General features: G+C 39.8%; 1 protein-coding gene across 3 annotated transcripts; it reads right to left on the bottom strand.

Annotated features, from left to right (window-relative positions):
• Positions 1 to 49,546: 49,546 nt before the first annotated feature.
• On the bottom strand, positions 49,547 to 56,146 carry SPRY2 (sprouty RTK signaling antagonist 2). Of its 3 annotated transcripts, none has more exons than XM_065678070.1 (3): positions 55,443 to 56,146; positions 55,197 to 55,272; positions 49,547 to 51,331 (listed from the first exon to the last, which is right to left on the bottom strand). In XM_065678070.1, exon 3 carries the CDS (start codon positions 51,278 to 51,280, stop codon positions 50,339 to 50,341), a length of 942 nt encoding a protein of 313 aa, XP_065534142.1. In that variant the 5' UTR covers positions 51,281 to 51,331; positions 55,197 to 55,272; positions 55,443 to 56,146; the 3' UTR covers positions 49,547 to 50,338. The 3 variants fall into 3 exon arrangements, with proteins under 3 accessions (XP_065534142.1, XP_065534143.1, XP_065534144.1); XM_065678071.1 differs by lacking the exons at positions 55,197 to 55,272; positions 55,443 to 56,146 and adding exons at positions 52,606 to 52,687; positions 53,122 to 54,776; XM_065678072.1 differs by lacking the exons at positions 55,197 to 55,272; positions 55,443 to 56,146 and adding an exon at positions 53,122 to 54,776.
• Positions 56,147 to 72,089: the final 15,943 nt, after the last annotated feature.

Here is a 72,089-nt window from a genome sequence, read left to right as displayed (position 1 = left end):
AAAAAAAAAAATACATGAGAATCAGCTGCACAGATCTGATTTTAATTTCTAGTCAAGTAATCACTTGTCTATGGAACAGAGCTTTGGAAGAAAGAAAAGAAGGTTTTGAAAATTGAGCTGTAATATATTTGGGGTGGATGTGGACAATTTTGCTTTCTTCATCTTCTGTTTCTTTCTCTATAGATAAGTAATCTTTTGCTTATCTTTGAGGTAAATGTATCATCCCGGCAGTAAGATAAAGTCAGCAGTCATGAGGACTCTCCACAGCTGTAGACTGTAAATGGGAATAGGTGGAGTTTTTCTGACTCAAGAGAAAGAGATATCTTCTGTGATATCTGGATGTAGAACACCGAATATTGAACACCAGGATCACTGGTGAGGAGGTTATTGTCGAGCTTAGTGATGCCTTATGCTGCACCACGGATCAGAAAAGCTAGAACTTCTCAGTGACATCATTCACCTTCCCCACATAGACTGTACTGAGGAAAATGTAGCAGTAGGTGACAGAGTGTATGGCTCACAACAGTTAAGAAAGCCTCTATGTAGAAGAAGAGACGCTAATAATGGGTATCTGGAAGAGATAATGGGTACAAAAGGAAGCAAAAGTTGAGAACCATTTTGATGCTATGAAGAAGTAAAGTTTGTGGCTTTTTTTTTTTTTTTTTGCTTTTTTTTTAACATTTTCCTCTTCCCACCACGTCCACATGTGTCTTGTCTGGATTTCATTTCACCCATGTCCTCATTTCATCAGCTTACAACTGTATTCTTTTCTTCAGTCTTGCTCTGTGGGGCTGATGTCCAAGTCCTAAACTGTCTAAGGACTCTTGTCCTTAGACTCTGGACTAACTTTTAGGACGCAGGGAGCAAGCTACAATTTTTGTTATAGCACCAAAAACTCAGAATGGCACCATTTAAAATGGAAAGGCCAAAGTGCATCAAAACTGGAACAGTCTGTGTTGAGAATGCTCATCCATGGTAGTGTTGCTTTCTAAAAAGATTCATGTCCCAATCGATGTAATCCTTAGCTTTTAAAAAGACTGTAAGGTTGTAGGTCTGCACAGGAATTATTAGATTTTTCAAGCTGGCTGGCTGGCAACAAGGGCAGAATATAACAATTCACTTGAGCAAAGCAATGAGCAATCACTGATCTTACGAACTATTTGTGGAGAGATCTGAAAGAATAATTTATATAGCTGTTTCAAAGAGCAAAGGCCACTCGCAAGGCCGCATTAGAATTTACTCACTTAGAAGTAGCTTATTGCCAAGTTTATTGAATGTATTTTATGCAGTGCTGGCTGAGTACATTGATTCTGACATTTGCACAAAGATTTTCCTCATGAACCAGAGAAATGTTTTGGGGCTTTTCTTTTTTTTTTTTCATTGTCAGATTGGCACAACTATAGTTCTACTCACATAACTTTAGTTGCATATTAGAAAGGCATAAAAATCCCTCAATGTAACAACAGCAGAAAAAAAGAACTCTTTGAATAGTTTTGTCCTCTCTGCTCTTACAAAAATTATACCAGTGAAGATGAAACACATAACTTTTGAGGTAACTGCTTGCAAACCTGATAGCTAGATTGAAAACAAACAAAAAGAGTCAGCTACAAACTATGGAGATGCAATACTTTGAATATTTCATTTAAAATTATTTAGGTACTTGTTGAAGGAAACTAATTTATTTAAGTTTATACAGAACTATTTCTAAAGAGAAACTAATGCCAATATAAATATTGCCTTAAGTATTATTCATTGAATTTTCAGGACAGTCGAGGTATCACTTTGAGGCAAAGCATAGTTTTAGTTCAGGAAGAGTCATGATGGTAACCTTTGATCTTTATTTCCTACAGTTAATACCATAATAATTCTTTTTATCTCATCATGTACATACACATTCCTAGGACTTAAAGCCAGTGGTTATGCAAGAAGTTATTTGTAGTTTAAATGAAGTACTTGGATGATAAATCAAGAGGTTTTATACAGCACTAACTTGTGATAAATCATTTTTATGCTGTTCTGCTCTCTCCAGTACTGTACCAACTCCAGCTCATACCAGCACACAATAGACGATGTATGAACTTTTGTCTGCTTCTTTATTTAAATGAATCCCAATCTTTTGGGAGAAGAAGGCAATTTCTTGTGTGTTTGTATAATGGTAAGCACAATATGAGTTAAACAAATAGAAATAAATAAAAGTGAAATAAGAGAAAGCCTGGACATTCTTGTTCAAAAAAAAAACAAAACAAAAAAATCCCTAAGCTGGAAGACTACAGGCGGGATCAACCATGACTGACTTTCATCTTATCTTAAAATAATCATATTTAAAATAGGTCAGCAGAATCGCTGTATGGAAATGTTTGTTTGTTGACAGTAAAGGAAGCATAAAATGACTAGGTCAGATGTAGACATTGATACTATAGATAGAGAGAGGTTTCCTAATCTAAGTTATTACCTACAGACCACATAGGAGTTTTAATTTTACACTGCTAAAATTAAAATAATTTCTTTAACATACATGTGGCACATCAAGCCTGATTACTAGAAATGCCCACTCTTCACAATTCCTGAATATTTTGAAACCAAACTGTGTAAAGTCTGCTTAAAAATCAGGGTCATTAGGGCCCTTTTTAAGCGAGGTGTACACATGTATGTGCTCAGCAGCAGTCTGAAGCCTGAAACTGTAATCAGGAGTGATCTGGTTACTTGACAGTACCTTGTTACAACACTGAGCTGGAGGAGGAAAGGGACATGAAAAGGGGCTGTGTAGCTGCCTGGACAATTCTCTGTCATGAAACATAGACAATTCTTCAGCATTATAATAACACATTATAATTATAAGGGGGTGTTTCCAAATGCATGAATTTCCCTTCCCACCCACCCCCCCCCCACTGCCTCACATAGGTCAGTATCAGTCATCCTGTTAATGGCAGTGGGATTTAGATAATTTCCACCATTATTCATTTAAATAGCTCCTAAACTACAGAGAAAAGTAGAATTAAACATGTCAAGATGGAGCTGTCTCTTGAAAGCATTTACCCTTATGAAAAGCACCTAGAAATAGCCCTTAGAACATGAGAAACATATAATCACAGTTCATGCACATAATTTATCCTCTCTGTTGCACTTTGATAATTTATTATAGTCAATAAAGCCATTATGCCTTTCTGTGAATACAAGTCTTGCTTTTTAAAAATGTCTGATGTATAACAGTGACTTATCCTTCCAGAATAACAATGCAATCAAAACCTCTGTAAGGCCTGATTAACAACACAGAAAGTTGTCCGGCAGCCAAAATAGTCTCAGTGAGTCCATACACTGCATGTATATATACAGAGACATATGTATATGCACATACTTGCCTATTACTCTTATCATATTTGTTCCTGTTGAAAATTTTATGAGCCAATACAGGAACAAATAGACAAGCGGAAGAGATAATTCAAATAGAAACATTAATTTTTTTTTTGTACAGCTATCTATTCATAGTTAAGATTTACATATATTTCTCAGAAGGGACTCATGCCATACATAGCACTGGCATTGTGCAAATTTTAAACAAAAACTAGGAGTAGGTGACAACTAGTGTGAGCCACATTTGTTCTTGGTTATATTTGCAGTGCCATTTGGATTCAACCCTCAATATAAACTGTGTGTAAATGATTGTTTTAAGCAATTATGGACCAAAGGTTGAGTCTTGCAAACTTTCACACACTAGAATAGTGCTACTGATTGTCATCTGATCCTGATTAACTCGCAGTGCAAGAGAAGCAGCAGTTTCCTTAGAAGAATAGATTTAGGCATACTAAATTTAAATAAAAAGTGAAAAGGTGCTTTGGAAAAGTTCTTTCTTTGATGTATTTCTCTGTTACTTCAAGTAATGTTAAATACAAGACTAATTTGTTGGGATATTATTCTGTGATATTTCTCTTGGCTTGCATCCCTTATTATTTCATTAAATGTCATCAAAGATTTCATTGTCAGACTAAAACATTTCTATACTATTTTTTGTATCTTAATAGAACCAGTAAAGAAATAAGAAGTAGAAATGCTGTAAGGAGCACTTTCTTCCAAACATCTTGTGACTGTGGACCATCTGCAGGTAATTTAAAATGCTCTTTGCCTTTCTTGGTATATTTTGTACTATAAGACCACCAAGATTTATTTAAATTAAAATGGAATATTGGATCCAAACCCATTTGTTGTTTTCAATTTCCATTCCTTGTGTTATATTATTACCTTTTGCATTACTGATTTGCATGTGAGCCAGCATCTTTCAAATGAACTCAAGTGTCTTAATGGAATCACAAAGGGAGAAGACTTTCACTCATCTGCACAATCTGGTTTTCTTTTATCCTATCCAGAATTCATAGGAGGTATGTGATTGCAGATAAAACAAGCTTTGCAGAGACACAGCATGAAGAAAAACAGGTTATGCTCCCTTACATCATCCTGCTAGTATGGTTTTACTCAGGGGTAACACTCCTAGCATTGAGGAGATCGCTGTTTTATACTTGAGCCTATCTGCTGAAACCTCCATGAAGTGTGCCAAGTAATATTCATTGTCCCACCATCTAGACAGCTGTCCATTAAGAATCAGTGTGGCAGTACTTCCCTTCTTCACTTCATAAAGCCAGATAAACAGCTGTCGTGCAAGATTCATGCTCAGCCCAGGTTGGATTTGAACTGCTTACCTAGGACTAAATGCTTCTTATATACCATTACTGATCTCACAGGTGCTGGTGTCATTGCATGTTAGAAAATGGATTCAAATTGGCCGTTTGTGTACCACAGGAAGAACAACTTTAAATGTTGCACCCAGCTGAGATAAGATGATACTCTTGAGCATTTGATGTGTTGACTGTACCCTTTTTTATATAAGGACTTGTAAATACTGAAGAAAGGGGGGAAAATTTGCCTTCATGAATCTAACACTGCTCTTAGTTCATGTTACTCTCAATGATATCAAATGCCTTTGGATGAGCTCTTTCTTAACTGACATGAGTTCAGAAAAAAATGAGGGAAAGAAAAGAAGCAAAAAAAAAAAAAAAAAAAGAAAAAAGCCAATGTTATTTGTACTTAAGGACAAACAAAGTAATATACTGATTCCCAGTGAACGAAATTTGCCTTGACCCCATCCAGCTGGTTGATGGTACCACTTCCCTGCGCTCCTTCCCGCTGCCACCTCACAGGTTCTTTTGCCTGATTTTGAAGTCAGGTAACCACATCCTCACTTGCTTAATTAAAAATTAAAGTTCCCTGGTTATGGGCAAGGAAGCAAACCAGGAGATCGACATTCACAGCAGCCTCAATGAGGGTAAAGGAGCAAATGTGTAGGGCAGGGAAGGGGAAGCAGAGCGAGAAAAAAACCTGTAAAATCAGCAAGGAAAATTGTTGGCATGCTCTATTTTCCAAAAGGAAAATCAGAAAGATAAGTAAAAATATTTAAATTGCATCAAACAGATTAAGTGTCAGTGGAATAGGTGAAGACTGGCCTAGTGTTTATGCTTTGCATGTCTGTTGACTCAGTTTAGCTGAAGCTTTTTTAAAAAGATCTTAAAAATCTTCTACACTGAGACACAAATCTACATTAATATTTCTCAAAGACTAAATATTCGTAAAATATGAAAATGAACAAATGCACAAACTGTGTTGTTTCATTTTGCATAAAATGTTGAATGTCCGTATCAATGATACAACATAGACTGAAGTAGTTAGCATTAGATTTAATGTGAGAAATATCTAAATTGTCTACTTTTTAACAACAGATTACAAGACATTGAGTTTTTTTGTAAACATTAGAGGAGTCAGACAGGCCTATACTTATCTATATCATGAGCACAGTTTCATAGACTGTTTACTTGAGCAAATATATATATGTGCATAAGCATTTAGAGAACAGAAGCCATTACCATCTACCACCAAAGTTTCCAGCAAGAGGATTTTTATACTTCTAGAGAAACTAAGTCAAACACAACAGCATGCTTTGATGGTTTGGTTCAGACAGACCAGTGATTCAGAGCATCTTTTATTTATTTATTTTCTTCTTAGGTATTCAGTAAATATAGCTGGGCAGTTGGCAACAGTTAAATAGCTGAAACATTACCAGCACTGAATAATTTACTAATTGGCAGAACAATTCCCATCTCCTCCACTTGACCGGATATTTGTTTTATGTGTGTGCTTGATATGCATTATTTACTCCTGATAAACTGGGGGAGGCAAGTGTATTTGCTTTTGCTAAATCAGGAGTAGCAAAATTTGTGGTTGAATTTATGATTATTATGAATATGACATTGAAAATGGAAATACAAAAAAATTTTCATACTTTTTTTTTTTTTACAAGGTTAAGACATCAGTTGTGTTCAGTACTTTTTAGTACTTTTGTTAGCATTTCAATGAAGATTGAATTTTATTGGACTCAAAAAAGTTTTTCAAAGCTTTTTTATCTGTCTGTTAACTCCTATCTTAGCTTTTCTGTTAAACAAATTTAAAATGTTTTAAAGGGGTATTCCTCAAGCCTTTTTCCTTTTAAACAGATTTTAAATATGAGTAAAATTACAAAAAAAAAAAAAAAAAAAAGCATGAAATTATGAGCTCTTTGATAAAATATTTTTGTAATACAACTTCTGCTGTTTTTGTAACATGGGCAAGCTGTATTCTACTCTTGGCTTTCAAAGAGGAAACTTTTAGTTTCCTCATTTGGTATGATAACACTATCAAAGTGAACATGGTTTGTTCTCAATTTCTTTGCACTATCTGATCTTTTTAAGTAATCTATAAAGACTTAAACCATAGGACATGCAGGATACTCAAGTTACAAGTGCCCCAAGGTCTTAGGGAGACCTCAACTGTGTTGTACTTTAGAGACAGAAGTACTTATTTCCCTGAAACAGGGACCATGTGAAGCTTGGTGATTTAAGATTTTCAAGCCTGGCATTTTAAAGGTAGCAGTGTCACTGTGAGTAGGACCAACATTTCATCTGCCTTCTTACATTCAGATTTATTTGATATCACTAGCTATGTTCTCCATTGCTGGTCACACTGAGAATACCTAAAATAGACAGAATTCTATGTAATTCAACATCTGATGGAGTTCTATCCAAATAAATGGATGTCTGTTCTTTCTATACATTAATACATGATGCCAACAATCAGGAACAAGTTTTAGATAAGTTAAATAGAAGTATAAATGAAAGAAAATAGATCAGCAGTGATAGAAAGTTGTTCTCAGAGAAGCAACAAATATTTATTTTAAGTAATATCTTGGAAATACGCTTATTCGCTTCAATAGAAGAAAATCAGAAACTTAGCTTTATTTCTCCAGTTGTAGATATGTGAGAGGCTTGAAAATGTAAGCTGCAGAGCAGAAGCTCAGCTGGTTCAAATCAGCATGGTTATTGAAGTTGAAGGAAAGGTTTCACCTTCTCAGCATCTGGCCCTCACGCAATGTGAACAAGTGATGTTCCAAAAGGTAAAATACGTATGTACAAGCAAGAGAGATATGCTGAACCTTCCGTGTACACCTTGTTAAAAGTTTGTGGCTTTGATTAAAGTGAATTCAGTGTCTGCTTGACAGGCAGGATTGACAGAACAGGAAACTGATGTCTTCCATTAGGCCCAGAGTAGATAAAAGCAAAGGCAGGCAGATGCAGCTCACATACACACACCCACTCAAGAAGGGTTTCCTTTAGGACAGAGCAAGCCATTAGCTTTCAAAGGCTTTCACTCCTTGTGATGAGAATGCTGAATATCAGACCAGTCATACGTGAAGGTCTGTTTATCCCAGTATGCTGCTTTTTTTGTTAGTAGGAGATGTTTAAAAAAAAAAAGTGATAAGGAATGTAAGTAGAGAAAAAGCCTTCCAGTTGTGCCTTCCTGGCTTTTGGCAATCAGAAGTTTACAGACTTGCTTTGCTAGACACAGCATCTACGCTGCCTGTAGTGTATGAGACTATCACACATTTGAAATACATCCATCTTGTAAATGTGAAATTAGAACATTTCAGAGTATAAACAAACACAACTAGGTCGACCACCGCTTTATAGCATATGAATGACTCAGCTTTTTTAACAGGATTTTATTTCCTGATCATTATTAGCTCAATTCCAAACCTAACAAAATGGTTTCTTGCAAAGTCTGTTTTGTCAGTAAGGAACTCTGGTCATCTAAGGGCTTTGGGAACAGAAATGTCTTCTATAAATAGAAGACTTAGGAGTCTTCAAATGAGGATAGGACCCACTTCTACCAGATATCTTAAATCCAGCTTTCCAGAGCAAGTACAAGATAGCAGAGGTCAGACAAACTGGTCTGAAAAATCTGGTGCATTTCCAAGTGTAAGAAAGAGAGAATTTTTTATTTTGAAATGCTGTTTACCACCGCTTTTGGGTTTTTTATGCATCACAAGAACTCTGCAATCACTTAGGCTAAAAATGTGAAACCCTGTTAGCAGCAATAACAGTCCATTATTGCTTTATAAACATTTAAAAGAAAACAAACCTAATTTTAATCAAATCTTTCCTACATACTCCCTTGGGTTAGGTGTGTATTTTTTGACATGTCTAGTGTGTTAAGGTATAGCACATGCTATTGTAAGAGGGCATTATGTGAAAGCTAATACATTTTAAAAAGTAGATCAACAGTCATTTTAATGACTGTCGTCTTCTGAGTTCTTCAGCCAATTTTTCTGGATTTATAAGTTATTTCATCGAGAGTGTTCTCTGTGGGTTTTTTTACCCTGTTCTTTGTCATCATATGCAAGGCAAACAACCATGGCAAAGAGACAAGGACTTTTGCCTGCAAAATGCAGTCTAAGTTAGACACAGTATCATAAACAAATAGAGCAGGACCAGTAACTGAGGAACAGAGGAAATCAATGACAGAAAAGGGAAAACAGCCCTTTTCTTCTTGCATGTACACTGTAAATATTTATTTTGGTCTTTTTTTCCCCAACACAATCACAGGTGTGAGGAGAAGTGGTTTGTGCCAACCCAGAGTGTATTGACAGAAAGCTAGCTGCTGAAAGTGGAGGTTTAAGGAGGAATCTTAAGGAGGTAAGGCAACACCATGGGGGCTGTTTACTGAGACAAATTTGATCTGCAACATTAACTACCTAGTTAAAATAATGACAGTGTCACTGCTGTTGAAGCTGTGATTAAGTCACTGGGCCAGGGAGGCGAGTTTTGTGCCATCAGACCACACGCTGCTGCATGCACACTGTTGCACCTGCCACTTCCCAGTGTACAGCCACCTGCAAGACAATGCCTTTGGAGAGAGAAAATAGTAAGGGTAAGAGTTTTATGAGGAGGAAAAAGCCCCCTCTGTGGGTCTTAGTGACTGTATCCAGAAGGGTAGGGGAAGGGGGAGACAGAGGCTGAAACAGAGGAGGGGGTGTGATGATTCAGATACCCATTCAGATGATATCACCTACCAATGGAACCAGTAGGGAAAATTAAAGTTGGTTTCTTCTGATACGGCTGTAAACAGGCTCTCTTCTGGGCATACTTCAATGCCTACTTCTCACTGCAGACCAGAGGTATTCCTGAGGAAGGAAGGAGCTCAGTGTGTCTGGCCTTGCACCTCTATAATATTTGGATGTCTCAGAAATACTTTTAGGATGTTAAGTTGTTAACAATATATTATTACTCAAAAAATCCATGGAAAAAAATCAAACCCGCAACCAAAATCCCAAACCTTTGGAAGGTACATAGCCTCACTGATACATAAGGTCTATAGAAGATATAAATGTAAAATATAAGTTTCAGTGCCCAAATACAAATCTGGAAGACTGCAAAGTATAGCTGTGGGAGGTTCTCCAAGGAATTCAGGTGATGGAAAGGGAGTGGGAAGTAAGAGTAAGTTAATTGTCCTTGGTGTCTTTTGAAGAGCTTTCCATAAAATAAACATAATGAAAATACTGCTTCTACCAAAGCATTAAATAAATAACAATTACAACTGTCTAAACTTCAAATTGATCACCAGCAATGTGGGACATAATAATTATTCTCTTTTACACAGCAGATTATATGTTCTTTTTTGTTTTCATATATATGCATACATGCACCACCACATACACATGCTCTTAAAATAGCAATACTGCTCATGTAAAGTATCCACCTGCTTCTCAAAACAGAAGTTCTTAAGCAAGGAACTGAAATTAGGAGTCCACATCCTAACTGTTTTATCTTTCTAGCTTCTTTCTTTTATATATATATACATATTATAGATTTATCTATATATCTAAATGCAACTCACATACTACATAAATGTAGGACTTCCTCTGCTTACTGTAATGCCAATGTAAGACATATAGATTTCCTGGCAGTCAACAAATAATTCCTGTTTTGACCTTACTCTCACCTATTTTTACGGTGTCTTTTGCATAGGATGTAAGAAAGATTCCTCTAAATGAACTTTTTTATTGTGCTTAATTGAAAGCCAACAAAAGTAAGTGTGAGCCTTTTTATTGTGCTTAATTGAAAGCCAACAAAAGTAAGTGTGATTTGGATTTGTCTGACTAAATATAGATATCAGTTTCTTAATCACCATAAATCATAATGTAGTTAACACCTGAAGTAGTCTTTTTGTGCTCTCATATATGTTCAGTGAAATTCAATAAGCACTTACAGAGTATGATTCATGTAATCCTAAAATAGATGAATAGGTCAAATGACTCTTATCCTTAACGTATCTTATTTTTCTCTATTGTCTGTAAAGGGAATCTCAGGAGACTGCCTCAGATAGAGACAACTGAAATTTGTGAATCCCACTTTGTCAAGCCTACCAGTGATGACTCATTTATTTAAAGCCTGAAAATTGTGAAAAATGTCATATTTGTTCATGAAGTCTACGTATGCATATAACTGGGTCTCTAAGGATAGCCTATTTACACACTTCATATCATGCCTCTGTCCCTTTGAGTTAGCTGTTATTACAGCTCTGCTGTAAAAAAACAGCTGCCTTAGAAAGTAGGAAAAAAAGTAGGCCAGTAGTGAATCTCCTATTACATCTCAAACTGAGAATTTAAATTAGACAAAATTAAGCTGAGGTGCAATCCTTTTCTTTTTCTTTCATATGATAATTGTACAACATTCCTCCAAACTCTTTGACCCATGAGCTGTTTTACACTTTCAGGGGCAAAGAATTAAGATCTTTAACACCACTGTGATTTGTTTTTACTACAATGCCAGTGAGGTTACACGAATGGTTTACAACACTTTACTAAAGGATTAGCTCTTTAATGTTTAGTGCCTGATTACCTCCACCCTCCTAAGCCACACCCTTAATTATATGTAAATGTCAAAACATTTAACCAGCAAGAGACTGATACTTACGTTTCATATTATATTTGTCCCTGCATGTCACTGGGACAAGTTTAGGGAAAACACCCTGCATCTTCTACAACAGATGAACCTGAATTACTTTGCAAAGCTGTGGGGTTCAACCCATTCTGGTGTTCAGAAGGCTGGCCATCTGGAAGTGCTTTACAGCTTTCATTAATAGATTTATTGAATGCGGTAATATAAAATACAAATAACTGAATCAAGAAAGCATTCTCTATGTTGCTAACATCATTGACATTAAATTCAAATTGTATATTTTCACACTTTACATCTGACTTTCCATATTTTTGCAGTGACAACACATTTATCACCCAGTTCTGCTTGATGCATGAGGCTTCATACAATGTGCTGTGTGAAGGGCAAAGATGGGCACCCATTGCAGGGTGGAAAGGAGGTGCATATCCCCACTGGAACTGACTGTGGTGGGACAACACCAGGGGACAGGGCTGTTTTACAATGCGCTCTACATGCAGGGGCTGATGCAATCCTTCTCTGGAATGCTTCTCAGAGAAAATCAATGTGTCTCAGGAGTAAAAGAGAAACCTTGTCTCCCCTAGTAAGTTGTGCAAGACATAGCAGTAGACCTATGTTTATAAGCCTGGTGTTTTACAGGCCTGACAGTAACTCTCCTGGAGAGGTTGCTGATGAAAGCTGGTGGATTCTGGGAGCTGAACAGTGAGCACTGGAGCTTTTAGCATTTTTTAAAGTGATGTTATTTTTTTCTGTCATCTATGGAAAGGACTCTAAACAGCTTGAAAATCTACATAGCTCTTTGCATCCACAACTTTAACAAAACAAACATCTTGCTAGATCTTTTCAGCTCATTATCTGTGGCCTACGATAAGTACTGCGCCATTTTTTACTCTTGACAAAATGGTGATGTAAGATCCCAGCTAATTGACTAGGAGACCTAGTCTGAGCCAAACATCAGATCCCTAGAAATGAACTGCCCCTAATGCCCAGGTTCCCTGTATCAGAGAGAGTCACTGCACTATAAAAGGGCTTTGAAGATTCTTAAAATGTAGGTACGAATTTGGAGTCAATATTAGGTGGACTGGACTGTAGCCTACATTGACATTTATACTGCTGTCTTTACAATTCTGTTAAAATTGCTAGAACTGCATCAGCAAAGGATTATGTCCGCCTGTCTGTAATGCATACATTAGATCTGGAAAAGCAAAACCATAGTGGTTTGCACACATTTTAGTTTGGAAGCTTTTTCCCTGCTGTAAAGTCATGAGTCCAATTGATGCTAATGCAGTTCACAAAGTAACACATGAATATAATTGAATTTCTTTTGATGTACAGTGTAATTATCTCAGGGATCAATAAGGGAGCTAAATTAGATTTACCTCCTACGTGAGCACTGACATATTATTCATTCTTTAGACTATTGATCTGTAGTAGATACAAACTTTTTTTCTTTTTAATTCTCTTGGACATTGTTATAACATTGCCTAGTCTGAAGCACATTATTTGAGACACATGATTAACAGTGTCTGCTATCACAGTAACCGGATGAAAATTATTATGATTTTTTTTTTTTTTTTTCTCCAACCATGACATATATCAGATCTCGTGCCCTTCTTCACCTTATTATGAATTTTTATTCAATATTATTTATATTGTTTGCATTTTAATTCATTATTAGCAATAATTCTACATTTTTATTCACATTTCTTCTGTGCATTCTGTCATAGGGTTAGGTTTCATGGATTTAGTTATTCAGTATCAAACTATTCCAACTTTGAGACTATTTGCGGGAAACTGGAATGATTTTTCTTGTAAACTAACAAAACGCTACAAATGTACAGCCTTTAGTACTTGATATATGTTTGCTTTGATCACTACTGTTGAATCTATGCTCAAGAGAGCAAGGAGTGTGTATTGTGTATTATCCACATCGGCCCTATTTTGGACCCCATCTTAGCAGAGACATAAGCATGCTTCGGCTAGCTGCATCTAGCAGGTCAACTGAATGTAACACGAATCAGTGCAGAATAAGGTGCTGCAACAGTGTAAACCAGTATGCCTGTGCTCTCTGTGTATTAAAGCAAATGCATTGCTCAGAAGGAGAAACATATCACTCACTTGGGTTATATTCATTTCCACATTCTCTTAGCATGCTGTCATTCCTAAGAAAAAAATGGCAGTCCAAGCCTGTGCTAAAACAGGGAGTGTCTGTCTGTGAACTCCTGCACCAAACCTGGTTTAACCAGCTGTCCCAATTGCCTGAACATCCTCTCCTCGTGATCGTGTGGTACCAAGGGCCCAAACAGCATTTTTTCCAGATGTCAGAGATTTTTATACTGCAAGCAAAGAGTAAATTAGATTGATAACCATGCATGATGGTCTGGCCCTTTAAAGCCGGTCATGATAGATGTTTTCTTTCACATTGCTTTTCCGTATGATAACATGCTGTATTATACTTGATTCACAAGTGTAAGCTAAAGAAGTGCAGGAATGATCAATAACAGATGCTAAAGGATCTAATTACAGAAACTGACATAGTCACATTTTTAAACGCAAACACACGAGTTTATTTAGAGACACATGTGCTTTATATTCATTAGTCTTGAATATGCACCAACATGGATTAGAAAAATAAAACAGTGTGTCCCTTGCGATCTGATGTCAGTGGTGCTGTCTTATATTGTGTTTTGGCCAGACAACTCTGTAAGGAAGTTTTCTGTAAGAATACTTTGTGCATGTCCACTTGGTATAGCTTTTTTGCAATTTATGTGGATTCAACTTTGTGGAGCCATAAACTGAATTTATACTTAAGTCTACTACCTTCCTTTTGCTTGCCACTTAAAGGAGAGAAACAAAAAATATGTATTTCTAGCCTCATGACACTCCTAGCAGGATAAAAAAAAAAATTCCTTGTGATGTCATTTAGAAAACTTGTCTTTCAGATAGTTCTGGAGAGGTGCCAGTTCATCAAATACAAGCAGGCAACTTATAGGTTTAGCTGTCTGCTGGAGCAGAAAGTGTACTCCAAAAGGTAAGTGCTAAAGTCTCTATACAACATATTAGAATATGCCCAGATTTAGAACCTGCCTGTTCCTGCATTAAGTTCCCAAACTGGGTACCTAAGCCTCAGCAGCTAAAATCTTTCATAGGCACTCAGAGCCATTAATTCTTTTCTGTTGACCGTGTCTCTACAAAGTACGTATTAACCTTTGTGGAACTGCTTCTTTGGTTACCTAAAGTAGAGAGACAAATCAGGTGTCCCATTGGATGGTTAGGATGTCACCATATATTTCTAACCTGGGAATCCAACATATTTCATTACTGGATTTTAATATATGTTTTATGTTGCACATATGTACATATATAGAACCATAGAATAGTTAGGGTTGGAAAGGACATCTAGTTCCAACCGCCCTGCCATGGGCAGGGACACTTTGCACTAAACTATGTCACCCAAGGCTTTGTCCAACCTGGCCTAGAACACGGCCAGGGATGGAGCATTCACAGCTTCCTTGGGCAACCCATTCCAGTGCCCCACCACACTTATATTTATTTATTATATATAAATGTTGGGTTTTTTTAAAGGTGCAGGCCAATATTTACCAAGGAACTACGGACAGTACTTGGGTTCTGATGCACAATTTTGATGCACTTTGAAGCGGCTAAACTTTCCCAGGGTGAATTGTCCCTTCTGTCTTCAGACCTTTACAGTTTCTCAAGCTTAACATCATAGTGCAGACACCCGCTGAAAGCAGAGACCAAAATCATTGTCTTCTCTTACCTGGGCTGGCCTTGTGTCCCCTTTCATATGAACATATTAATATTAATAATATTTTATTAAACTAAAAGTAGTGGTTTCTTTCTGTGTATATTACAGTGAATCAATAAGTTAATCATAAGCTACTAAATGGACAGGAACAGGCCTGTCCACTGTGTGTCATAAAGCATACATTCTTAAGAAAGGTCCTCTTAATTCACGTGAAAGGATTTAATATTTTCAGGGTAGGAGAAACTGAGTTCCCTCCTGCTGTTGTTATAAAAGTCCTAGTGGGAACACGGAGAATCTTATAACCAACATGAAATTCCACAGAGTTTAGCAGAAATATTTTTACCTTCCTAGGTACCTCCTCTCATTTTCATATTCTTTAACTGATTCAAACTCAGTCTTCCTGAGAACACAATTTAATACAATTTGCTTGAAGAACCTTTTTAATGGTGATCAGCTTGCCTCTATCCCATTCCCTTACAAGGAAGATGTAATATTGTTTGCAAACCCGAAATTCCTTCTGTTTTGTCCAGTCAAGTTCTCCATGCTTTTAAACTTTACACTGCTATAAATGAGTACTATTATAGGATAACATGCTGCTATATCTATGAAATTTAAACTTCTGTGAGATGAAAAATCAGCAAGAAGCAATGCATAGCATATGAAGTTGGCAAGATGAGAACTTGGTACAGAATTTTTTGGATGAGGATCCAGTAACTTACTTACTTTAATAAAAGATGTTTCCTGAAAATACTTACTTCAGCAAAGGATGTCTCCTGAAAGATACCATAAGATACCATTAACACAGAATCTTTATGTAAAGTCACAGTATTTCTTTGCTGATACATCAAAATTTTTGCTGAAATATCAATATTTTTGCTAACAAATTTGCTTACAGTACCATAAAAAAAAAAAAAAAGTTTACTTCTATTTAACTCTCCCTTGCACAGATTGTGTCTTTTTTTTTTTTTTTTTTACCCAGAGAAGGAATTTGCAACGTGGTTGTGGTGAGGTTTCACTTTGTCTCCAGAAAAAAAAAAAAAATCTGTAGCAGAAACAGGACATTCCAAAGTGTCCTGTCCCCTAAGTGTTCGTAAAGTTGCTGGTTCCTAAGCACAAGTAGGCAGGAAGAAAAATAGGCAATTTTTCAGAGCATTAATTTATAAGGGCTGACTATACTTCAAATGCAGTTTTTCCTGCCATCTAGATTAGATTCATCAGTAGCCAATCTAAATGTCTAATTGAAGAGTAGCTTTCTGAAGAGTCTGTAACTGTCGCTTGGCTTCATCCTTCTCTGTTTGTTCCTAAGGTTTCTTTCCTCCCTTGTTTTCCTTCTGAAACAACAATGCACTCTATTTTGGGGTTGCTAGTCATGATTCCAGGAATGGGAATCCAACTCTTGAGTACAACAGGCTTTACATAGTAACTTCTTGGCAGAAATTCAGAAATGCTTTGACTAAAGGGAATTTAAAAAGGACCCAGAATAAGGGTAACTTGAAATGAAAGACACTCACAAAAAAAAAAAAAAAAAAAAAAAGAGAAAAAACCCACAAATAAAAAAAAAAATACCTTCAGAACATGAAAGACTGAAGAATTGAGATAAATTGTGATATTTGTTTTTCATGCTTAATTGAAAGCTTTTTGCTACTCTATAACCAAGTATCATGAATACTAAGATGCTTCTCTTCTAAGTGTGTATGTGTATATGGGAACATTCTAACCCCAAGCTTGCCAAACATCAAGTCCTTCTGTTTGCTCTCTTTTTAAAATTAACTCTTGATGGAGGAATGGTTCCATTCAGCAAGGGAAGAAGTTTAAGGTTTCCTTAAGTCTGGGGAATTAGCATGAGAATGGTCCTGGAAATGATGAACTGTCTAAAAGATTATTCTGCTCACAAACAAATGGGTCACTGGTCAAGTGTACCTGTGTGGACCCTGCTCCCCCTCACCTCCACCCCCTGCAACACTGGAGACATGTCTTTGGAGGCAGAGCCACAACAAAAGATTTAGGATTTTTGGCACCTGAATGTGTCTCTTTATATGTTTTCCCCCACAAATTCCTTTCCATTTTTCTAGTTATTTCTGACTATGCTTTGCCCCACTAATCTCACAAGTTTTCAAGAAGCAGGTACTGTCTTCAGTTCTGTCTTGTAACAGTCCTTCTGGGGTTTTAAAAACTCCACATCCCTGTTATTTTGCCCTACCTTTTCTCTTTCATCTCCATCCTCAAATCAGTTAAGAGAAAGGAATGCACAGGCAACAACAAAATACACTTTTCCAAAGAAATGACACACCCAGTTATCGCCAAGGTGAGCTGCCTCTCTTCTTTCAACGTTTATTTATCTGTTGCTAAACACACCAAAACATCATATTTTAAACGCAGCCTTTTTCAAGCTATTTAATAAAGTATACTGTGTATTTATGACTCCTTAACCAGAAAACCATACCCTAATGGATATATTTCAAGTTCCTGACCCAAAACCCTTAATTAACTGTAAAACCAACATTCTTATTCTTCTTCAGAGGAGTATTATGTTAGCAGATTTGGAAGTTAGTTCTGAAGGGGACTGTTTTTATAGTACCACAGATCCTGAGGGGGGGAAGTCATTTTCTATTCCAAGAAAACATCCACCACTAGCACCAGTGAGAAGCAGAGCTCTGGTTTGTTGGGGTTTTTTTAAGCCCTAATTACTAGATTTTATTCCATAATCACAGAGCACCCCTTTCACCTGATGAATTTTGTTCAGTCTTCAGTGTACTTCCTTTCCTGCTTCATCATTCATCAGCTATGAGGTCATTAATTTTAAATGGGAGACTCTCAGTAACCAACAGAGAATTTCATTGTAAATCAAAACTTCTCCAGCTGATAAGTTAATTTGTCAGTAAGGCGGCTCGGCAGCCCTTTTGTTTTGTATGGAATTTTCCAGACAGTCCTCTAGGCTGACACCACAGAAATCACGATCACCATTTACTATAGGCCTTCAGTCTTGAGGGAGGTCATGAAAGAAAACAGAGATGACATATTTTCCCTTATGCTCCCAAGGTCTCTATACCTACAACTATCTCTGTTTTACTGTCTGCTGGGATATGTTTGATCATACTGTCAATGTGTGGATGCATGCCAAAAAAATGTGTATGGCCATTAAGGAACACTTGTTCTCTGGCTGAAAGGGCCCCTTTACACATGTCTGTCCTGAAAAACAACTTGCACAAAAGCTTAATCTCCAAGATATGACAGCTAACAAACTCATTACAATCCATACAGGGGAGGGAACAAGAGGGATGCAACAAGGAGACCAAGAAGCTCAGATGTCCACTAAGTCTTCACATCAAAACAGCAATCAGAAAAAAGCTTTGGAGCCAGTAACGGAGCCAGCTTTTTGTCAAACCAGGTGTAGATAGCTGTGCTGAGGAAACTCCACAATACAACGCAGGATCTGCTATGTGAAGCTTCTGTAAAAAAAAACATGTGGAGCCCGGTGAAGCTCAGCAGATTGAAATGTGCTGAATTAGTACAAACTTCTCAGTCCTAAGAAATGTTACAGGCCAGATCATCTCCTCTGTTATGACCTAGGTTTGCCCTATGTAAATTGTAAGGTCAAGGAAAGGGAGAGGAGCAAGCATGCACTTGCTTTGTCAGTGCTCTAAGTGCATATAGACTGCCAGTAAGGGCAGCTGAGCTTCAGTCTAAGTTTGTCTGGGCCTGGCTAGAGAAATCCTGTACTATGCAGAGCTCTGGTATAAAGAGGCTCTTCACCAAGCACACATACTCCATAAAAATGATGTTTTTTAAAGTGAGGGTCATCTCTCATACCAGTATATGTGGACAAGCGAAATAATGGCAAGTTGCTTTTCTATTTGGGACACTGAGTTGTGACAGCTGTCCCACGCAGAGCTCTCCAGTGTTGCTCTGATGGTCTTAAAAACAACCCTTGCTCTAATTCATGTTGCTTTATAAGCAGAAGAGATAAGCAGGACTTGCCAGGAGGAAGAATGGATGGAGACAAAACTTTGGAGAGCTTTCTGCATGTTTGGTTTTTCACTGTTATATTCCAAAGAGAAGGAAGAGCAGAGTATATTCCTGTGCATTTATTCCTGGGAGAGGCCACTGGTGATGGCAATGTGCTTGGAAGAGCAATAGTGACTATTTTTGCAAATGTGCGTCTGCTTTCACTGCTGTTCTCTCTCTTTATTTTTTATCATAGCATCCCCACAGCTATACTTTTTCCTTCTCTTTTTCACCTTAGAAACAATTCAGTTCCTTTTTCCACGTGATGTTCAAGGCCATCGCTTCAATTCTGATGGCCTACAGAAGTGAGAGAACCAGACCTCCATTCTGACTGCCCTGCCCCTCTTTCCTCTTGGTCTGGACCATCAGGATCACAACCAAAACAGCCAAAGGCTAATTACAGAGCTGTGCAAGAAAGAAGACCCTTCATACTGGAGTTATTGCTGATGTCACACAATATTTTGTATGCTTTTAGCCACAGGGCCCAATCCTGTCAGCAAAGTCACATGTGGACCTCCCGTTAGCTCTATGGGTGTTCCACAGGCAGGCAGCTTTGGACTACCAGCCCCTTTCAGTCGTGTCTAACTGATCTGCATAGGACTAAGAGTGACACATACCAACGTGCGATTCTCCACATGTAATGCAAATTCAGCCTTACTGCTGAAGTGTTGCAGTAGTTGGAGGAACACGCTTCTCAGATCCTTTCCCAGACTTTTATGATTCAGGGTAGTTAACTGGAAATGCAAAAGCCAGTCAAGTAGCTGGGTGGCTGCTCATATGGAATTTTGATGCATCTGTAAAGGGGAGAGAAGTCAGCTCGTAGCACATTTTCTGCTATCAAAGGCATGCTGGGCAGTAAAGTTAATTGCATTACGCTGTGTTCAAACAAAAACGCTTGAAAGCAGTTCTGTGTAGCTATGTGAATATGCGCACAGAGCTTGTGTATGTGACTGTTGCAGTAAACTGAAAATGTCTGTCAATAGAAAAAAAAAAAGAAAGAAAAAAAGCCATATTTCTGTACTACCTCATGGGGAATTTTCCCTCCAGTTTCTAACCAGTAATATTCTCCACTTATTTGCCCTTCAAAACATTTTCAAAGAAATGGTTGCTTGATCATAAAACAAATCACTACATAGAAAACCCCTACCAGAACAAGACACTCTGTTGCACATGCTGCATCTCAAGGGAAAGGATGAGACAATAAACAGCATGTAACAGATGTGATTCAAGCTGCTTCATGCACTGTTGGAAGGCTCTCAGACGCTACAGTTCTGAGTATGGTTGAAAAGCCCATAGACATATAGTGGGGTCACTAAAGATGTATCTTATTTAGGACAAGAAGAAAAAAGTAACCATTCATAGACAAGCTATTATCAGAAGTAATAATCTTAAATCCTTTTTACCCCACTTACAGCCCTTGGAGTAAGATGTTAATAAAATCTTTCACAAATCCAGAAATTATAAAAGATTTCAGATTATTTAAAAATTCTGAAGGAAAATACATATGCAGAATAATAACCACACTAATAGCTTATAAGGAGTTTCTGGAGCTGTGCTAGCTTTGAATCATGGCGTTTCAAGGGAATTTTTTATTACAGTTTTGGCTCCAGTGCACTCGCACCATGTGGGTTTTTGCTTTGAGTTTTAGGTTTGAATGGACCAAGTACTTCAAAGCAAGACTCTAAATCAGGAAAATGCACTGAGTTTCATATGCTTTCCACTCAAAACCATACCTTGGCCCAGATTCCCTCACAACGGAGCCCAGTCTCACTTGAAACTTGGCCCACGTTTGTTGAAAGCATTTACAAATCCCATCAAAACTGGTCTGAGTTTCAAGTTTGTAATAAAATCCAAACCCAAGAGTTCTGCTTGGCTTCAAATGTCTCCCTGTTCTAGTAATTTCCACTTGTTTCCGTTAAAAATAAATTAAAAAAAAGGTATAATTCCTGCTGATTTCTGCCTGTTGCACTGGTAAACCTGGAATAACTCCATTAACTCATCAAGGTTGTTTCAGATTTGCACGAGGGTAGGTATAAGCAGGTTGAGCAAAGTTTTTATGAAGATAAAGGTGGGAAACTGGGTGTACTCTAAGGCCAAAATTCCAGAATGCAACACATCTTTCTGTTGAAGTTAACAAAACACAACTGCAGCCCATGGGCTTTCCTGGGTGCAAGCAGATCCTTCTGACTTTGAATTCAGCACTCAAAGTCCCTCAGCATAGTGCCATACCAAAGGGCAATGTCCACCTCACTGAGACCAGCGCCACCATGCAGCCAGTCCCCATGACCCTGCCCGCTCCCTCCTTCCCTTTCTACCAACACCAGCCTCTGCACAGTGAAGGGGTGAGCATGCTTGGGAACTGTCATTCTTTTCCAGCTGTGTCTAAGCTTGTGACTAAACAAGACTTGAAGCAATAAGAGGATGACTAAGAGGATGGATCAGGAGTATGCAGCTGGAAACACCACCATGGGTGGGAGCACCAGAGCCTGGATTTAGAGTGGCTTAAAATGTCACAAAACTACCCCTGGGCTTGCAAAAATAGTATTGTGTTAAGACTAAAGTCTCTGCATTTACCAGAGATTACTATCGCACTGTACATCACAGATTTGGTGGTGTATAAGCTATCATGCGACATTAAGAATGACATCACTGACACACCTATTACCTGATCCACCACTGGATCACATTGTCTGAGGAAAGCCCACTATAATGAAGCAAAAAAACCCTGCGTCTATCACACTCAGCAAATCCAGCCACCAAACCATAGTAAGCAGCAATCCAAGGACAGATTGCTGTAAGAACAAGAGACAGCATTGCAAAATCCACGTAGCAATATTATGGTTGTATCCTGACTTTAGACTGTGAAGGCTAGATTACTGCAGTATGTCACACTGCTGCTATGACATTGCAGGGGTGGAATACAGGAGGTAAAATGCGATTTTGCTCTGGATGCCCTTAGACTGGTTATCCTTTTCATACTCCCTTCATCATAAAACCTCAGGAGGAGAACCCACCCTGACCCCATGGCACTACTACAAGCAGGGGCCAGGCTCTCAGCACTCTGACTCACAAAATCAGTTCCTTTGGATCTGTTTTTCACCTTCTCCTTTTCTCTGGGGAGAAAAGGGAGCTAACTGAGCTAGTGACTGGGGAATCAGAAATGCACATTGTATTTACATCTTTTTTAAATGAACCTTTTTCAACAGATTGGTTTGCCCTGTCTGCCCCACACCCTTTTCCACCTCACCCTTCGTTACTCCTGAATGATAAATGTGATGTTAAAAAGCCCACAACTTTGAATAGTGCCTTCTGATCACAACAGAAATACTTCCTAGCACTAGAAAGACTTTTCAGTGGCTCCTGCAGTTTGCTCCTGCAATTTCTTTTCATTCAGTAACAGTCCAGAAACAGTTTTGAGCAGCTCTATCCCACCCGGGGCTACTCTCCTGGACCCTTTTCCTTTGGAGAAACGCCAAGGGCTGGAAAACGGCTACCTGAGGCCCTGGGCCGTGAAAAGATGTGGTTGGAGCGCAGGGAAAACAAAGTAAAATGCCATGAGAAGGCAGTGCCCCCGCTTCCCCCCCGCCTCCCCACCCCAGATCCACCAGAAGGGGCCGGAGCGGGAGCTGGCAGCCGGGCCACAGGGCTGTTTGATTGCCTAAGCCTGGTGGCCAGACAATAGGACCAGAAAGAATGGCTGCTTCCTTCCTTCCTGTCGAGTGTTCTGCCTGAGTGAGCAAATTCAATAGCACTTCGCTTCGCAGCAACACCAGGCTCTCTCGCACAGGCGAAAATCAACAAAGAGCCATTCTCGGGCATTTCCAACTGCACCTAAGCCAAGGCACTGAGCTGTGGAGCCATCCGGCTCGGGAAGGGGGGCAACCAGGCGTCTCGCTTGGGTGTGCGGCCAGGCACAGTAAACATCCAGGTTATTGTTTATGGCGAACGACTTATTATTTTATTTTTCTCTCCTTCAGGCACCAGGTGGTTTGGTTCCCCATTGCATCCCGGACCCTACCACTTATGTTACTTACAGTGCTCCTACTGAATTCACTGTTTTAAACCCCTCTGAACAGGCTGGTTGAAGGGTGCTACGAGGTATTCAGGCATAACTAAACTAGGAGAAGGTGACACAAGAGTTGCTGTGTGCACAGCATAAGCCTGCTGATTTTTCAGGTTCAGGTGGTTGCACATTTAAATCACAGGCTGACTGAAAATAAAATAAGTGTCAGACAAGACAAATATCTGAGAAAAGCAGGTAAGCAGATGACCAAGAATATGCTCAGGTGGGCACAAACTGAAACATTATTTCCTATCAATTCCATAAATAAAAAGGTAAGATAATAACTATGGATTCTGATTTTTATTAGTATCAGGCTCCTTTCTGTTCTCCAGATCCCACTGTTTAGTTCAGTGCTCTGCCAGACTAAGAGGGAACACTGTGTCACTAAAAATACGAGGACCTGAGATGCTCATGTCCAGAGCTGCCAGTGAGGAGTAACATTTTTTGTAGGCACTGGGTTTCTGTGTCTTCAGGGCCCCTAAAGAGTTCAGTCCATGAAGCTTTCCCTGTGCAGAAATATAAAGCGTGCTCAGTTTCCCTGCTGTCTCTGCAGCGCAGTTTGTACATCACTTTGCAGCTCAACAATTGGTCCCCCGGGATTCCTATGCATCTGCAGCAAGGCAACTCCTCTTGTTGTACATGCATGGCACGGGATGTGGCTGTACTGAGGGATGTATTCTTGTGAACATCTGGGTTTGTTGATTCAGTGTGTGTGGGAAGAGGAAGAGGGAAGCGCAGAAAGTATTTCAGAAAAGAAAAGCTTACATGGGATCTCTGGAGTGATCTCTCTCTCTTTCTCTCTCCTAAAAAGCTAGATATTTTGCTTTTTGTCTTTGAAATGAGCAAAGTAAGATTTTGCACTTGCCTGCTGCATCTGTTTTCCCAAGCAAAAACCTGTTTGTTTTTCCCATTGTGTCTGAACCATATTTGAAACAGACCACTGAGCCAAAATACATCAAGCCTGTTTCTTTTCTTTTCTGCTTCTGAACTATGACAGATTATCCTAACCCATCTGCAGGCATGATTAAAAATATGAAAATAATTTTTACTTTTCTTTTGAACTGCCTTTGATATAGTATTTGCTGTCAGATAATCTATAGAGTTTTAACATCTGGTAATGTAAAATGGTATGTTATTGCAGCTGAAGAAAGAGCCATTTAGATATTTTTATGGTGAGTTTTTTGTGGCATCCAAGATTGCAATTGTGGCTTCAGTTTACAATAAACTTGTGGTGGTACAGTTATAACTAAATTATTCATTTTTATGCATCAGAACATAGTTTATAACCCAGAGGGGAAAAAAAAAAATCCCAGCACAGAGGATTTTTATTAAGATACACATACTGCTTACATGGTTACTATAAGTGATGTTCAAATATGTCATCACATAATCTTAGGAAACTAGCTCAGACAACTTTCTATTAAGCAATAACCTGTAAATGACAAAACAATATCTATGTCAGTCATTGCACAGGAAAGGCTAGATTACTGTAGTTGAAAGATTTTTCTCTTTCTCCAAGAGGAGTCAGGAGCAACATGTAGAGAAAAATTAACAATCAAAGTAGGACAGCTGTACAGACTTTCATCCCTCAGAATTTGGCATCAATGAAAATTCATAGAACATTCAAAAAACATAGAACATAGATACAGCTGATCTAATTGTACCTGTTAATGTTTATGGTCTACTTCCCTACAGAAAGATAGTAGCTGCTAACTTAACACAAGGCCCAGTCCTGGTTTGGTTTGCTTTGGTTTGTCTTGATTATTGTAATCACTGGAAGAAGCTCAGATACCATGCAGTTGGTTTACTGCTAGCAAAAGTAGTAACCTAAGAGGAAGTTTACCTAAGGAAGCATTGCACTATTGATTGTTCTGTGGAACAGAATTTTCAGCTGAGAATGAAGCTGATTTAGGTCAAAGAAGACCACTGCCAGTCGGTACTCTGATCACCCCAAATCTGGTATTTGTAACAATTCTGTTTAAGCTGTTCCCTACTTAATATCCTCTGAGATTGACATTCACCACTTGCTTCAGCCAGAAGCATGCATCACCATAAGGATATTTCAGGCTCAAGTTTGAAGATTCCACTTGTTCAGGTACATCACATTAACGCTGAGGACAAACCCAATCAAACTATTTGATTCTGGCATCTGGGAAAGTGGTTGTTGAGAAGAGGCACTCATTATAATGCAACCCCTTGCTTTTAACACCCTCTGTTCTTTTAAAAGGTCTGGTGCCTTTTTTTTTTTTAACCTCCACTGTAGTCGGGCTAGAGAGAGGTCAGATGAGTCAGATGTTGGTTAAACCAACAGAACTGAGATAATTTTTGACAGTTATATAACCTCCCACCTCCATTTCGGTAGTTTGCTCATTCCTCTAGCTGTACCTATTAGTACATCCCACAAGGTTCTAGGGAAAGTTGAGACAATAACTATCCAGTGTATTTTAGACTATATATTAAACACTCTCATTAGCCCTATGGGGTCTGGATTCCTCAGAGTCTTCTCATCTGTTTATATTCAGATTGCTCCTGTGAGTGAGACAATACTTTTCCAGGTGAAGAGCTGAGGCACAGTCTACACTGCAGCTGGGAAGCATGGCAGCAGCAATGACAGACATAGGAGAGCTGGTGGTAGCCAGGCTAGATGGGGCACGCTTGGAAGCATAGACAAAGAGGTTTAGGATGCACAAATCTGCCTGGGACCCTTGGCATTTAACCTATACAGAAGCCATGCCATTGGAGCAATTCCCATCTGCAGTTCCCAGTTCATAGTAAGTGGTTTGCTGAACCATATGAAAGAAAGTTGTCACAATGGTGCTTTTGATTAAAATTTTATAGGGAGCCATGGTGGCCTTTGAAAACAGTGGGGGTTGACAGTGGTCTGCTGGTGCTGCTAAAATGTTCAGGAATGCTGAACTTTAAGGTTAGGTTGTCTGATTGCAGTGCAAATATATGCTAAGTGACTTGCCCAAGGTCATTTGTATCATGATATCTATAGTAGTGCAGGCACTGAACACTGATTTTCCATAGCTGTGGTTAGTGCTCTAATCTCTGCTATGAAAAGAAAAAATATTTTCTAATCTGACTAAGTGTGTTGAATTGTATCTTAGGCAAAGTTTAACTGGCAATACAATATACATAAGTAGGTTAATAAGCATATCAGGAATCTCCATCTTTACTTCTTCCCTATGTGAACACTTGAATTAAAATAGCAGTTCATTTTAATTTACACCTTCTGATATTTTTCGTGCAGACTCTAACACAGGTATTGAAATGGGACACACTTGTTCAAGTGAGAAGAATCACAAACAGGTTTGCGCAGAAACAATGAATGATCTGACTTGAAACCGCTTTTGCTTCTCCCTACAGGAGAAAGTTGCATTGGTTAACTAAAGGGGCATTTTAAACTAATCTAGTTAAACTACATTAAATGGCTGGTGGAGGTCTGTTACACATATTCAGACTTAGCAGATCTTACAGCAGTTTAACCGGGTCACCCCTGAAAAACCGTGTGTGACTGTTCTACAGACAAAGACTGCCATTATTAGGGTGCACATTTCTGTATAACCCCAATGTCAGCATTCAGAGGAAACTCTTCTTTAGGTCTATTTGCTGCCATAGCTCATGAAATTGTCACTCTCTTGTTTTCCATAAGGTAATAAATCGTGGGGCAGACTCCCTTCTCAGAGCTTAATGGCCTGTCCATATTGCTAATATGCTAATAGTGCAAAACAACTTATGATTACTGTAATCAATATTTAGTCTTTTTCAAACAACCCGACTATACTGATTGCAAAGGATTTTCAACACCTGAGAAACTGAAAAAAAAAAAAATTAAAATGAAAGGGAAAATGTTTTTAGTTGGTTGTGTTACGATTGGGTCTTATTGAAACAGAATTTGAACATTTAGAATACATAATAATTTTGGAAATTGTAGTGAAAGAAAGTAAAAAGGGATAAAAGCAGAATCAGTGTTGTGTGGAATTTCACTCAGGGGATGTAAGAGCCTTAAGGAGCAGCCTTTTTCATACCCCAGAGACTGCTGTGCAGTCGCTAGTGGAAGCCTACACAGAGAGAGTGGATGACATATAGTCTGTAGAACCATTCTGTAAAGTATGTCATAAGCTCAGCAAGTAGGATGACATTAGCAGGTAGGCTTCCTTTCATTTTTGCTCACAAAATGAATCACGGGCACAGATTTGAAGATCTAATACTTCTCTGCTTAATTGCGTTACAAGCAACTTACACCTGCAAAACAAAAATGCCCCTTTTGCAAATTCACCTCTTGGGTGTGGAGCTGGGGTGAGAACTAATGTCATGCAATAATTCATGAAATTGAAAATGACTGCCTACACGCCTTGTTGCATCAGGTGCTTTGCGCAGTTGTCTGGTTTACTGTGCGACAAAGTGCAACAAGCTGATATACCCAACAGCATAAAAGAAAGTTGTCCATATTAAAAAGTGCAAACAACCAAACCATTTTTAAATATAGGCAGAATCTATAATAAGCAGTAAAACACCCATGGCTCTCACAGCTAATGAGTATTCCCATCCGTAATGGTCTGCCACATCCCTGGTTAATTAGAAACTAAATTACTAACATCTCTAATTATTCATAATGACATTCTTTTACGTCTGTTAAATTAGTTATAAAAATGATTAGCATAAGAAATGCTCAGCTTTGAAATACTAGTCAATAAGTCAAAAAGCCTCTGTTTGCCTATTTAATCTAATGAAAGGTATTTTATCTCACATGGCATCTACGCTCACAGGCAAAATTAACCCTGTGAAAGTAAATGGTTTTATCAAACAAGGCACAGCTAGGTTGCCCTGCTATCATTTACATGTACAGACTGTTTCCCCTATTAAGTGTATTTCAGTGTATTTCAGAATACTATACATACTTTGAATAAGTTACATAATTTCCAGGACCATATTAAAAAAAAAGAAAGAAAAAATAAAAGCTTTGAAAAATGTATGTCATGTTTTAATGTATTAATAAAAAGATGACCCAATTGTCTCCCAGGCTTTCCAGCTACTTGACTAACCTATTTGCTTAGAAGGTGTATATGAACAGGCAAGTTTTCACAGGGTGTCATTTTCCATATAATCAGGAGGGCTTTGTGCTAAATTGTATAAGAAAGCATTCAGGGTTAAAATTCAGCATGACTCTCCCCCAAACAACCCTTCCTGCACCTTCACCCCCACTCCCACTTAAACCCTTTTGGAGGTTCCTGCCCTCCCCTCCCTGTTCTCCTCTTAGAAGCAAACTCAGCACCATTAGCACACAAATGCAAAATAACCAGCCTAGGCCTCTTCCCAGGAATACAAATTAGGGGCAGGTAGTTGAAGAGCTTAGAAAGCTGAAATAGCGAAGTTCACAATGAAAAGGATGAATAGATGAGAGACTGAAAGTGGGGTAAAGTGTTCAGCTTTTGTCATTTAAAGTGACGTCTTTAACTCTTTGCCTTCATGAGGCTGCTCTTCACAAAAATAATAATGAATTGCAATTAAGACCTGAAGGACAAAAGGGAATTATGTGGGAGGAAAAAAGAAAAGGAAAGGAAAAAAGAGAAAAAATATGATGACAAGAAGAAGATTTTTTTCTTTTTCCTTCTACAGCATATGAATATCTGTCAGGAAAGCAGAGAGGATAGTTTTAGAACTCTCATTGTTTAATGTGACAATGGTGCCACTGTAGATAGTGAAACCAATGATGTCATCAAAGCAGCTGGAGAAAAGTTTGAGATGGCTCATCAGATCTTCGAAATTTATATCCAGTCATGAAACCCCATAGCTGCTTTGTGTTCTGTTCTACTTTTAGGGACATATTACAGTTTCTTACTGAAATAAGGGATAATTTAGGTGTAAAGTGCTTCTATGTTTAAAGTTATTTGTCCTTCATTTATACAAAGTTTTGGGAAATTAAGTCTCACCATATTCAGCTGCATCTCTGGACTTGGCTGCTGCCTGTTTGTTGGCTGCTGCCTGTTTCTCACCTGCTGCATTTTAGAGCACAGACCTGTGTTCAAATCATGGTGAGAGTTGGGGTTTTAAAGGACTTTAAAAAGTATTAGTTGTGGATATAGTATCCTGCTGTCAGTGTAAAATGGAATGGCTCTTTGATCACACTGAAGGCACGCAGCTCTTTAAACCAGTCCTCTGATCCACCTGAATGTGGAGTTTGGATAGGGACTCAAGCTAGGTACAAAAGCTTTGGTCCTTATTTTCCCTTACCTCTCATGTTATTAGAGCTCTTCTGAAAACCTGTGAAAGAACTTTGGAAGAGTTCCATAAATCCCTCTCCCACTTATTACTAGAATAAGATTTCCAAACAAAATGCAATCGTCAACCTTCCATATTTACCGACAAAGAGTACAAAACCAAAGGTAAGCCAACACTATGACAGTTTCTAGCAGGCCATGTAGGATGGATCCATAGACTAGGGCTGCATTATTTGGCATAAGACTGCACCAGTACTTAAACAGCAGTGTCATCAGTAGAATCTGTAAAAGATGGCTTTTGAAAATGGAAAAAGAAGAACTAAACTGCAAAAGTAAAAATAAATAATGAAGCTTCAGATATTTATGGTAAAAAGATAAGTAAATAATATTAGACAGCACTGTTCTAAATGACTAGTGAGGATTATGCATCTATCTTTTGTTTTTACCTGAGGTGTTCTTATTACTGAAGAAAAGAGTTTTTATACACTGCAGTGGCCATTTTTACTTTGCTACCTTACTGAATTTAATAACAAATACACTTTGGGAAAACTGTGCCAACAGACACTTTCGTATAACACTTATGACTTCAAAGTACGGAATCTAATCCAAAGATTAACAGGACCTTTAATTTTATGAAAAAAAATTGAAAATTTCACAGGTTTTCTTGTACTTACTGTACCAATAGCCAATATTTCTTGCTCACATTTTGCAAACATTAAAATTCAAGTTCTTCTTAAAATAAGAAGACACACATTAAAATAGGAGTATAATGAACAAAATAAAAGGTGACTGCACACTATTAAATTAGCTTTTCAAAAAGAGTTTACGTCAATTCCAGCTATTACACTTGCATGACAGTTTATGGGTGTGGGAGGAAAAAAAGTCTCATTTTATTTGCATTGTTTTACCTGTTCTCTTTGTTGAGGATTTTTTATTTCCATGGTGATTGCTTGACATTCCATATTCATTGTTTACTGTGACATAAAAAAAAAAAAAAATCAGCTATTTAGCAGCTTTAGGGTATGTCTACAGGGACAGGTACAGACAGATGCAAGCTTGTCTGTCTGTTCTTCAAAATGGCCAGACATGAGCCAGCTCTGATCCAAAGTCATATATAGACACATTCACATGGCACTTCTGTTTTGAGGTAACAAGCAGGGTTGAGCAACCTGAGTGCAATTACTTGATTTTGGACAGGAGCTGGCTCTGTCTGACCAGGTCAGGGTGTAGCCAGAGGATCTCGGGTCTTCTTGTGCTTGTCCAAGTAGTCAGGCTGCAAAAACCTTCCAGAACAAACAGAGGCAAAATAGTGACAGCTGAAAACAGCCCTTTCGATGTCCTTGTAATGTAAAGGATAAAATCATAAGACCTATTTTCTTTGTGGTAATATGAATTTGGATGCTTTTCAACAATCTCACTGCATTAAAAAGCAAGTTAAAGCTTTATCCTTTATTTACATCTTAGAGATGATACATCTATTGCGAGATGTTGTGATTAAATAAATAATTCGTAAAAAAGCCTCCCAACAAGAAGTTTTTGTGGCTTTCTTCATTTCACCATTCCTTTGATTTCTTAAACATATTTTAGTGATTTGTCTGTTTCTTGTATTAAAAAAAAAACCAAAATCTAAGGTGCTTAAATTTTGTTCTACTTGATGGAAGTATTAACATTTATTCAGAACTACCCATTTTCCTTAGCGTGCCTAAATAAATGTTCCCAACACTGTGGTCTATTCCGGCTTGAAACTCCCCACCGAAGTCAATAGGAACTGAATACATGTATCAGAAGTCAAACTTTGCCTCTTTATGATTTCTAGAGCATTTTTAAAAACCCCTGAAGGAACACCCATATAAAATACATTCTGAAGTAAGTCCTGTAAGGAGAACAAAAGTGAGTATTATTTAACAGCCTCACCAAAATGCAGAGGATCTGGAATAAATCAGGAAGAGTTTGGAATGGATTTATTGGAAGAGTGATGCTTCTGTTTAGCTTTCCATTTTTTACGGGAAGAATTAGAAATGTCATTTGGCAGATGTCTATAATGTTTTTGGAACTGGAAGGAAATTTGCCTTTTCCATTTGGTGTGGGTGGATGTTCCTCTAGGCCACATTTAACATGTAAAATGAGAGAGGTGGGTTTGAAACCCTTCCTAAAGGGAGACCTGTAGCTGCATGTTTTCCAGACTTACCTTAGAAAAAACTCTGCCAGCAACCTGCATACCTGATCCATTTATTACCCCTAGGGACATGGCCCTAAGCATCAGTTTCACCCTTTTTGCAGCATAAAGATTCAAGCCAAAAAAAATCAAAGTATCAGGATTCAGAGCAACGAGAAATCAATAGACCAGATAAACAGGTTTATCCTCCTTGCTGCTGTGCAAAGGAGTTATAAACACAGTCTAACCAGCCAGATTCCAGGAGTGCATCTAACCTTATCTGCATTTTGTGCCACTAAGTACATCTTGGGTTTATGCTTGTCGTTATATTCAATGGGTGTCCTACCTGTCCTTCCCTTAGCAGGATGCAGTTCTAATCTTTCGGGGGGGGGGGGGGGGGAGAGGGGTGCTGCTGCTGTAACACTGATAGTAATAAACAAAAAAGAAAAAAACAAGGAAAGCTGTTATACATTGCAAGAGACCACAGGAAGCTTCAAACAGTACCACGCAGTGCTACATGCAAAGCAAAACTGCAAAGATGCAAAACTGAATACAGAGGGACTTGAACATATCATCAAACTTTGACAAAAAAATCTGAATTTATATTTATTATAGCCCAATACTGAGGAAGGTCTCCCTCCCCATAAAAAAAAAAACTCTAAAGGCATAATTCTGCTGCTGCTCATACATTTGCCTTACAGCATTATGACACTGCTATGATTCTTCTGTTCTCATCACTCTTTAAAATTCTTGCAGGAATTTGAAGTGCAAGGACACCAAAACCAATCTGATAATATTTCTTTTCCACAACTTGACAAAAGCATTAGCAGCAACAACAGCATAATAAATGCCTACAGAAAACAGTGAAGCTTAGTACAGAGACCCTAGAAACATGTGTACCCAGTTAGATGAATTCGCTTTGTGGTGCACCTGAGCTAATAACCCCTGCTGAGAGGTTCATAGGACAGGTTAAGTGCTTCAACACAGTCATGGAATTCTAGATCAAAGAATAGATCAGTCAGTGTACCTTCAGTTCTCATAAAGGTACTGAAATACATCTATAACAATCCGATTGCAAGTGTTTAGTGTGAAATTAATCTTACCTTCTCTGGACAGCTAAAAGCTAGATTTATAGTCTAATGGTGGAACTGCTTGCTGAAAGATACTGTAGATGATAATTTTAGAATAGCTTAAGGAAGTAGGCTTTAGAAATTATAAGAAAAGTCATTAAAGGCCATTGAAACAGTAGACTGGATGCAGGCCATTGAAACAGTAGACTGGATGCAGGAAGTTTCTCAGTTTAAAGTTGCTCAGTTATGGGATAGTGTTCCTGGGGTAGTATCTGTACTAGCTAGCAAGTTTTATATATCCCCTACTACTGTAAGGAGTAGAATAAAGGGAAATATAGATCTTTTGTCTGACCAATAGTGGCCTGCCTTACATTTCCGTGGTGAGAAAAGGTCATGGTGTTCCACTACAGTCAATGCAGTCATAAGCACTTTTACAGGATGTTCTAGATGTAATCACCATAAAATGCATATGCAGCTGATGGAAAGATTTTTTTTTTTTTTCTCAAGAATCAGAACCTTATAAAAGGAGGCAATAACAATATTCCTGTATATAGTAGGCAAAATATTAGAACTGGGCCTTAACAGGAAATCATTCATTAGGCTTATTTAGGAACAGATGAGGCAACTGCCTGCAAGGAATGATTGCAGTACATTCAGTCCTTCTTACTGTAGATGATTACACTAAATGATCTTAAGTAATTCTGTACAGTCCTGCCTTTTTTCTACATGCCTAGTAAAAAATCACTGGCACTGTTATTTGACAGTGTATTTTGTAAGGCACGAAACAACTTTCAATTGAGTCTCCATGTTATGCTCCATGAAAGTTGGGCTTGGGGAATTATTTTTGGCAATAACAGGACTGCTCAGCCCCAGAGATAGAACTGTGAAAAGTGGGATGTGCAGTTTTCATGTATATTTAGTATATTGCAGTAAATATAATGAATAAAAGACCTTGGGAAACTGTCATCATCTTCAGAACCATAAACTGATTATAATTGTAAGAGTTTAATGGCAATGCCATTAAAATGGATAGAATAAGGAATTCATATTCCATTTCTGAATTAGTACACCATATAGTCACTTGAAATCAGTGGTTAACCAAGTAAGAACAGGATGCAGTAATTCAGTAACAAGGGGTACGATTCTGTTCAAGATTCAGACATATAAATTTAGGAAAAAATAAATGTAGGTATCTAAGCTAAGACAGTGGAGACCTAGCCATTCCAGCCAAGGGTTTCTAGAGCACTGTTAGTCTAGTCAAACCTAGAGATTTGCTTTAGGATGATTTAAAAGGTACATTTTTCATTGAATCTTCTGACCCTGCTGATTCTCTGACTTCTGAGTTGCCTTTGTACAGGTAGCTAGTGCAACATCTGGACTCCACCTGCCACTCTTGATGGTCATGCCATACCATGAAAATATAACAGATACACTTGGACAACCCAAATGGCACAAAGCACTCAAGTCTGAACAACTGCGTAGAACTCCCATAGACTGTAGTGAAATCTTAGACAATTCTTTCACATATAGACAAATGCATTTAACACAGAAGCTTGCAATTAATGAAGTATTTCTAAATTAATACAGAATTTAGAAATAGTTGTTTTTTAATATTTTGCTTTTAAAAATCATAATTTTAAAAATATATTTCGATGTAGTTATGGAGCTGTATGACATATCAAATAGATAAAACATCTAAAAAAAAGACAGGGCTCCATATCCAAAAAATATACAGATTAAGAGTTAGTAAAATAGTTTCAGTGCAACATCTTATATACCTGAATGTGGAGAAAAAATCTTATCATAAAAAGAAGCACAGCCTCATATTAATTTTAATCAATCTTAAAAATAAAAGTATAGCTATCTCCATCTTTCTTCTTAATCAGTTCAGTTCATATTAATGTAGATGAATGCAAATTAGACTAAGGAGGCCATACATACATACTCTACAGGTGCATCTACACTTGTTATTCGGTGCATTGGAGGGGCTGTTTTTAAAGCAAATTTATCTTTGATTTATATTTGGACTCTTCTGATTTGCACATATGCTGTGCTTGAAGCACTTTTGCTCCCAGTGAAGCCAGGAGAGACATTGTGCCATTGGTTGCCATTCACAGCACCACACTTGCAAAACAGATACAGGGTCATTCAGCAGTTACTCTTCTACGTAGGACAGGGATGCACTGTGAATCAGCAACTGACACCAACTTCATTGCCAGTCAAGAAGCAATGTGAATATTCCAACCTAGAATCGTAACACATCACAACAAACCCAGCCCAGTCCTCCACATTTTGCTCTGTAACAGCTGGTAATATGCACACACCCGTAAGATTATGCATTTACATACACTAAAGATAAGGGAACCAAAGAGTGATGAGTATAGAAATAGATGCATAAGCTATGGACATCTGAAGTGAGATGATTTTCAACCATCCAGGCCTCCATTTTGCCAAAGCAAAGCAAGGAAAGACAATGAAAAGGAGAAAAAAGAAGAGAAGAGAAGAGAAGAGAAGAGAAGAGAAGAGAAGAGAAGAGAAGAGAAGAGAAGAGAAGAGAAGAGAAGAGAAGAGAAGAGAAGAGAAGAGAAGAGAAGAGAAGGAGAAGGAGAGGAGAGGAGAGGAGAGGAGAGGAGAGGAGAGGAGAGGAGAGGAGAGGAGAGGAGAGGAGAGGAGAGGAGAGGAGAGGAGAGGAGAGGAGAGGAGAGGAGAGGAGAGGAGAGGAGAGGACCCTCAATTAACATTTGCTTTTACAATTCCTTTATCAAGTATTTAATACTTCAAAACATCTAATATGAAAAAAAAATCTGCATCAGAAATGTAGAGTTATTTTCTAACTGAGGTGTGGGAAACAAAAATTTGGGCTATAATAATTTTAGGTTTTGTCAGTTCAGTCAATGTTCTAATAGTTCTGAGTATTAAAATACTATTGCTGAAGAGGAAGAGAGGCTTAAAGCCAATCTTACAGAAAGGAAGGCACTGGGTGATCAAATCCAAGTTCATCCTGTATCTCAGTATTTCCTTTACAACACACGTGACTCTGACCTGAACAAAACTAGAGCTTGAGAAACCATAATTTTCCCTCCTGCTATGCCTGCACATTAACTTTGTCCCACATCACATTACCACTTCTCTGCCCAGTGAAGCTAACATGTAGAAGTATAGCCTTTAAACCACCAAGACTGTGTCAAAATATTTTCCAGTGTTTTACTTTCATACTTCAACAATATCACCCCACTGAACAGGTTTTTATATTAAAACTGTGACCAGTAGGACGTGGGTTTCCCCATTCAGCAAAGCTGCAAAGAGGTACTTTATTATTCTTAAATATTGACATATCAGAGTCTACCATTTCTGCATATCCCAGAGCTGATCTCCTGGACATGAATGCTTGCTGTCACCTAGCCAACTTGCTAAACTTGCAGAGCCATCTATAAGCTATAGCTTAATAGCTCTGTTCATGTTGTTTGCCTTTCTGTGGAACACCAGTTGCAGTGTCTCATTGACTTAACTGTTTGAAAAGCTTAATTTTAGTGAAAAATCTTCCTGAAGACCATTATAGAGAATTACTTTATCAACATTCTTAGCAGAACAATTTTGTCTTTTCCCATTGTCAGTTGTCCCCATTCACACTGGAAAAACATAAACACAGTTCCAGCACAGCTCCATGAGATGTTTCTCATTACTTCTACACAAGTTTTCCAACAGAATTCAGATGGAGATGATGGGCAAGGATGGACAGCCATATGAGCCTTGATAGACTGTAGTAAACTGCAGCAGAGTGACAGGCAGTACTGTAATTCTCCTACATCTGCTTGAGGAAAACACAAAACAGGGCAGAACTGGTATGAATTTCTGCAGCTCCAAAACATCATAAGAACATGGGGACTTCCTATGGCCTCAGAAAAGTGGTGCATATATCCCAGGATGCAGTTTCTGATAGTGGCAACAGAGATGATATTTAGGTAAAACATGCAGACATGGCTACTGTCTGCAGTCCATTCCCTTTCTACCCCTCCCACATTCACCACTGTTGGACTGGGATATCAGGGAGTATGCACACACACACACCATCCATCTTAATTTCTGTTCAAGGATCTACTGTCTATAAAGCAAACATTTCACAGATACATGCAAGGTGTATGTCTCACTTTTTAACACCAAATTTACAAAAAAAAAGTATGTTAAGCCAGTCCAGAAGCAGGTTGCAGTTGGGCTCTTGAAGCTGGTTATCATAATGGGTGTTGATGGGACTGTGTTTAGTTCTGAAGACTGTCCATGGAGATTGCCTTATGCATCTTCTTAATTAACTCCTGATTATAGATACACCTTGGCTTGCCTATTCCTTCTTGAAAGTCTCCTCAGAGGTTCCTACATAAACCTGTCAACAGACTCTTCCCTTACTGGATGTTCTTCACTTTATCTAGCAGGGAAATACAGAATATTAGTCTATTTTAGTTCTTAGAAACCTGTAATCTGTAAAAAAACTGTTGTTATAGTCCCTATAATTTGGGGGAAGTTGAATCCAGGGTTTAATCATGGTCAAGATTCCCTTCTTGCCCTCAGTGCACGGCAATGAGAATCTGAAAGCAGAGATGGCTCTTTAACAAGAGTCAAAACCAGGACACACAATCACACTAAAAAAGCAGGAATCAAAAAAAGTAATTACTAAAAATATTTACAGTCCTGTGGTAAGGTTACATTGCTTACCAAAAGAATGTTTACACGTCATGTGCTCTAGAATGTACAGTGAAGTGTGCTCCTGATACTTTTTCCTCTCTGCACCCCAGGATGGGGGATTCTCCTGAAATACTCTCTCTGTGCCTTCCTGCTTCTACGCTAAAATCAAATGATCCTGCTTGGGCAATGAAGTGATGATTACCTGGAAAAAAAACCCAAAAAACATATTAAGAGGAGGAGGAGAAGTAGTGTTTGGATTATAAAACCAAGGTCCCTTGCTTTTTAAGGCACAGATGTGAAATGCTAGATAGTAACATCTTTGAAGGTGTTAACTGGAAGCTTTAGTCTTATCTTTTCTAAGAATATTGGTTGGGGAATGGTACTTACTTGCTTGTGTTTTTTAAACAAACATTTTCTGCTTATCAGATGGTAAAATCACAGTGCTAAAAGCATGACTGTAGCTTTTAACACATATTGGTAGTGATGGTAAACATACTTGGTAACATGAATAACCAAACCACATGCACTGGAATTCAAGCATCTTTGACCACATGAACATTTTACTTTATGCTAATGATCATGTGTGAGCAGGCAGTTAATATACATACACTTTTTTTCTTTCCTTCCTCATGTGGACACAAGGACAACAGCCTTCTTCAGCTAAGATAAATTAATTGAGCTAACAGAACTAACCCATCTACTTTCTTTTGGCCTGTTAAGAGAGGGAGCAAAATCTGAACTTCAGAGGCATCACAAATATAAAGGAGGAAGTAATTTTCCTCCACCAAAGAAATCAATGAATTATTTTTAAATCTTTTTAAAGCTGTGGAAATGTGGCAACAACCTAAAGTGGGAAAGGTTTCCCTAAAGGGGAATAGCCTCCCTGACTGGAATAGTAAAAGCTTGGTGGTGAACAGAGACCAAAGCCAATCAATTATCTGAAAGCTTTAATGTTCTGTGGAAACCAGGCTCTCAGGCAAGGCTTACCAGCCAGTCCTTGTCCTGAAAATGTACTGAGCATTGGATATGAGCTAGAAACATTTCTGGTTTTTAAACTGCATTATATTCTTGTTTTCCACTTTATTTCCTTGTTTTTAACTGTGTTCTAGATTAGGCTTGGTTGCAAAATTATAAACCAAAACAGAAAGACTCCTAGATAACGAGCATTGTTGCTCCATCTTATATCTAATGCAATTCAAATGTTTTATGGAAAAACATGAAAAGTTCATGTATAGGCCAATGGATTTGAGTATAGGCCTCAGATTCTTATTCTTCTGCAATATAGTCCATGCTGGATGAGCTATTCTACCCACCCTTACTCTGAATAATTGCTTTCATAACTCCAGATATAATCATTCATGTCACCTTACTTAACTGAGGAGACCAGTCAAGCGGTTCTGTAGAGCATGCGATTCACATGGTGACTGTCAGTAATTAAATATAGGATTCATGTGCTCAAGGCCTGTAGATGGTTTTCTACCATGATTAACCCATTGGCTGTTACTAAGCAGAGGTGATGCCTCCTTAAATTACAGACCACTTCTACCTCTGAATCTTGAGGAAATGACAGAATTAGCCCCTAACAGCCCAGCCCAACAAACAAACAAAAACCACATCATGCCAAAATGCAGGCTTCTAGATCAGCAGGGCAGTTGTAGTGGTTGTGTTGTAAAAGCACAGCTGTCCAGAGGTGCTGCCTCTCTCACATATCACAGCCTACCCACAAACCTCCTTCCTGATGGCCCAAGGGCCCAGGTTTTTCCATCTCATTTTTTTCATCTTGGATTTGTCAACATCCCACCATCCCCACCCCACCTAGGAGGTGTAGGAGCTCCCTTTTGTTTGATGTGAACTGAACGCCCGGGGGCACTGAAGGGGTTAAGCGGAGGAAATTCTTGTCAGCTTCAATAGAGAGTCAGGCATTTTCAAGGATTTTCCGTAAGAAGAACCCAGTATGTCTGACATCAGAGCCACAGCACATCACAGTGAAAAAGTAAATTTTTTACTTAGAGGGGGTTTTATACTTTCAGAGTGGAAAATATTCGTATTGTGGTTTTGCACTAAAAATAAATTCTTCCATTCACAGCCTGCAACAGGTAGCTGAGGTTAGATCAAACCACCAGCTTACCAATGACTATGAATAGCAGTATCTATAGAAATGACCAGAATTTAAGGCAGCCTCTAAAATAAGCCAGATGAATCATTCTTGAAAAATATTATTCACCCCATAATAAATAGGCTCAGCATAAATGTCTGCCACACAATGCATGCTCTAAGTATCTTTTAGAAATGTAAAATGTTGTTGCATGTAAATTGAAACAATCAGTTTTCTTCCTTTTGCAGGGATTATACTTTTTCCGTAATGAATCTGGGAATACTCAGGTGATCCTGGGATCCTAAAGTTGAGTGAATTGAAAGCATTCCTTTTGTACAAGAATCTTGTGTGTAGTAAATAATAGCTTTTAAAGTATTATAAATAAGGAATCTGAACTGTCTTGAGTTATAGTGAAAGCTATTGTTCAACAAAGATGCAGTAAGAAACAGAAGCTGATAAAATCTTTAGATTCTTATTCTACTGTGTAACACCTTTTTTTTCTTTTTTTTAATAATTAGTTATGAGGTCACATGTTCTGCTTAGTGCAAGTCACCAGAACATCACTACCATTAGTGGAGCCAGGTTGATTAACCCAACTCGAGATTCGGGGCCTAATTTACCTTATTAATAAACAAACCCCCAGAATCACAAAGGCCCAACAGTGACAACAAACACCATCCTGCAATGCTGTTACTTAATTTTCTACAGGGGTATATTTTCACATTTCATATCCCATGTTGTCTCAGTAAGGCAAGAGGCTGGGCATGACTGCAGGACTGGCAGACCCTGAGACACCTGAAAGCTATGAGGACCGTTAAGAAAGACAGACTGAAACAAACAAGCAGTGGAAAAAAGTCACCAAGAACAAAAAATACCCACCCCACCAGGGGAAGCAAACACCAAAACAGCCAAAATCTTCCACTCTGACACTTTTTGTTCTGTCTCTGGTATTTCCTTGTCCCACTAAGCCTGCAAATCTCTGAAACGGGTACCAAGGATGGCACTTCTTTTCATTGCCATGCATGCTGTAGCCTGCTTTCACCAGGGAAAAAACTTGAACTAAACCAAACCCAAAACCCCAACCAAAAACCACAGACAAAATGCAATACCTTTCATGTTTCATGCTGTCAACTTGAGATGTCTAAATCACATGTGGACAATTCAGATTTATGTCACTAAATTCAGAAAACTAAGTAGATTTTTTTTTATGTCTACTTAATGTGTGTACTACAGTGCAACTGGATCTCTCTGTAAAGCCAAGCTGACAGTAGACCCAATGAGACAGTCATTATTTTATGGCATTTTATGGCCATTGCTACTACAGCCCTCCCATCTACACAAGGCTTTTTTCTTTTTTAATTTTCTCCCTGAAAACCATGATATAAGCTATTTATAGCCCAATAATTTTATTTGTAGCACAGCTGCAGCCATAAACAGAGACTGATAAACCGATTGTGCCTATCCAAACCAAAAGAGAAGAGGTTAATTTACTGCTTTAATTTTTCTGCTTTTCTACATTGAAAATCTTTGGCGTTTAAAAAGTTCCTATACTTTTAAAGAATATTTAAAAGATTTGGCATCATCACGATATGCATATTCTTGGCTTGTATAACTACATGACTTTTGTGCATTCATCCTCCCTTTTACTACTCACCTTCTGAAGATTTCTTCTCCCAAAGCAGTTTATATATTATAAGGGGTTAGGAATCTGCTTTTCTGTGCATTTGTGAGAGAGCTTACACCAGTGCTGTTCAGAATTAAGGAAGCCTTTGAAAGTTGCTATATTATGTACAATTAGCAATAAGAAAACTAGCATCTTCCTTACTCATTTCTCACTGAAAGTACATGGTGGAAAAAGGGTGTTCTGTTTACTGGACCAACACACCACGCCTGGGAGACTTCAACATACAAAGTAGCAGAGGACAGAGTAGACGCACTCCACTCTGAAGATGTACCCTCTCAAGGGAGAAGGTAAGGAGAGTGCCTTTCATGGTCTCATTTAGAAACTAAGGAACAATGTTACAGAGAAAGATGATACCCTGAAAGAAGCATACTAGTAACAGTGAAACATGGTAATAGGAAGTAGTTTCTTTCCTTCCATTCGTCACTTCCCTTAAAGAAGATGTAATCGTGATGTGCGTGTATATAGAGAGAGGAGATATAATGTGAAATACAGAAATGTAACTGTAAAACTATTTTGCCCGTTTAATGGGCATCTTAGATCAAAACAACGCTCACTGTAGTTTAAGCATGCTTTCACTCATCTAACTTCAGGTAGTGCTTATAGCTGATTTAGTAATACTGCCACAAAACACTGTGCGGATACTCTTAGCATGAATGAGCCTGTGCCAATTAACCAGACTGTCATCTAAAGCAAATTAATACTCTGCCTAGACTTTTTTGCAGCAGCTGAGCTAAGCTGAATTCAGTGAAACTGTTGCAGCTTCAGTATACAAGAAAGGTTTCATAACAGTAAGCTGAAATACGGGGAGAAGAGGCTACACACAAGCCTGTATTAGCACAAGTTTGTCTGTAAAAAGCCTAACAGGAATCTGCAGCACCATTAATGGAATTAAACCCCAAAACAGAATCTCTCAGCAACATCTGAAAGATTGGTGCCTAAGGGAAGCAACTGCATATATACTATAGCAGTGATAGGGATAAATTATCTTAGTCATAGAGTAAGTTAAGTAGGATCAGAATGAAGGTTAAAAATCCTAAAGTAAGGTAGCTATTCCTTGATTCAAAAGTGTGTCTCATGCAATTACAGACTTTTTTTATTCCCCTAGGCAGCTGGGATTTTCCCAGGATACCCATTCAAGTGTATGCTCAATCAGTACATATTCAGGAATTCACCTCTTGTCTATACAAAGTTTCAAGGAGGTCAAGGAGAATTTTGTCATTGCCTCCAGTGAGGCCAGGCATTTCACCCACCAATCTTGCAGCTGAAGTGAGGTCTTTGGATAAAAACTATGTGAAATGTAGACAGCACAAATCCTGGCTACATATGATAAACTGAACAGGATGCCTCTCCATCTCTAATATTTCACTTTGCTTAATTTATCAACTAAAAAAATAAAAATAATCAAAAAACAGAAAAAAAAAAACCCCACCACCACCAACAAAAAGTTTTATATTCTTCAATTTTTCTAAAGCAGAGATTTTAAGGGGTGAATTGTGAATTGTGACAGTCTTTTTCTCTCCAGCCACAACCCTCAGATTGCGTTTATGTAGAAATATAATCTGCATACACCTAAAGTACTTTAGTGAGATCCATTCTCTCAGATGCCAAGCTCAAATGCAATATTTTACACACCAGTTTTTCTCTGTGAAAGCCTGCAAAATTACTCAGCAATCACAAGGTTCCATAAGCCACCCACTCTATAACCTGGGGGCTAAGGGAGCATAAGGCTAAAAGGGAAAAAGAGAGAATGCTTTCCATATCTTGTGGAAAGATGATGTTATAGTGATTATCAAGGAAGGAAACAATTTATTGTGACTGCTTTCTTCAAGATGTATGTAACTTCCAAAAATAAGATATGCCATCTTAATAAATTCTTAAAAAATTAACCAAATGCTGTGATATATGAAAGCTTGCTTGGTAAAGAAAGTTAAAGATAGGCAAAAGTCTGTTTCTATGACTTGTCAGTAGGTTTTTAAGGAATAATTTTGCAAAAAAAAAAAAAAAAAAAAAAAAAGACATTCCCCAAATCAAACAAAAATATTACAGATTCGGGATGATACAAAATATCAATATATAATTTTAGATAGCTACCCTACACTGGAGCAAGAACCTGTATCACCTAAGCTTTGCAAAATTCTGACAAGTTACATTGCCAACTACTTTACTCCTCTGACAAAAAAAATGAAATATATCGCTTCTGTGCAATTAAGTTACTACTTGGGAATTAGATTGTGTCATCCTAGCACATGAGGACGTCTGTCAGTGAATTTACCTTCAGATGAGATTTGTGTGAGGGATCACCTTCATTCTAGACTGGTAATAAACATGCCCAAGAACATTCCTGAACACCGCGTTCCAGCTGGCCTTGAAAGGAGAGTGTCCATGCTGAGCAACAACTTTAACCTCTAAAAGAGGGGAGCTGCTGGCAAGCATTCCCAAAAAGTCACTTTTGGGAATGGCCCTGGAACATTTTAGCTCCTGAAATGTGCTGGGGAAAACTTGGGAGAGTACTTTTTGGAACATGCTTAACTCACACCAGGGAAAGTCTTAACGCTTCACTAGCGTGGGCAATTGCAATCCATTGTCCAGGAACATTTCCACCTACTGTCTGATTTACTAGTACATAGGTGGCCAGGGACATTGTTGCACACTTTCAGACTTTGTACTGTGATTGTTCGTATGCAGGAGAGAACAGTTCTGGCACAGTCCTGATGTAAAGTTCACGTTTTACACCATTACTCTCTTGCATATTCTGAATAATTTACAGTCTTTTTGTTCCACTTGAGACAAAGGGGTCTGAGGAATGCCTTCCTTCCTAAGGAAAGTATTGAGAGTAGTAAGCAGGGTGCAGCTAGACAGCCTTCACATTTAGTTGCAGTATTATAGGATCCTCATGCACTGGCTTTAGAATACAAATATAGTGCTTCTCCAACAACAAAAAAGGTCACTTAGGGATAAAAACATATACATGATAAATAACTGCATAATCTCAATCTGCAGAGCAGCAGAGGTAGAAAACAATACAATAAACCTACTACTAAAAGGCACAATGCATTCAGTGAGTTCTGCAAGAAGGCATTGACACTTCTGGCTGGGTTTCTTTACTACTCAATGCAGCTGCAGTTAGGTAAGTTTCCAAAGTGTAATCTTGGTCCCTTAACTGCTCTACCTCCATACTTCATTGTGCCAAATACATCAGGAGAAAGAAAAAAAAAAATAAAATCACAAATCCAACACTCAATTATCACTCTGTCTACAATAATTAAACAAAATGCATAAACAAAAAGACCCAAAGCAAACAAAACAATTTTGAAATTTTCTCCTTAACAGTTTATGCAAGAGAAATGATGGGGAAGAAAAACTTTGTTCACTTTGTTCACTTTGTGCATTTGACAAGGTTTGTGGTACACCAAGTTTTGCTTGTTTGGTATGGTAACAAGAAATGACATCAAGGAAATCAGAAACTGATAAAAACTGCACTACAGTGGAAGCTGGCAAAGGTCTGAACTGATTTTTAGACCTAACATGAATCTGTCACTAAAGAAACAGTTTTAAGTTAGCCAATTAGTGCCTTTTTCTGACAGAAGAACTTATTTTGAAATTGCTACTGCCCTAATGTTTTACTTCATTTCTGAAGATGACAGTGTTAATTTTGAATGGTCATTTAGAAATTTTCCATTTTGTTGTGCTTTTTTGAGGCACACTGAAAGAGCATTAAGATATTCTTTTATCAGTAATCAGACTGGCAATCACGATAGGCTCATATACACTGCTTCTTGAACAAAATAAAATTAGAGGGAAAAAACCAAATTTAAATCCCTCACTTTGTTCAAGGTGCTCTCTAGGTGTCCGTAAGTCCGTAAATTGGTGATTCATCCTAATACACCAGGCTCAGATTCTCCAAGTTAAACTTGCACCTACTTCTTCTGATTTGCATCAGGTGCCTTCTCCTGTTACGTATCTCAGGTGCACCAAGTGATTTTGTAATTATGCAGCAGCCTTTGAGGAAAGTATAGCTCCTCTGATTACAGTTTTTTACATTTTTAAAGCAGATTATCTCCCTTGGCAAGAGCATTTTAAAATGTAAGTTGAACTCCTAAGTATTAAAATATCCATAAATAATCCTATGTAATAGAAGGCTATGCTGTCAAAGCTTCTGATTATTGGTAACTTCTACCGAAATAGGAATGGATCCATCTTAGTCTAGAAGTTTGAACATTTTAGCCATAAGCTTCTCTAACCAGCATGCAGACTTTGAGTTAGAGAAAAAAAAAAAAAAAAGTTTCCTACAGCAGGGGCAGGGAGAAACTTTAGATATATTGTACAACTGTTGCCTTTTCCCAAGGCTGAAAATGCTGAGCTCCTACCCTGTTTTAAGTGAAATTGTTTCTATCCATGCCCAAAGGTAACTGCATCAGCTATCTTCTGAACAGCCCCTGTGACAGAGAAACAGCAGATTATGCCTTTACGAGTAACAAGACCTCCGTCTCTGCCACCTGAAATACAGCTCCAATAGGTTAAAACAAAGCGAAACTATTTAAAGAAACATAAAGCCTTTTCAGGTAATAGAGATCACACTAAAGAAATGAAAGTAAGATGTTTTCTGGAACTGTGGATTTCAACGTCACATAAATTGAAAACCACTTTGTCTCTCTCTAAAACGCAGGTTAAGTGCAGCAAGGTAATAATTTTTCCCACCTTGCCTTAAATTTTCAGAGACAGAGAAAACTAATAAGAAAAGCATGTTTCATCCTCCTCTTTCACCTTTTGTCCTAGTAATTGGCAATAAACCTTTATGTATTATGGCCAGGAAAGGTCAAGGGGAGGGAGAGAGACCAGAAAGAAGAAACAAGAAGAAAAATAAGTAAGACTACAGGATAATGGGGTCTCCTCAGATTGAAATGGACAACATTTTTGAAAGAAAAATAACTACATATATGAACTATATCTATATATGCACAGTTTCCATGTCAAACTGTCCTCAGTTCAATGAGACATCAATTTTAACTTCTGCATTTCCAGTTTAGAATCAGATTGGGTAAACAGGAACAAAACTGAGTATTTTTATTGGTAAGGATTTGTTGTACTTTGTCACAATGTAGTCTACCTGCAAACACAACCTGCAATTGATTTAAGATGAGCCAATACATCACTGACATTTTCAGTAAGGAATCTATCCAATACTATTCATACAGACATTACTCAGTCAAGCGTGTTCTCACATTCAGCCAATTTTTTTCTGGATCTCTGCTCTGCTCCATTGACTGATTTGAGAAATTAGTCTCAGCGAGTGAAATCATTATTACTTGCTGTACCTGCACACATCTAGGAACATCTGAGACAGACTGTTCAAATCCAACTTCCCCAACAGTTAATTCTTAAAAACAATTGAATGTTCTACTGCAGTACAGAAATGCATTCTATTCTCTTCCTGCCATCTAAGAATAAGCCTTAAGATTTCACTCATCATGAAATGAATTAGTTTATATTTTGTCAAAAGTGAAAAAGGTAATAGGTAATATTGTAGATTTAAAAAAAATATGCATGGTGCATAAATGATCAGTACTTCACTACTGTCAAGTCACTTCCACCTCGTACATGACACAAGCTTTGTCAGAAAGTGTAAAAAAGCTATCATGTTAATCATCATGACCCCTTAACTACTGCACTTCCTCATTTGGAAAATTTTGGGTTTTTTTGAAGACGGATTTGGTAACTCACTTGAATATATAAATACTCACCTGAATATGATCTTAAATCCTTTAAGAACACTTTTTATTTCCATCTAAAGTGCTGTACCTTTTTGTTCTCCACTTGTATCCAAGTTTCTTTTTTTTTTTTTTCTGTGATCACTGTCTCAAAAGAAGAAATTACAACCAAGCCTCAAACCGTTAAACAGCAAAATAAAAAATTTGCTGGAGGATATTAATAGAGACCATTTTAAGTTACTGTACAAGGAAATTTGATGTACATATTTGTAGCTCGCATCATATTGAAAAATTATTTGAAAAAAGCTATGTGTTTCCGCTGTTTCTACAGTGAACTGTCAGTCCAATCCTGCCGGTCTTTAACTTTAAGCAAACCTTACAGGGACTTCAGAATTTATCGGAGGTCAACAGATCAAAACACTAAAGCAACAACACAACAAATACAGCAATAAAACAGGTTTTCCCCTTTCTCATGGCTTTGTAGCTGTCTAAAATCAGAGTCCTGTATGGTATATATCTGGCATGACTTTCACAGTTATCCTCAAAACCTGTGTATGGAAAATTTTCCTTTCTTGGACCTCCACTTTCCTATCTCGAAGGACAAAGTAGGCATGCTTTAATAACATTATCTCAATCCACTTAAAAAGCCCTCTTAATTCTTACTAAAACAATCTAATCTGTTTGAGGCAAGATTTTGGTTTTATTTAGAATAGTAAACCTTATCTAATTGAGTTTAGTATTAGAATGGTAACTGACACACACAAGCCAACTTTTAAGAGTCCACTGCACACTCACACACTAATTCATGCTAACTGAAGCCAAGACCCCAGCACTGTAGTTAGCTCAACAGTCTGTGCCTAATGGCATCCTCCTGTATGCCCTTGTTCCCAAATCATACGTGCAACCCAATTCACTGGCAGTGAGCTTACCTGGGCTGGAAAATATCCATTATTTATCCTTGTTAAGAACCAAGGAGAAGGTGAGGACCAGCGTTTAATGTTAAGACCAGCATCAGATTTTACTATCAACAAGAAGATGGTTTTCCTTTTCCATTATAACTTACCTAGGTTGTCAAAGCATTTGCTACAGTGCAAAACAAAACACATATTTAGTACTGGGGATTTTAGCTAGTAGGTACATGACAGTTTTCCAGTTTCACCTTCAGCCTTCTTTAGAGATATCTGCCTTGACTGAAACATAAATCACTGAAAAGACAATGCTCACCTTCAGTATTGTCAAGTTCATCCATGCAATGGAAATACTGGATCTAATGTCTACTGAAATCAGTGGGTTTTGGGGTTTCCAGCATAAAGATCAAAGATCCCCCCAGTAAATGGATTATGCCCACATTTGTTTTCAATCAGTAAGATCAACCCTGGACAGTTTAGGCATAAGTACCTAATCTAATTCAAGAATTACACTCAGTGAATGGAAACACATGATAGTTACCTACTCCTTCAGGAACAGAATTTCTAAAAAAAGTAATAAAAGTCTGTTTATCAGCAGCCAAGTACAATCTCACATATATGCCCCAGCACTCAGTTGCAATATACAGATCTGCTTTAAATACAAACTACTCATGTAACATAAAGTCACCTTCTTCCTGGCAAACTCCACTCAGGAGACTAAATATATACTGCTCGTCTTTGTATACCAAGGTATTCAGCCAACTAGTGCAGAAAGCAAAGTCAAAAAAAAAAAAAAAGAAGAATGAGAACAAGGCCCATGTATCAACTATTTTTTGTTTTGCAAACTAGTCAGGACTTGCACTTTTTAATTTCACTTGTTGATTGATAACCAATACACACAAACACAGAGTGTTAGATTTACGAGTACTACAGGCCTACATAAAATAGCCCAAGCACCAGATCACAGATGAAAATCAAGGGGCAAAAAGATGTAAAAAACATTAACTCAATGCTCTGGTTTTCAACTTTTAGTGAGTTCTTAATTTATTAGTTATAACTTGTTTTTGTTGGAGAGGGTTCAGAAAAAGCTGTGAGATTTTTCTGAGTGTCAGCTTAAAAATACTCACAACTATTTCTTAAATGCCAGCTTAAGAAACATATAAATAAAATTCAACATTAAGACCTCTAAATTTGGAGAGGCATGCTCAGAACAGGAAATGATAGTTTGTTAATAAAGAAAGGTAAATCATTCTCTAGGCTTCCGGTGGGAAACTTGGCAGCGAAAGGATTTTGACCTCAGTGGAAGGTAACTGCCACAAATGACAAATCAAGCAACTTTCTTCTTAGAAGTGAGGCAACTGTTTGACATAAGGCTGGACTGCATTCAGATCTATCATTCGCTGTGGCATATTCTTCTACTTTAACAAATAATTCTGCAAGCTTTTTTGCACTGACTGTATTAATTTTCTTCTTTTTTTATTCTCTCTCTCTGAGTAAACCCATGCAAGCCTAACATTTTTTGTGAATGATTACTTATTTCCTAGTTGAAGCACAAAAACTCATCACTTATAGAATAGGTCAAGCTTTCAGTGCCTATTAGTCCTAGTCTGGAATGAATTAATGCATTTTCTTACATTAATTTTCCTTTTCGATTGTAGGAACAGCATGTGGGACACTTGTGCAAAGGAAGGAAGCACAGAATCCTGCATTATTTTCAGGTGAAGCAGCAAACAACCACAAAAAAATACACTTAAAAATTCTACTTTCATTCTTGTGTTAGATTCACTGTGACTGTATCCCTGTGAAATCTGCATTTAGAAGCACCAGTTCTCCCAACTCAGAACAGTAAACAGGGAAAAAATGACAAGTAGCCCAGTTTAATTTCAAACGTTAATATATTTTCTATTTTATAGTGAACATATGCATCGTTCACCCCTTATTTGCAGCAACTATGACGTCCTCATAAAAAGGGGTGACATTTGTAAGATGCCTCTTAAAATAAATATTTCTTTTTATAAAATAATAAAACTTCAAATAAATATTCTTTACACTAAACAATATGTTGAAAAAATTAGAAAATAAAGGCTGAATTTTACTGTAACTGTACAATATACATGAAGTCCAAAGGGAAATCAGATTCTTGTAATAGAAGGTTTCTGTAAGACAAAATACAATCTAAAAACATACTGATTGATTCACATTCTTCCGAATGTACAACATATTAGTATAATATTTTGTGACTGTGCCATGTCTTATGACACCACTTATTTTTCACAGTTGAAAATATTATTGTATATACAAAAATATAGCACATTATCTCTGGCAGAAAACAATGAAAAAAAGGAGTCATTTGCTAATTTACAAATTTTGCAAGTACTATTCACAAACAATAGAGTTGCCTAGGAGTGTCTGTGTTGCTTTAGCTTATGCAATATGTGGGTCACAATGTACTGCATCCCTTTTTTTTTTCTTTTTTTCTGTATGCCACTAGCTGGATTCTAACAAGCGTATCAGTTAAGATGGAACACACAGAGACAAGCATTTCACTGCAAACAGCAAAGTAGATTCCCCAACCCTTCTACTACAGTGCCAAGACCATAGCTGCTTAGTTGGTTGCATATGTACTTTAAAATAATCCTTGCTACTTTAGTATTTCTGACTAGTGATGCTATGTTGGCTTTTCAAAGTTCCTGGGGGGGACGCTGGGAACTTTGCAGCAAACAGTGTTGGAGTGTTTACAGCGGCACCCCGGCCGATTTACCCGGTCATAACAGCCCTGGCACAACTTAAGGCAACCCTTGGCTGGTAGGTAACACCACAAGCAAGGCAGAAAGAGGGACACCACACCCATGGCAGACCATCTAGTGCAGCAATGTGACTGACTGCAGGAGCAGGGGTTGTCAGCACAGTTGTCCTCATCATCATTAGAGCAGTGATAGAAGAGACCCTTCACACAGCAAACACAAGTCCCATAATCGACCACATTCTGGGCTGAGCAAAGACACTGCTTGTCACAGATCCAACATGATGGGAGGGTCCTCGGATAAGTGCACTCCTTACACTTACACTTTCCACAGTCCTCACACCTGTAGCTGTGCGCTCCCAAGTCTTCTTTGCTCAGCGGCTTCAGCTCACTTGACTTGAACTCAGACTTGGGCTGCATTCGGACTATCCCATCAGCAGCTGGCCCCGGAGATGACCCGAGAAGTCTTTGTTCGGATGAATTACTGCTCGTACTTGTCCTTGTACTGCTCCGTGAACCTGTGCTGACTGTGCTGACAGAACGGGACAGAGGCGCTCGAGGAGAGGCATGTGTTTGTGTGTGCTGAATCCGGCTAAAATGGCGATGCTCAGGCAAGCCATGGGGCCTTTCACTTTTGGGTTGGGTTGCTAGCCGAGGAGTGGACTTGATCCCCGGCCGCGGAGCCACTGTAGGTCCTTCCGTGTACTCATTTGTGTTTCGGATGGCTCTGATCTGGTCCAACGACAAGACGTGAACCTGCTGCATCAGGACATCCCGCAGGTCGGGCTCCCCGTGTGGTCTCCCACTGTCACGCCGAGCCTGTTGCAAGGCCTGTGACCCACTGCTGTGCTGAGCTCTTGTCTCCATCAGTGCCCAGAAGCGTGCTCACCCCGGCAGGCTTAGAACACATCTGAATTCCTGGAGCAACAAAGAGAGGGTTCACTATTGCAACACATTTCATGCTTTCTCCAGCAGCCTTTCAAGCCTGCAGGATCCCACAGCACTGCACACAATCAAGTAATGCATGAGCCATTAAAAAAAAGAGTCACATCTGGGGCAGAGTGCCTGCCAGCTGAATGCACTTCCCTTGGCCTGTCCTGTCTGCTCCTATGGACAGTTTAAAGGGATTCTGTTCTAGGTTCATGCATCTTAACTTATGGCTCTAGAAAGTCTAGGCATGGCTCCTGCTAACTAAGGGTTCCTAGGCCATCTTCTGGTTAGATCATGGCCTTTAGAGTGATCCCATTTCAGCCACTTGAAGGGACTCTTCTTTTTACATCATGCTACTGAAAAATTTACATAAAAAAAAAAAAAGAAGCCCTCAAGTATTTAGCAAGTGTAATGTGACCTGCTGATGACAGACATATAATTCTCCAATTTTGTTTAAAACTGGATAATATTTTGGTAGGCTAGTCTTTTTACACATTAAACTTTACATGATGTAAATAGGAAACTTTAGTTTAATACCAATGGTCCCAAGAAAAACACTAAATAGCAATAAAATGTTTGAGGTTAGACATTAGTTAGTGCTACCAAAAACTTCAACAGCACAAGTAAAAATATCTCTCTCCAGTATTTTAGTGTGTGTCATACTTGCGTACACCACTGTGATTGTTATTTTAAGGCTCAATACTACAAAAGCAATGCTACCACAGTTTTATTTTTTTAATGTGTAAAAAATTCCACAGCCTGCATTTCAAATTGTAAATATTACCAAGAGCGGCTTGTGGGACAGAGGCATGCATAATATAACCAAACAATGCCATCATCTAAGAAGTCTACTTGATTTCGAATAGTGCTTTAAAGGATCATTAACTACAAAGTAGAATTGCAGACTTCAGAATTTAAATGGAAACCCAGTAAAAGACCCAGAAGATGAGCACTTGTAAATAACTAACCTCCACGCACAGATATGCAAAAGTTTCAAGTACTGCCCTCTAAATCACTTAATATTTGCCTTGCCTTTATCATATCTTAAAGCGGTTCCAAAATCCAATTACCTAGACAAAAATCCAGAACAATATTTTACAATTAAAACCCAACCAGGAACCAAGCTTCTTACAAGGACCACACAATGTCTTCAATTATACCTAGAAAAAGCACCACAGTGTTACTCTGTACACGTCAGTTACCAGCAATAATACTATACCGTTGTATAATAAAATATGGTCAAACAGTTTAACAATGACTACCTCAAGATGCTGTCTTTATTCTAGCAGCAGCGGAAAATGTTTAACCTTTTAATTCCTGGCTCCCTCCGCTCAAGTGCTTTGCCTTTAAAAAAAAAAAAAAAAAAAAAAATCTAATTTTTAAGAGTGACTGCCTATTTCAAATATTGCCAAATCCTGGTGACATGTGGAGTGTATGTCAAGGTGTGTGTGCCCTCCTCCCCCCACCACCCAAAAAAAAAAAAAAGCCTTGCAAACTCATCTTGAATTATTACTTATGTTTTCTTCATATTAAAACCTTTGCCATATAAAAAGTTTCAACCAGCAGTTTAAGCAGACATTTTCTCATCTGGAAAACTATCTTAAAAAGGAAAAGGGCAGAAAATAAAACCCTTTCCCCACCCTTGAGATGAACTAGCATCCCTATCTGTCCTCCCCATCCAGCTTTAAGGCAGACTCAGCCAGCCTAGAAGGCACGCCGGATGAGACCCAGCCTCTCCAGAAATGTCAGCCCGGTGCAAGAGCGGAGCTGACCCTGACCTGCAGGCGCTTAAGACGACACCGGCTCAGACGCCAAGGTGGGGGCCAGAGGAGAAGGCTCCGCGCTGAGCTCCCTGCCCAGCTCTCGGCTCCATGCCGGCGCGGCAGGTGGGAGGCGGCAGCCCCTCGCCCGCGGGAGCCGCCGGCAGCCTCGCAAGTGCAGACAACCTGGAGATAACCAGGAGACATCCTCCAGGATGGGAGGTGGGAGGGGGCTGCTGAGGCCGCCTTATCAGGAAAGTCAAACCCATGTTTCCTTTTAACTCTTCCCCCCTGCCCTCCCCCGAGAGATGCTAAAGAAGCCTTGTTCCCCCTCCCGGGTAATGCCAGGCGCCCTGCAGACGGTTGGAGACAACACCTCCGGGACAGACGGGCAAAGGCAGATTACCCCCCTCTCGCCTTGCCATAAGCACCCACTCAGCTTCACAAAGCCAGTCCCTGGAAAACCTCCCCTTATTTTACGCACATTCTGCAAATTGCCTAACCTTCAGCCCATCCCCCTCTGCCCCGGCCCAAACCGGCCTCTTCAGCGGGACATCGGTCAGAGCCCTGCCACCCTCCTTTTACTCCCCTTAATTGATCCGCTAACATGACGAGACGCAAACCTCCAGCACATTTATTTGCGAACATAAGTTTGCCTGAAAACTCTAACAGGAAAGCACGTCTCTCCCTCCTCTCTCTGATCTAGCACTTCTCCCGTTTCCATCCACCAAGAGCAGGGAAGCAGCATTTGCCTTTTTGTGTGTGCGTGTGTGCGATAACACTATTCCACACTTCTAAAAGCCAAAGTCCACTCTCGCAGAGCTCAAGTGCCATGATTGCAAACTTTTCCTAGCTGGGATTGGCAAAACGGCGAGCAAGGGGGCCGGGTTTCGCGTTCGGCACATTCGGGGAAGTTTAAAACGCAAGGGGCTTCTTGCGTGCTGTGGAAAAACCCCGTGTCTGGCTGGTGGGGAGAAGGCGAGCCTAAGGGGGAGAAGTCCTCTGCCCGTGAATTTCTGTTTTGTGTCCGGAGCCTGTGCAAAGCACCCCCACCCCCATCCCCACCGCACACACACACACACACACACACCAACCACCTCCTCTTCTTTCAAAGTGCTTTGAAACCCCCATTAAGGGCCGAGTGTGTGATCAGACTATGGATTAGGGCAAAAGGGACTTTACCATCGGGGTGGGGCAAACTGACACACAAATAACTTGTTGAAAACACCAGCAGATTTTTTGGGGGGAGGGTAAAAGGGGTGTTACAAAGTAAACCCACCGAAGGGGGGGGGGGGAAGTAAAAGCAAAAATTGAAGCTTTCCGTCCCCTCCACACATAACCCTCTGCATGGCAGAACCTGGAGAAGAACTTTCCTCGTCTGATGGATCGAATTAATTTCATCACACGAGACACAGAGATGTGTATACACACACGCACACACGTAGGTTTGTACCAGACGTGCACTCACTTCCGAATTGCACGGATCTCCCGACGCCACTACAGACGGGCGTAAATCACGCACTGAAAGGCGGGTTGCTCGCTCTCCCCCAAGACGGAGGGGGACACACACACACTCACACAAACAGCCCCTGCGCTCTCCCACTCCTCTGCGCCCTCCCTTCACCTCCCCGCGGGGCTTGTCGGAAACCCACGCGTGCCCGGCGAGGACCGCCCGTGCCCCGCTCCCCGCAGCACCGAGAGCACGCGGAACTCTCTGTGTCTGCGTGTCCCGGCCCGTGTGCTCTGTGTCCCCCCCGCCGCCCCGCTCGCAGCCTCCGTAGGCATGCCTGCGCGCCCGCACAGCCTTCCGCCCCCCGCGCCCCCGAGGCACCCCGGCGGGGCTCAAAGGCAGCTCAGTCGGTAAACCCCAGCAGAGCTCCCCCCCACCCCCTCCGAGAGAAACCGCTCCGAAATCCCACCTCCGGCTCCTCTCTGAGAAAGGAAGCAGAGGGGAAAGGGGGGAGAGGGAGAACCTGTACGAATGGAAAAGGCATCGGCCTCAAACATTTCCACGAGTTTTCTTGGAGCAACCAAGGGTGGCTGGAGGGGGGTTACTGAAAAGCTTGTTTTGCAAAGAAGGAAAAGGCTCTCACCGTGATCGCGGCGCTGCACCAAACCCCTCTCTGTCTTGTATTTTCTTCTTCCTGCGGCTTGCAAATAAATCCAGCCCTAAAGCAAAAAAAAAAAAGTTCTTTTCCAGACTCTGCTTTAGTCCAACTTGCAAATTAAAGTAAGAATGATCACCACGTAAAAAAGTCCAGAGCAAAGTTAGGTCCCTTTCCCAGATCGATTATAAATACGTGTGTGCGCGTATATACTATAATAATAATAAAAAACACCTCTCCGGATCGGGGTGGGTTTTCTCTGCTCCTAAAAAGAAATCACTCAAGTCTCTCACACTTTCCTTTTTTTCCTCAATGAACCGGAGGCCGAATCGCCAATACCTAGTCACTTTCTTTTTTTTTTTGTTGTCGTTGCAATTGATCAAGAGGAAGGGCAAAGCCAAAGAAAACAAAATAAAGTGGATCTAAAATAAAATCCCAGAGCTTTCTTCCACTGAGCTCCTCCAAAAAAGCAGCTTGTGCAATGTAGCCGTTCTGCTGAGAAGCTGCTTGCTGCAAGCTCCTCTCCCCTCTCTCCCTCTAGCTTTCTCGCTCCCTCTGCGAGCGTGTGTGTGTTGCAGGCAGCTCTGTGGTTTGCAATCGGGGGGGGGTGTTTTGGGAGCGCAGCGGATTTGTGGTGGTGGTTGTTGTTGTGTGTTTGGAGGAGGTGGAGGAGGAGGAGGAGGAAGGTTTGAGATCTGAGCTGTAGGGGCTCGGCGTTTTTCTGCTCTCTCGCTCTCTCCCTCTCTCTCTCTTTTTCTTTCCGGAGGAGGTAGGGTGATCTCTCTGCAAAAGCAGCAGTAAATGGCGTCATGTGGATCTGAGGAGGAACAGAGCAGTTGTTGTCCCAGAGGATATATCGCATCCGGTCCCAGCTCATTGGCTCTGCGGGGCTACATTCACTGGCGCTCCCAGCGCCCTGCCAGCACTCCGAGCTGCGGGAGGCATTCAAAAGGGCAGTGCCGCCGACCCGGCCGCGGTCTCGGCCCGTCGGTGCGCGGCCCTGCGCTGCTCAGGGCGGCGCGTAGACCCGCTGAGCCCCTCTCAGCCCCCCTCCGCCCCTCTCCGGAGGCCTGGCCGCAGTCTGTTTTCACAGGAGGCTCCTCCGTGCGCGGTCACACGGCGCTGCGGCTGCTTTTGTGCTCGTGTATTTATTCAGAGGCAGGCGGCGATAGGTTTGCAGGGGAGCCGAGGGGATCTCGCTTCTCCCGGGCAGGGAGGCGCGCTCTCCCCGCCTCGGCGGGCTGTAGGGAAACCCGTTTCCAGGTGCTCTTTCGCCTCCCCCCCCCCGTTTCTTTAACCGAGTGGAATGAAAGTTTACACTTTTTGCCCCCCTCTTCCCCCATTCTCCCTCTCCGGCCCTTTTCAACAGGGGCGAAGGCAGGGTGGTTACGGGGAGCATTGTCCCGCGGATTAACGAGATGAGGCGGCGTGGAGGGCGGCCCCGCGGCCGGGCGGGAGCGCGGAGCGGGACCCGCAGGGCGCGGAGCGGCGCGGGGGGAGCCGGACAGGCCGCTGACAGCGCGCTGCGGTACTTCCCGCGCCTCCAGCTGCTGCGGAGTTTTCATGTTCCGGACAGCAGCGGAATGCTCTCGCCTTGCAGAGGGTGGAGGGTTTTTAGGGGTAGAAAAAGAAAAAAACTTTCATTAATTCCCATTCATGTGGAGGACACGGTCTGCAAGCAGCCCACAAACGTGACTGTTTGTCTTCTGGGCGTTTGCTGACACGGCCACTGCTCGGTCACTTTTGTACGAGCCGAAGTCGCCGGGGGGGGCCACTGTCGCTGGGCCCGGGTATCTTGTGCCTCCGTGTATCTTTAACCGCGGAAAGCAGTGTATCCACGTAGGCAGGCAGCGAGCACGAACATTACCCGCATCACGTGTGGCATTGCTTAAAATACACACGGCGTGCAAGACAGCAGTGCACTGCATTATTTACATGAGCAGTCCTCGGTGCAAAACCCCTATCAGCCTTTTTTTACTATTCGAGGCAATTTTGTAGGCACTTCCTCTTCTACACCTGCTTGCCACCGCTTTTTGAAGAGGATGGTCATCCTCGGTAAAAACATGGAAATAAAAAGGGCAGTGCCTTACACTGGCGGCCCTAGGGTTTTTGCGTTCTTACAGGCATATACTTATTCTTTCACGATAATATTCTGAACCTGCAGATTATTTTCCGCAGTTGCCTGACAGTAGGGTTAGCCTGAGTTTACAAGGGTCTTTTTCCCCTTCCCAAAGGCCACCCCACTCCATAAGCATGTACAAAACCGCTGCCGCCTTGGAGGGGACGGTGTTGGGGCCCCGGCGCCGTCCCCTTCCTATCCTCTTCGCCCCTCTGAACGGGCAGACGGAGCGAAATGCCCGTCGGGAACGAGTGCAGGGCCGCCCGACGGCTGGAGCCGCAGCTCCGCGGGGCTGGGCTCCCTTCGGGGCTGCCGGGGAATGGAGCAGACGGCGGCGACGCAGCTCTGCCCGCCAGAGGGAGCGCGGCGGCGGCGGGGCGGCGGGGATTGCCCCCCGAGACTTTGCCGAGGAGGGCAGCTCCAGCTGTGGCAGCGGAAAGGCGGGAGGAAGCCCGCAGGCCTTGACTTGGGCTTCCCTCACGGGAGGGGGCACCCAGCTTCGCGGATGCACTGAGCACCGACCTGGGCATCCTTGGAGTTGTGCCTCTCCGCAGGCTGGAAATCCAGGGGTTACCGGGGGAAGAGGACACGGTCTTAATGTCATTCACTGCGGAAAGGGAAAAATCACTTCCTCCCACATAGCAAAGTAAAAAATGGGTGAAGAAGTCTTTGTGCAATCCTGTACATAGCTAAAGGGCTGTTAGGTTATCTATCAGTGTTTATACCGAGTATATAAATAGCGTTTAAACTGGAAAGTTCATAATACCATTTTAAAATCAGTCAGTAGTGCAATCATCTATTTATATGCCAGTTTGCAAGTACAGGTGTATACACTTGATACAGTGAGAAGTCCCAAAGACAGATATGAAAGCAGTGAAGCTATTTTTATTCACAAAGCCAGTCGTGTATGCAAAATGGTGAAACATCAGTGTCCTATGCAAAAAAAAAAAAAAAAAACAAACAAACAAAAAACCAACCAACCAACCAAAAACAACAAAAAACCCCACCCAACACCCCCCCCCCCAACCCAAACAAAACCCAAAACCAAAAAACAAACCAAAGCCCAAACAAGCATAATAAAAAAGAAAAAAAAAAAAATCCCAAGCATACAGCAGTGCTGAATTTGAAAGAGAAGCCCCTTTTGTGCACTAACTGGTACACAAGTGATCAATAACTAGTGGACAAATATGCAATATAAAGTGTTATTTGCTTGTTTCTTTGGTTTGGTTTTGGCTTGGAACCTCAAAGCTGAATTCTCAGGCCTTTCATTTGATGTTACCTTGGAACCAGCTTTCTCAAGATTGCATGTATCATTCACATTTCACATCTCTTGTCATGGATAGTGGCTTAATGCATGTGACTATGTTTCCCCTAGTGGTTTGCTCTAACCATTGCATGATTTTATTTATTTATTTATTTATTTATTTATTTATTTATTTATTTATTTTCTTTTAACTCAAGCAGACCTCGTTTTTGGAGACGGAAGATCTTTAGTTCATTCTCCACTAGAAAAATGGTAGCTGGTGGACATATATATATGTACACACACATATACATATATATTGATATACATATAGAGGTGTGTGTGTTTGTCATAGAATATCAGCAATTGCAGTGACTCGAGTTGAAGAGCTGGGCAGAGTGAGGTCTGTGACATGACAGAAATAGCTGAAACTTTTCTGCATCATCCTGAAATTGTCCCACACGATTTTACTTGGTTTGATTTTCAGACCCAGGACCTGAAAACAAGTAGTATTTCCCCTTTTTGTAAAATAAAAGGAAGTTAATTCATAAGGAATTTCTTTCAAGGGGATGAAAGTGCTGTAAATTTGTTGACTTCCAGAACATTTTGTTCATCATCTTATGACTTAATGCAGTGATGTGAGGATATTGATTCTGCACATCCGGAAAGGACTAAGTTTGGCTGCACACTGCTTCTAATGCCCAGAATTTCCTTAGGAACTTAAACCTTTAATTGATTGCCTTTCATGTTTGTAACTCTGAAAAAGGTAACGTGCATCAAAGAATTATAGGATTTTTTAAAAGTGATTAGCTGTATAGCTTTCTGCCAACTGATATTTCATTGAGATTCTCAGGGCAGACAAGGACACTTAGATATATCACAGAGAGAAACAGAGAAGTCAGACTCACTGTGCTGTAAAAATAGTTGGACATTTTTAATGAAGAAAATTAGGTCCCTGACTCAGTACTGCTGGTTTTGCTTGCATGATTTTCATTGTACGTTACCTGAAAACCCAGAATTCCGTAAGAGGGGAAAATGAGCAGAAGCTACTTGGAGCCTGCTCTGGTGGGACAAGGAACAGCATTGTTAAATGTGAAATACACAATAAATACCTGCTGCTCTCATTAGGGATACACATGCTGTGCAGCTGCTGGGACTTGGTCTCCTGCGTGTAGGGATGCTCAGATTTTCTGGGATTAAACTACCATTATTCAGATCTAGCTAATGATCTCCACCTTCCTTAAAGGTGATATAGGCCAGATCTTGTGTAAGTTTATCCCTTCTGATGAATGCCACAGTATATGGAGGGACACTTGCCAGTAGAGTATTTTCTCATTGAATACCAAATATACGTATGTAAACTTAAAAAATAAACAAATCCCTTTCCTGATCCTTCTGAAATTATACTGAAGAATACATACATTTAGTACTTATAATATAATGCAGAGCTTTTGCATATAAATTGTTCTAATAAAACTAGTGTGCTCTTTGATGTGCCATTCAATGTTATTTGGTTATACTTGTGTCCTTGATAAAATCAGCATTGGTTTTTTTGGAATTCAACTTCTCTCTTCTCAAATGAGAAGACCAAATATTCAAAAGTAGGACAATTTGGCTTGGACAGGAATAAGTGCAGTTTATTTGCTAAATTAGTATTATAGCAGACTTTTTGTATTTGTTTGTCCTAGAATTTTCCTCCTAACATTTTCAACTGCTCTGATGTAAGTAATCATGAGTATGGTATGGACATGCCATGTCTGTCAACATTTGAAACACTGTACTCTGTAACGTCATTCAGTTAGAGGCTAGATAATGCTGGGCTTGGCTATACTAGAATTTTATGCAAAATTAACTGTTTGCCTATTAAAGTGTTAGAAAGTGCCTGCTAGTTTGTAAAATGTGAAAATATTTGTAGCAGAATGCAGACATTTGTGTGTTGACCTGGGATAAAAGTGACTCAGAAGAAATGGAAGAGGTCAATGTTAGCAGTTATGGGAAATTTGAGAACAAGAGAGTTTTGTGGAGAAACTTATCACATCTTTATGGTGGTTTGCACGTAGTTTTCAAACTTCATCAGTCTGTAGATTTTTTTCTATGCTTTAGAAGAGAAAAAAAATCATGAGGGCAATGCAGACTTTTTTTGAAACTTATAAATTATAAGACCTCCCATTTAGAAGTAGTCCATAGGAATCCACAGATCACAGTAAACAACTGATGTAAAGATACCCAAACTAGCTCTAAACTGCAATGTAGTGGAAAGGTAAATGAATATCTTGAGTGCTGTAAGCAAGGTAGCTGGAAGAGCACAGATCTTCCAGAAGTTTGAGGTAGCTTACACTGACTTCTGTGCTTTGACAGCTACTCTGCTCCCAGACCCTAAGGGACCTTCTTCCACTGGAGGTAAGAGTTCAAATAAATACCTCCAAGGTATTAACAATTGGTAGCATATCGCATGCAAACCAGCCGAGGGATATGTATAAATAAGCCTTAGAGATTTTGCTGCAAATCAAAGCAAGCAGGTTGAGCAACTGTTAGAAATTGTATCATCTCTCTCCTATATGCTGAGGTTATTTTTATTTTCTTCAGTTGTGAAAGGCTCATATTCGCTGGTGTGGACACAAGCACATACTCAAAGCAGAGGTGTCATGTGCAGAATCAAACAGTTTCCTAGAGAGGGATGAATTTTGTATGAAAAGGAAAATAAAAGCTAGCATTTCCCATTATTTTCTGAAAATTAGAACACACACACAAAAAAAATCCCATTTGTATGATTAAAAAAAATATATATATATATTATTGGGATATATGCTGATCCTGCTGTCAGATCTGCATAGAACTATTTCATTCTCCTGATTATAATTACAGTATCAAAGACAGCAATTAAAATGCTGGATATTCTATTACAGTTTTCTCCACAGATCTCAAAACAGCTTTCAAGAGATGTTGCCATGTCTGTTTTATATAGCTGAGAAAACCCAGGGGTGAAAGAAAGAAGTAAATTATTTGAAAAGCAAGAATTGTGAGTCTCAGGTCCCAGTCCTATCTCTCCACTGTGTACATGCTGCTTTCCACAGAGACACACCATGCTGGATTTCCTTGTGGGCTCCAGGGTCTTTCTGAACAACTAAAATTTTAGAATCTGTGTCTAATAGGATCGAAACACCTTAAAAGAGAGTAGGAACTGTTAGATAATTATACTTATCTTTCTTAGAGAGGGAAGAGGACAAAATGTTTGATTATCTAAACAAGGTTATCTCTGCAGGAGCATCCACTCCCACCACTTGATTAAAGAGTTCCTCTAAACTTCCGTCTCTGCATCTGGTGCAGTTACTCCTATCTTATTTGTGGTTTTGTAATCGTCTTTCCTGTATTTTAAGCAGGCCTATTACTTTCAAAAGCCCTGCAGAGACAAAGGCAGAAATTTACTGAGAAGCTGAAATCTCTGAGCTGTTCCTCCTAAGCAGGCCCTGACGCCTTCTGGAGCCAGAGCAAAAGTCTGTGGTGCTCCAGGTTGAGAAGGGAATCCAGCTGCTCACAGCAGCTCCCAGGATGGTGTCCTAATTAACAAAAGCAAAAGGAAGTACTGGAAAGAGCATTACAAACATACACAATAAATCCACTGCATCTGACAGAACCAGCTTGCAAAATAAGCCCACTGGAAAACATCCTTCATTCTTGAGGTTAAATGTTTAAGCCGTTTAACATATTTTAAGTTTTCTTATTGTTGTTTTCTTGCAACACATTTCAAATTGACATAAAGTATATGAACTTCTGATGGTTTATGTTCTGTCAAAGCAATTATGTCTTCCAAACTACGTGCTGTTCAATTTTTATTTTCTTTCTTAGCACTATAGGCTTGTTTTCTCCACAGGGACACAGATTACAGTTCTATAAAATCTGTCGTAGCTGAGGAAATTTCTGTTAATGCCTTATTCAGAATCCCACTGAAATAGAAATCAAGGTAACAACAGTAGAAATCAAGGTAACGACCTTTATTCAGGTAAACAGATTTTGCATCAGGTAAAGTTTGGCTTTTGAAAAGACAGAGTCTTTGCAGAGTTAAGAGAATATGTGTATTTACAGTCAGTGTGTAAAATTATATATATGGGTGGTATGTGCTGGGCCACAGCCTGGGCTTGCTTTAGTGCTTTCACGTTTTGTCAGAGCTAGAGCTTCAGCAGCAAAGGCAAAATCTTCATTCAGCGCGACTTCAAACCCAAGGTTTTTTTCTGTAATAAAAAGGAATAGACTCTAAAAAAGGAGAACGCTAAAAGGAGACGCTAAAAGAAAACGCTAAAGCGTTTTTTTCCGTGGTGAGGGGGTGGCGGGAGAGAAGAAAGCCTCCTTTTTCGGAGACCTTCTCTTTTTTAGCATTGCAGAAGCCGACTCTGAAGGCGAGTTAATGAAATACAAACGGGAATTTCCTCAGCTCTCCTTCCTGCTTCTATCTTCGGCTGTCTCACCTTTTGAGAACCTGATTTGTATTTGTATACATGTGTGCGATCCCGATTTCATTGTTTGCCTTTTCACACAAGCACTTTCACCTACATCTTCCCCCCGCACCCCCCTTTCCCTCCCTTCCTCTCATTTGGCAGCCAGTTGGGCTTCTTCCTGCCTTGAATACCACATTCCCTGGTTATTCAAGCTCAGTCATTAGCACCCTGTCCCCCTACTGAAATTATGAATGAAAAGCCTTGTTGTTCTTTACAAATAACTCGGGCTTCCTCAGTCAGTCAAATTCAAATGGAAGTGACTGCCAGACAAAGCGCCTGTATGATGGACAGTCCTCTCAGCAAGTGATCAAGGCATACAGGAAGTTTTTAAAGCACAATATAGGTAGAGCTGCCTGGGCGTTGTTCTCTACCCGCCCCCCCCCCCCCCCCCCCCCGCCCTTTCCCTTCCCTCTTCCCCCGGGTGTGGGCTACGGAGCAGAGATGAGGAGCGGAGATGCGGATGGGGAGGAGAGGCGGGGATGGGGAGCTGGAATGGGGAGCGGGGATGGGGATGGGGGGGGGGGGGGGCCCGCCCCCCCTTTGGAGCCCTCCACGGCGACACCTCCACCTTGGCCCAGCGGAGCCGGAGCCGGGGCCGGCGAGTCCCGGCGCTGAATGCCGCGGGGGTCGGGGGCTCGGAGCTGCACAACCCCCCGCCTTCGGGGCGCATTGTCCGCGGCCCCCTTTTCACAACGGGGGAAAAGGTAATTGACAGCCCTATTGTCCGCCCAGGCCCCCCGCGGCTTTAAAACACTCCGGGGCCCCAGTCACACGTTGTCAATAAGAGCTGTCGGAGGTGACGAGTGAAGAAGGGCTGTTCAGGAAACAGTTTGAGCCCTTCAAGTGGACAGGCCTCAGTGACTTCTCCGGCACTCTGGCTGCCACAGGCAGCCCCTTCAAAAATAACCTTAAAGCAATAAATCAAACATGTTTCCTGCACTATACAAGGAACAGCTGGTTATTTTTCCTCACTTCTCCCCCACCCCCCCCAACTTCCACCGATTCCCTCCCTCCCCCCCCCCCCCTTTTTTTTTTTTTTTAAACCCAAAAAGTTATTTAAGCACAGGAAATCAAGCATGTCAAAATTTGGCAAAGCAGTTTGTGTGATTTAGTAGTTACAACACTTCTTTCTCTATTAGCCAATCTTTGGGTTTCGACTTTTATCTCCCCTTTTCCACTGGTTTCTTCTGCATGTGCTCTGAGAGCTAGGATAACTCATCCCTGGTCTTGCACACAGCAAAGGAAGCATTTGGTGTAGTTTGTAAGGAGAAGTCCTTCACTGTGATTCTCCTCTATCATGAGAACTCCGGATCCCGGAGCTCAAAAGGATGTCTTGGTCTTAGTCAGTGTGTTTATTTAGGAACAAAACCCCTGCACCTGAGAATTACTGAAATGCCTTGCCATAGGCAAATCTGGACACTTGTGCCATACTGAGTGTTTTATGTTCACAGCACTCATTGCCCTTATCTAGTGCAGGCAGTGTTGATGTATCATCACACATGACACATCATATATGATGTGTGTGCAGAATGATAGGTAGGATGCATTAGATTTTAAACACAGTTACAGGGTTTTCTCCAAAGCCTTCTGCAACCTTAGGCTCTGTTGCTGCAGCTGGATCTGCACAGGCCAATGCTTGTGTTTGCACTGAGCTCCTTTAGGAGCCCACCTGCCTGGATCTGATTTCAGCCTTGGAGCTGTCATTTCCTGCTATCACATGAGGTAGTTAGTGTATGCTAACTAACAACTAAACCAACCCCAAATCTGTTAGACTAAGTGATGTCATTTAATAATGCCCAATTCCGCTAATATATTCAAGTGTTTGGCACTGATGATACATTTAGGAAATAAAAGGCAGGGGTCAAATATTCCTTGCAATGTTCTACAGTTTTCCCTGCACTGTGACAGAAGCATTGTATTCCAGCCAGAAGTGAAACTCTTACAAAAAAAAAACAAAACAAAACAAAAAAAAAAAAAAACACCCACAAACAAACAAACAAACAAAAAAAAAAAACCCAACCCCCCAAAAGCCCCCCAAAAACCAACCCAAAACACTGACAGTAAAACCAGAGACTGAATTAAGGAGAAAACACAAACTTTTCTGGAGGTTTGGGCTCTGTGAAGAACCAAGTTAAAAAAGAGAGAGGTAGTTAACCTCCAGCAACATTAAATTCTTACTCACATAACACAGGATATGTGTTCTTATTTCTTTATCGTGCTACCTACTAACAAGATTTAAAGAATATCACTGTTCACTTAAAAAGTGTTTAAGGGGTGTTTCAGTGAAATAAATTGTAATTAGAAGGGAGATGTTTGGCACCAGATTTAAGTCTGTGTTTTATAGGACAGCACAGTTTACTCTGTTGTGCTAACCTATCCATTCTGGCAGCTCTGCACTCATGGGTCAGCCCATGCGAAGGAAGATATGAATATTTTTATTATTTTTGGAATATTGTTATTTTTTATCTTTCATTTCCAACATGATACGTTTATATGTCTGTTAATATAATTTCACCTCTGTGCATCTCGTTTCAGTCCACTTATCCACAGCACAGTTTTGTTTTATTTTAAAGACTAAAGTAACACAAACTTGCTAAGTGCCTGAGACTAGTTTACAGTCAATTTTAGCCAAATCTTACAGCATTCTGTAAGACCTGGCCTTCCTGAATACCTTTCGAAATCTTATGGGAGTAAAAGCTGTTCAAAACCTCAGACAAGATGCTTTGGTAGGATCTAGTCTTTAGATTGCAAATTACTTCAGGCAAGAATCTCCTTCCTGTTTGGCAACTTCCCAGAACACTTTTGCAGCAGGATAAATAAACAGCTTATTATATTGAGGACAAGATACTTGGCTGGGGTGATTTTGCTATTGCTAACTTCCGTCCTCTGAGAATCCAACTCCACATGGAAGTCAAGACTTATCCATATCCTGCAATGGTTTCACACTTTTGGAACCCATCATGGGAAGATTTCACTGTTTGGACCTGTTTCTCTTACTCTTTCTTTCTTTGCTCTGATCAAGAATTGCACATTCTCATTTGTCATGTTATACTAACTAATGCTAATCTAATGTCTTCTTACATAGTGTCCATGGCTGTGTTTTGCTGTTAAATTAAGCAGCATTTTAGAATCTGCTAGCCTGCATGCTTTGAGGTATATCTTTTGTGCTTGGGAGAGGTATAAACATGCATGCTTAGCAAGTTTGCTGTTGCCTTTGCCCAGCAATGCAAAATGACTGTTTAGATACTATTAGATCAGTAGTGGAAAAAAAAAAAACAAACCCAAAACCAAAAACGCCACAACAAAAAAACAAATCCACAACTTCCCCCCCACACACCAAAAAAAAGAGAAACAAACCCACCCAAACCAATCCCACACAACAAAACAATGATAATTGCAAAAACTTCTCTATTCCCTGGCTTACATTTAGGAAAGCACTTGAAAAGCCATTACAAAATATGTATGGTTATTCCCCAGCAGAGCTGAATCCTTCACTTCTCAATTCTTCACAGCTTTTTGGAGAAGAAAAAGAAAAAATCTCAATATTTTGGACCGCTATTGGCACAGAAAGCCAGTGTCAGTACTTTCCTGACAACCTTTTCCTCCTTAGCTAAACTCATTTTTAATGGGGGATGAGAAGCAAGTATGACAAATATTTGTCTTCTGATATACAAACGTGTCTGTGAGCTAAGGCTGTGAATCCTGCCGTCTGAAAAGAGTGGCAGCAAGATGGCAGAAGGGGTGACATCATGTGTTGAAAGAGGAGTGACAGCAAGGCTGACAAAGAAGCTTAACTGGACAGTCAAGTGTGAAGAAAAGGCAGCTGGATGGGTGTCTGTGGATGAGATACATGGCAGAAAAAGGCCCCAGGAACCAGTAACTGTCTGAACAGACGGATCCATTTTATTTACTTATTCACTTTTATTTGTTTATTTATCTATCTATCTATCTATCTATCTAGCTATCTATTTGTTGCCTTAAAGCCCTGGGGAACCATGCCCTGTCCCTGGACTGCAGTGAAGAAAGTGTTCTTGCTTATACATTGCCTTTGCCTCAGTCTTGCAGTCACACTTCCTTAACATTTGTTGTGAAATCTAGACTCTATTCAAGTCAACAGGAATTCTGCCATCAAGTTAGTGTGGCCAGGATTTGCTCAATAACTCCAGCAGTGTCAGCAATGTTGTATTTGCATAGACCAAGGCTACATCTGGCCACAGGAAGGGAACGTTTTCCACATTTCCCCCCACCCTTTCTTTCCAAAAGAAAGATGTAAGAGGCTGTTGAAGGATAGTTAATAGTCATTAGTCAGATCTGTGTAAGCAGTAAGAACTTGCAGGAAAAACACCCATTCTGCAAAGTATAGGCCAAATGCAGCCTGCAAATTCAATTTATCCAGCCTTTAGCCTTCTCTCAGCAGTCCTCTGCAGGGGCAGCTTGGGAATCAACTGCATAGCACATTCATGGTTTCTGGGAAACATTGTGCTACTTTGCATGTCAGTCCGACGGATCTCCATGTGCACCCTAGCTTCTGTTATGTGAGCTGTAAGGGCTGGGATAGAAAGCTCTTGCTGGCTCTTAGAAGGAGCTACGTTGCTCAGACAGCCAGAAAAATGTGGGTACTACTGATTTAGATCATGGTAGAATTTTCTTTAGAGATTCTTGTCAGTGTTTTCACCATTCAACCAGGAAGAAGTTGGGCTGCCAAATGAATTGAGGGTGAAACCTGTTTTTGAACATATCTCTGGGTTCAGTAGCACATAAATGTAACAGATGAAGTTCTAAATCTTTTGAAGTCTATAGGAAAACTACCCTTGACTTTGATGAGGTCTGAATTCCATCTTTTCCATCACCTCCTTCTTCCCCCTTCACTTTATTCACATCATAAAATAAAAATTGGGGCCCATGTGTATTTTTGTATAGCTGTTTAGATTCCTTTGAGCACTGCACTAGCATATAGGCTACATTTGTATGTACAAAAGCCAACTATACATATGCAATTGCAGTAACTGTGCATGAGAAGATCCTCTACAACCTTAGGCCTCAGCTTATGAAAATCTGATCCAGGAAGCTTTATGGTTCCAGACTCTTTGAGGGAGAGTCAGGAAACCAAGGGATGCGTCTGTTGGCTAGATTTTGCAATGAGCTTTTCACTTGGGAATAAAATCTGTAAGATGCTGAGTGCTGCTGTTTCCTTTAACAAGAGTCCCTTTGAAGGCGTGGTAAAGTAGGATTCAATTCTGAGAGAATCCGATAATGAGAATCATGAGGGAAAGAAAAGGCCCTAATTGACTCTGTCTTTAAGTTTTCTGCAGTCCTTTGTATGGATTTTCTAGTGCGTGGAAAAGCTTAACACACATTTTTCCTCTGGCTCAAGTCTCAGGGCAAACGGTCCCTGCTGTTGTCAGCTGTGCAAGTAGCCCAAGTGTCAGACGTTTCATCCTCAAAAGTTTTGCAGTTATTGGGCTTCAGACACATAGAAGTTTTACCTGAGAAATGACAGGAAGATAAGGCTCATTAGCTAATCAATTCTCACAACACCTAGGTCACACCCTATTCATAGTCAGTTGGCCACAGGTGTGTTGTGTACATGTATTCGTACAAACATGCCCTTTGGAAAACAGCACCTCCTTTTTTGTGCAGTGGCTGCTGTGCCTGCGTTGTGCCACTAAATGAGGATGATTTGAAGGTACATTTTGGGGACAAAATCTAGCCACCATGCCCCGTGACATCTCGGTGAAATTCCCTACCTGTCTCTCTCTTGGTGTTCCAGGCGCTAGTAGTTATTTACCTCACAGCAATCTGATGGTTATGGTATCTTGTGGCTGTATTCAGGATGCGTGGAAAGGTGCTTTTAGCACTGAAAGGGGGATCATAAAGTTTAAAAGACCTTTTAGTGGGGGAAATATTGGACGAGGAAAAGCCAAACCTCTACTCCTAGGTGTGGAGCCCACAAAAACCCATACTCCATGCTCCCTCTGCTGGCACCAAAGCAGCGTCTGGCCGCCAGCACTTCCGCTCCGGGGTGGACCAGCAAACTAGACGCTCACGCCATTCAGTGAAAAACTCATGCATTTAATGGCACTGCTTTTGTTAGGTGGAATAGCAGCTAAATAATATGCCACTTCTTTTTTATTTTATTTTATTTTCTTTTTTTTAAGCTCCTCTTTTTCAGAAACAAGGGGTTGAGAAAGAAACAGAAAGCATAGCTAGACTGCGTGATTCTGCATTTATACTTAGGTCTAGCCTGAATCCACTACTTCTCACAACGTCATCTATGACCAAAAGGGGAAAAGGCACATTTAGGGTGTCATTCATAGTGAACAGAACAATAGCACATTATTATTCCGTTTTTTTTATTCATGAACAACATCTAGGCTAAGTATTGCTATCCTGTGACTTCTGCTCTTCATTGTAGGTGTTTTGGAGGCTTTTAGATTATTAATACAGCTAACTTATTTATTTATATGATTTAGTGACTATTAAGTAAAGAGTTTTTCTTTGCTTCTTCTTTAACAAATGGTAATACATGGTAATAGTACCCTTTAGTAAATGGCCATTCGCACTGGTTTAACAAGCTGCAATTTATCTCATGTAATTTATTTCTTTTAACTATCGTGACTTTTAAAGTCTCTCATTTTTGAAATTATGTTTATCTACTTGTAACTGTCAAACTGAAGAGCAGAATAATTTTCCAATTAAATTTGTTATGCAATAATTTTGATTATGTTGAAGAAGAAATAATGGCAACATGCTATTATTTTATTTAGTACTTCCGTTACCTAGCTGTGCTTTTGTTTGCAGTGGAAGTGTTGATGAAAGTGAGCAAGAAAGTCTTGTAGAGTGAGATTTTTCCTTCCAGTATGTTTTTCCTAGCTTTAGCAACATAACATTGCAAAACCTTTGGTTGAATAACTGAAACACCACTGATCAACTATCTATCTCTTGAGGAAGAAGTGCAAAACTCCCCCTGAGGAATGGAGCAGAAGTAGCAGAGATGGTCATGTGCTGGGTGTAGACTTTAGCTCTGTAGTTACTCTTTCGTAATTTCCTTGCTGGAGAGAAGTGATGAGGACACTTGCTACCCGTCAACTGCACTTTGTTGTTACTGTCTTCTGCCCTTTTTTTGTCCACTTTGCTTCCTGCAAAGAAGGACATAGCTGGGAGGAGAGCCAGATCATCAGAGGTCAGATCTTTAACAGCTTTGCTTCAGGAAGAAAAACTGCAGTAGGGGCTACTTTGGTATAATACAGAGGCTTCAGTTTTACGCAGAAGTGGAAAGCACATCTTACTCAGACAAGGCTAGCTGACACCAACCTCAAGGATGGCCAAGGTTGAAATATTAACATACGCATACAATATAGATCACATAACTCTTGAACAAATCCGGGGACACCCTCACCTTCAGACAACGTCTTCAGCTACAGTCCCAGAATACTGATTAATTTTGAAGGTTTGACTTCTTCCTAGGCCATGTATTCTCCTCCCTCCAAAATCAATGACAGCTGCTGATGCCATGACCAAACAAACTTCTTAAAACAGAACCTTTATTTAGCAGATAAACACTTCAAAGAAAACAGATTTAAAACCAATTAAAGAAATATATGCATATCTAGCTGTTCCCTGAGGCTTATCTCTCCCTAGATCTGGAAAGGCCTAACAAACTTCAGCACGCTCCATGAACTTTTTTTTTCTCTCTCTCTTTCTCTCTCTTTCTGTCATTTAGCATTTTTCTTGAGAGAATTTCCGAGAAGTAACTGCGGAAGGGTGGGAAATGTTATTCCTCTTCCACAGTGGGACAAGACTTTTGAACGTACGTACACCGTACACACAAAAATAATCCCCTTCCCTAAAGATTATTGCTGAATAAATAAATCCAAATGGCCAGGCATCTAATACAAATGTGATTTCACATTCTAAAGAATATGTACTCATTTATACCAAGCAAAATGTTTTCATCAGGCAGCCATATATTGCTGGGATTCTTTAAAATGATGTTCCAGTAGCTAGTGTTGAGCGAGCCCTAGCATTGCCCTGGCAACTTCCCTGTTGCCATCTGCTCGGGGATAAATTAGGATCTAGAAAGTCTGAAGGGAAGAAGTGTATGTCAGTTGAGGAAGCCAAGGGAAGAGGATGTGGGTGGAAGACCTGTTTTGTAGTCAAGCAGTTAGACAAAGAACATTAAAATGAAAAAAAATGCAGTCTCAACTTGGCTTGACGCTGGTAGATTGTATAACCTAAAGCAAAACCTCACAGTATAAGCTTCTATTTAATATGGAGGAGGCTGGCTGATGAGGAATCCTGAAGTGGGGTAGAATAAAGAGCTGCCTGAATTTAACCCAGATGAAGGATGAAAATACATATTTCCTATAATAAACACAGTTTTAAAGGGCTCTGATTGGAAGGCCATGTTCTGAATGCAAAAAGCAAAAGGAAAAACTGTGTGAGAGTGCTCTGTTGATAAACCCTGTCATGCAGTCTCAAAGCAGATTGTAGTTTGGCTTCTGGTATAATGAACTGGGATGTGATAGGTAACTGTTCACGATAATGGTTCAAGTTAAGTTAGGCGACTGGGGATTTGTACTTTACTTTCCCATGTCCTGTTCAAACTGGGGGGCTGTTTGGCTCTCTGGGGATGATTCAGATGGTGTCTGTTTCTCTTATTTAAATGGAAGCAATTTTTGTTTAGACCTGAAAGAATTCCTTAGCAATAATTTGATCAGAAATGTTACAATCCCACAAAAGATTTTCTGATAGGAAAAAGCTGCCCTCCCCATTCCTGTCTATCTTTATCAGTATGACTTTTGTTATCAACCAACAAATGCTTTCCAATTAATATTCTTTTTTTTCCCTAGGCTCCTTGGTTTTAAATAAACCTTACAGCAGTTCGTTGAAGATGGAATCATTAAAACACATAGTTTGCTCCTTTTCCAGAGTGCACAGAAGTGCTTTCTCTGATATGTTTTTTCAATTGTTTGTACTACAGCCTTTCCTAAAGCCATTCAGAAAATTCTCATTATTGATGAGTA

Source organism: Lathamus discolor, chromosome 4, assembly GCF_037157495.1.
Source record: "Lathamus discolor isolate bLatDis1 chromosome 4, bLatDis1.hap1, whole genome shotgun sequence".
In the NCBI taxonomy this organism is placed as follows: domain Eukaryota; kingdom Metazoa; phylum Chordata; class Aves; order Psittaciformes; family Psittacidae; genus Lathamus; species Lathamus discolor.
Note: the sequence above shows the minus strand (reverse complement) of the source record. Positions and strands in the feature narration are given on the sequence as shown.

Bases quoted from the DNA above. Each gene is read 5' to 3' on its own strand.
- SPRY2 (XM_065678070.1), bottom strand. From the start codon at position 51,280: ATGGAGACAAGAGCTCAGCACAGCAGTGGGTCACAGGCCTTGCAACAG.